Raw genomic sequence first — 60,948 nt, 5'->3', positions numbered from 1 at the left:
TCTCATCTGTTGGCAAGTAGTTCTGCCCCTGAGACCCGGGAGACTCTTGGGGCAGGTGGCTGTGGGCTTTGTCTCTGAACGGTACCAGTGCCAGGGCCAAGTCTGGCGCTCAGTCAGGGCACTTCACGGAAGGCTATGGAATGCCCGCCTGCCCCCACCCCCCCATGGGAGGGCACCGCCCCCTCTCACCTCCTCCGGGCAGGTGCGCGGCCGGCCCTCTGCCATGCCCACCGAGGCCGGCAGAGGGCAGCAGTGCCCTGCCCTGCGCCGTCGGGCAAAGGGGTGGGCGCGGAGGGGCTGGGCTTCCCGGGCCACCCAGGACAACTCGGGCTGGGAGCGATTGCATTGTGGGGAGGGAGACTGGGGCTCCTCCGGGACGCACTCCTGGCACCGCCAGCTGCTCCTCGGCCCGGCCGGCGGCCCGCTCAGGTAGGCAGGAGCCGGGGCTGGCTAGGGCGCGGGGTGCAGGGGCCGCCGGGTCGGGGTGGGGGGCGCCGCCTGGGAGCCGGGAGAAGCCAGGGGTCCACAGGCCGACTAGCCCGAATCAGGCAAAAGCGCTTAGGCGCCAGCCCAAGTCCTGCGACGACACCTCCTGATGCCTGAGGGCACAGATCCCCCCAATCCTGGCCAACGGGTGGCCCTGGCGCTGGGAGGTAGGGCTGCGGCTGCTGCCCCCAAATGCGAGGGCTGGCGCCTCTGGCCACGGGGCAGGGCACGGGGTAGGGAAGCGGCCCGCCTGGCTCCCCGCTCCTACAGCCACCCAACTGGCCCAGCCAGGTGGCAGCGAGCCCTGTGGCTGTCACCTCACCCTGGAGCCTGCCTGCTGCTACCGCACCCTGTGGAGGAAACGGGGAGCCTGACTCAAGCACACCTGTTCCCGCACCTCGGGTCACGGCCTGAGCCCTGCCGCCTTGGTGTGTGGACGGTGCCCTCTGAGGGAGGCAGAGGAGCCGGCTGCCGGCTGCCACTCCCTTCCCCACCCCACACGTGAAGGGGGAGATCCAGACCCATCCTGGGATGGTATTTCCCCGAGCGAGCGGGAGGGGGACAGCCCGCGACCAGTTGCCAAGTCTGAAGCTAAGGGCTGGGTTCCCACCCCCTCCCGTGCATCCTCTATGCTGGCACCAGACTGTACCTGGCACGACTTTGCCAGTCCCTGGGGGTGGGGGGGCGTGAGGCGAGAAGGTCTCCCAGGCGGGCTGCCTTGGCCAGTCTCTCCCCTGCCCCCCGCCTGGACAAACGCAGGCATTGAGGGTCAGGACTCGCCTCCAGCCAGGCGCCAAGGCTACCGAGGGTGAGGCCTGCTATGCAGGGGCGCAGGGCCCTGACCCTCGCAGGGGGGCTCCGTGGCCCACTCTGCGCCCTTCACAGGGACCCCGGGGGGACACGGGGAGGAGCACGCTGGCTGGCACAGGGCGGGAGTGGGGGACTGGCTGTGTGGGTCTCATTTTTCTGGCTGAAGGAAACCCTGTCCCTTTGTCCCCAGATCCCAGGGGGTGTCTCTCTGGGGGTGGGGAGTGGCAGGGAGCCCCCTGGTCAGAACAGCCTGGATGGGGATAGGAACACCAGATAGCGGGTCCCCGGCCTGGGCCTCTGGACAGAGGGGACATTGTTGGCGTGGAGGCAGGGCTGCCTTGGCCCGGCCACTATTGACAAAGCTGCCAGCTGTGGTGGAGCCCGGCTGCCAGGCCTCGGCCCTCCTGGCCTCCCTCCTCCCCCAGGGTTGAGTGTGAATGGAACCAAGCCTTGCCTGTCTCCCTCCTACTCAGGACAATGCCCCCCACGGCCCTCCTGTGTCCGTCACCACTGCCCCGGGAGACGCCTCTGCTGCTGCCCTTCGCTGCGGTAAGTGCCTGAGTCCTGCGTCCCCAGAGAGCCCCCTCTGGGGCAGGGAAGGTGGGTGAGGAGCGCGGAGGAGCCCGGAGCCTGGGCTCCCACGCGCTGCGCCTCCAGCTGTGGGCCGTCTGCCCCTCACCCGCCACAGACACTGCCGCCGATACCAGGGTCCAGAGGAAACGGCCCTGTCCCCAGGCCAGGCCTGACCTTCCTGTCTGTATTCCCAAGATAAGGGCCCAGGGGCGTCCTCGGAGCTCTCCCCGCAGCTGGCACGCCCACGGGGGCCGGAGCTGGCAGGCTGCCGGATGACAGTGGGCCCACTCCTGGCTGGCACGCGCCCCCACGCCCAGCTGTGCGGGACCTTGGCTCAACTCAGGACCTGGCTTCTACCCCGTCTTTGTGGCTCTGTGCCGGGGTCAGGAGGAGAGAGGCGTGAGGGGCCATCACGGCCCAGGGGTTCGTGGCGCGTGTCACCTGGGCACTGCTAAGGCCCCTGGCCGGGAGGTGAGCTGGAAGGTGCAGCAGAATCCGGGATCAGAGCCTCCTCTGGAGGCTAGGGCCCCGCCCTTCCCCTCAGGGCTCAGCCTTGGGCCCCAAATGGGTGGGGCAGGGAGCCCATGCCCGGCTTCTGGCTAGGACTTTCTTTCAAGCTCTCTTCTCCCCTCCCGCCCTCTCTGGCTGTCCTCTTCTCACTCCACCCCCCCCACATTAACCCTCCCCGTGCCAGTCCCAGTGGACCCTGGCTGCCGGGGCTGATGGGGCAAGGGACAGGCCTCCCCCAACCCCCTGCACCCTGGGTTGTCTCTTGGTGCCCCCCAACTCCCCCATCCCCGCTCTGAGCACCCCCAGCTCAGCCTGGGGCCCTCCCAGCCCTCTGTCCTCCTCTACCTCGGCCCTGGCCACCGGCCCCTTGCTTTCTCTGCGGCAGGCAGCGGGGTGTCTGGCTCTCTCCTCTCTTCCGCTGGCTTCCCAGGGCAGCTTTTCTCTCCCACCCTCGCTGGCCCTCAGGCCCTGGTCTCTGGGCTCCTGTCCCCTTTCCCCTCGCCCTCCGCCGCCCTCCGCCGCTGCCCGGGGAAAGGCGCCCCCCCACTCTCCGCCCTGCTCTCCTTTCTGTGGTCTCTCCTCTCTCTGCCACTCAGTCCTTCTGTTGGTGTTCCTGTGGCTTTTCAGGATCTGCCCCCTTCCACAATCTAGATGCATCTAAAGTAGATGAAGGAAATTCCTCGCGCATGCGTGCACCCCGCCCCCACCTCCTGGGGACTCTCCGTCCCTCCGTCCCACCCCCCACCCGTCTCCCTCTGACTCTTTCCCTCTCCGCTTCCCCTGCTGCTCCCTGCCCCCGCTTTCTGCTGCTGTCTCTCTGCCTCTCCGTCCTTCTTTCCCTCCCCTTCTGTCTCTGTCTCTCCTGGATTCTCCTTTTCCTCCTGCTCCCTCGTCCTCCATTCCCACGGCCGCCCTGACTCGTGCCTTCCTGCCCGGCCTCCCCCAGGGCCCCGCGATGGCGCCCCGGCCTCCACTGGGCGCCTGCCTGCTGCTCGTGCTGCCGCTGCTGTGCCCACCACTCGCCCCGACGTGGGCACACCGCTTCCCAGCGCCCAATACCACCCTCAACCGCTTGGCGCTGGCCCCAGGCCGGGGCGCGCTCTACGTGGGCGCGGTGAACCGCCTTTTCCAGCTCAGCCCCGCGCTGCGGCTCGAGTCGGTGGCTGTCACAGGCCCGGTCCTCGACAGCCCCGACTGTGTGCCCTTCCGGGAGCCGGCCGAGTGCCCGCAGGCCCGGCTCACCGACAATGCCAACCAACTGCTGCTGGTGAGCGGCCGGGCCCGGGAGCTGGTGGCCTGCGGGCAGGTGCGGCAGGGAGTGTGTGAGAAGCGGCGCCTCGAGGACGTGGCGCAGCTGCTGTACCGGGCCGAGGACCCCGGCGACGGGCAGTTCGTGGCTGCCAACGCCGTGGGTGTGGCTACGGTGGGCCTGGTGGTGCCCGGGCCAGGCCGGGACCTCCTGCTGGTGGCCAGGGGCCTGGCGGGCAAGCTGTCGGGCGGGGTGCCACCCCTGACCGTGCGCCAGCTGGCTGGGCCACAGCCCTTCTCCAGCGAGGGCCTGGGCCGCTTGGTGGTGGGCGACCTCTCCGACTACAACAACAGCTACGTGGCGGCCCTCGCTGACGCTCGCTCGGCCTACTTCGTCTTCCGCCGCCGTGGGGCCCGGGCACAGGCCGAGTACCGCTCCTACGTGGCTCGGGTCTGCCTGGGGGACGCCAACCTCTACTCCTATGTGGAGGTGCCCCTCACCTGCCGGGGCCACGGCCTCATCCAGGCCGCCTCCCTCGCCCCAGGCGCCTTACTGGGAGCGTTTGCTGCCGGCCCGAGGGGGGTGCAGGCAGCCCTGTGCGCCTTTCCCCTGGCCGACCTGGACGCGACCATGGAGCGGGCCCGGCGCCTTTGCTACACCACGGGCGGCCGGGGCCCCGGCGGCACGGAGGAAGCCACCGTGGAGTACGGCGTCACATCGCGCTGCGTCACCCTGCCGCCCGTGAGTGGCTGGGCCCGGGCCTCACCCCTGCCCTCTCACCTGAGGCTTTCCGCACCGCCACCTGGCAGCGGCTCCCGCCTCTCCCGCGGCCTCGTGTTGCCCGGCCTGCCACCCCGGCCCTGTCCCTCTGTGGACCTGCAGCATCTCTCTGACCAGGGCCGGGGCTGCCACACGTAGTCCTGGCCGAGGGCAGCTGGACGCTCTCATGTGACAATCGCCTGTGACCTCTGCTTTAGAGGATGTCAAGGAGGGGCCCGCTTGTCTGAGTCTCCTCGGCCAGTCTCTCCCTCTCTGCGGTGCAACCCTGAGCCCTTCTCGCCTGCTGCCTTGCCATCCTGGGCTGACTGCAGATCTGGGCCCAGGGAAGGTACCTCGTGCCTCTTCCAGGAATTGAATCCCCCCTCTCCGCCCCCGCAGGACTCCCCCGAGTCATACCCCTGTGGCGACGAACACACCCCGAGCCCCATTGCGGGCCGCAGGCCCCTGGAGGCGGGGCCTCTGCTGCAGCTCAGAAACTCCATCAGCGCAGTCGCAGCCCTCCAGGCAGACGGACACACGATAGCGTTCCTGGGGGACGTCCAGGGCCAGCTGCATAAAGTAAGGGCCTGATGAAGGCGGGGCGGGCCTCGGCCAGACCCCCGGTCCCAGCCTCAATGCTGCCAGGCCGGGCCCGGCCTCAGTGGCCTGACTGGAGGCGCTCCTGCCCTGTGGTGGCTCCCAGAAGCCCCGTGAGTCGCGGGTTCCTTCCACACCTCTCGGCCTGTGCCCTGCTGGCAGGTCGGAAAGCCAGGCCACACACTGACGGCTGGTTCCCAGATGTGTGGCTTATGATGCCTCCCAGGCGGCCCCCACTTCTGCAGCCGATAAGAGGAGACTCTTGCCTTTTCATGACCTGCTTGTCTCCCCACAACTGCCCTTCCTCCCCTGGCACCCAAGGGCCCCACCCAGGGTGGCTCTGCCTCCCTAGCTGGGTGAGGCTGAAGCGGGGAGGCGACATGGGCAGGCTGGATGCCCGTGGGCCTGCCCCACCCTCCACGGCACAGCCTGGCCGCCCTGGGCCGGCAAGAAGGGGAGACAGCTCTGTGGGCCGGGATGCTCCCCGGGAACCCCAGCCGGGACAGCACCTGCTCCGAACGGTTAGCCTGCGGCCATCTTGAGAGCGGGCCTTGGCTCGGCGGGCTGGCCCAGCCCTGCCCTTGTCATCCCCCCAGGTCTTCCTCAATGGCACCCGAGGCCAGGTGTACCACTCACAACAAGTGGGGCCCCCGGGCTCGGCCATCAGCCCCGACCTGCTGGTGGACAGCAGTGGCAGCCACCTCTACGTGCTGACTTCCCAGCAGGTGAGGGCTGTCCCGGGGGTGGGGGTTGAGCACACGAGGCCCGAGGCCCTGCAGCCACCACCTCCGTACCCCGCCGCCTGTCCAGGTGGACCGCTTACCCGTGGCAGCCTGCCCCCAGTTCCCCGACTGCAGCAACTGCCTCCAGGCCCGGGACCCCCTGTGCGGCTGGTGCGTCCTGCAGGGCAGGTGAGTGGGGGCCGCTCCCGGAGCACTTCTAGGTGGGCCAGGAGGCCGGGTCGTGTCCCCGAGGTGGGACGCAGGGCCGTCGCTGAGTTCCCCCATCCTGCCCTGCGTGCCCAACCGAGAATCTGGTGGGCATCCCCTTCCCCCCACTGCCCAGCCTGTCCACTTCTCCTCCCCCCAGCCCCCTCTGGGCCAGGCCTCCGTCACCTCTCTCAGGTGTCCCCTGGCCCACTCCAGCTCCTCTCCAGCCCACGCTCCACACGGCAGCCTCAGGAATCCCTCACGGCAACCCTAAGTCAGGTTCACGTGCTCATGCGCTTGGCCCCTTCCTCTCTGAGCAGAGTCCCTTTCACCCCCACTGCTCGCTGCGCTCCAGCTGGGCCGTCCTCCCAAGCCCCTTGCCGCAAATCACCCAGGGAGCCTGAGTCCCACACAGGGACCCAACGGGCCCCTGCCCCACAGGTGTACCCGCAAGGGCCAATGCGGGCGGGCAGCCCAGCCCAACCAGTGGCTATGGAGCTACGAGGACGGCCGCTGCCTGCACATCCAGAGCCTGCTGCCGGCCCACCATCCCCGCCAGGAGCAGGGCCAGGTCAGACGCCTGCCGCCGCCTGCCGGGGCGGGGGCTGCCCCGTCTTCCTCCTCTCCTGCTGCCTCTGCTCCCAGCCCTCCCTTGCCCTGGATCCCTCTCCCTCGGCGAGCTGGGCCCCCCAGGAGGCCCCCGCCTGCTGTGCTTTCCTCGCATGCGTCGCAGGTCACCTTGTCTGTGCCCCGGCTGCCCACCCTCACCGTGGACGAATACTTCCACTGTGCCTTTGGGAACTATGACAGCTTGGCTCACGTGGAAGGGACCCACGTGGCCTGCGTCACCCCTCCCCAAGACCAGCTGCCGCATAACCCTCCAGGCACAGGTGAGGGGCCCCCGGGGCGAGGGGCAAGGGGGGGAGCCGGAGGGGCAGGAGCCACATGGCCGCCCCTGCCACCACCATGCCCTCCCCTGCCACCACCATACGCCCCCCCAGAGCACATCACCTTGCCCCTGGCCCTGATGTTCGAGGACGTGGTCGTGGCTACCACCAACTTCTCCTTCTACGACTGCAGTGCCGTGCAGGCCTTGGAGGCGGCTGCTCCGTGAGTGCCGGGCCCAGCTGCTGGGTAGGGGTGGTGACTCCCGATGGCGCCCCACCTGAGCAGTCCCCCGTCCCCCCAGGTGCAGTGCTTGTGTGGGCAGCCGCTGGAGGTGCCACTGGTGCCCCCAGAGCAGCCGCTGTGTGTACGGGGAACGCTGCCCGGAGGGCGAGAGGACCATCTACAGTGCCCAACAGGTGGGCGGGCCCAGCCTGCTGGCTTCTCTTCACCTCCGCCGTGCGCCCGCCCTACCCCAGGCCCGCCTAGGCCCCTCGACTCCTGAAGCGCTAAGGGGTCTCCTTCCCCCAGGTGGACATCCAGGTGCGGGGCCCAGGGGCTTGTCCCCGGGTCGAGGGCCTGGTAGGCCCCCTCCTGGTGCCTGTGGGCTGGGAGAGCCGTTTGGCCCTGCGCGTGCGGAACCTTCAGCATTTCCGGGTGAGCATTCCGGTGGGTGGGGGACAGCGACAGCGGGGGAGGGGCAGTGGTAGCGGCTGACAGCGTCCAGGATGCTGACAGAGCCCACCCCCAGGGCCTGCCTGCCTCCTACCACTGCTGGCTGGAGCTGCCCGGAGAACTGCAGAGGCTGCCAGCCTCCCTGGAGGAGGTGGCCGGGGACGCCGGCCTCATCCACTGCCAGGCCCAGCAGGTGGGCAGCTGCCCCATAGCCTCACCTGGCACTGGACGCCCGGGCCCTCAGGGGCTCACCCCCTTCAGCCTGTCGTCACTCAGGAGGCCTGCCGTGGGCAGGCCTGGGCGTGCACAGGAACGTGGTGCCCACAGCCCCTGCTGGGAGATGCGGGGGGCCCTGAACAATGGCACCCATTCTGGGAGGAGCGTCCTGGAGGAGGCGGGCGGGGGTCAGGGGGTGTCCCGAGTTGGGTCGGGCCTGACCCCGCCCTCCACCCACAGTTCCAGCCCTCCATGGCCCAGCGGGAGCTCCCGGTGCCCATCTACGTCACCCGGGGCGAGGGCCAGAGGCTGGACAATGCCCGCACTCTTCATGGTGAGCCTGGGGGCGGCACAGCAGGCAGGGCGGGGTGTGCAGCCGGGGGAGGCGCCTCAGCGCACCGCCTGGCCTTTCCTAGTGACCCTGTACGACTGCGCTGTGGGCCACCCCGACTGCAGCCACTGCCAGGCGGCCAGCGGGAGCCTGGGCTGCCTGTGGTGCAGCCACGACCGGCCCACCTGCCGCTACGGGCCGCTGTGCCCGCCTGGGGCCGTGGAGCTGCTGTGTCCCGCACCCAGCATCGACGCGGTGAGTCCCCAGCCCTCCCCCACGGCCCAGCCTCTCATTCATCCCCCATCCCCCATCCCCCATCGCGGTCCGCCTGGCCCCGCCCTGCCCCCGACTGTCTCAGCTTTACCAGGGTCAGCGCAGCCCTGCCCCAGGCCCCCAAACCCTAGCAGCTGTGTCCCACCTCGGTCTGGTCGGCTGGCCAGGCACCCCCCGACACCGCAAAGGAGGAGCAGGTTGGGGGCATCCCATCACCACCCTTCCCTGTTGCAGATTGAGCCCCTGACCGGCCCCCCTGAGGGCGGCTTGGCCCTCACCATCCTGGGCTCCAACCTGGGCCGGGACTTTGCCGACGTGCAGGACGCCGTGAGCGTGGCTGGCCGGCCCTGCAGCCCTGACCCCTCTCTCTACCGCACCTCTGCCCGGTGAGGCATCCTGGCAGCCGGGGACGGAGGGATGCCCTCCCAAGGAGGCCCTCAGAGACTGGCCGCCCAGAGAGAAGGGAGGCTCGCAGCCAAGAAACGTGGGCCCGGGTCAGATGCGCCGAAGGAAGATGAGGCCGGGGGAAGGGAGGGGGGGCTGGCAGCGAGAGGAGTGGAGGGGGTGGGCTCTGGGCAGCGGCTGGCAGGCGGCCTGCGGCTCCCGACAGGCGAGGGCCCGGCCCACGGGGGTCCTGAGCAGCTATCGGGCCTTCGCTCTGCAGAATTGTGTGTGTGACATCTCCTGCCCCCAACGGCACCGTGGGCCCAATCCAAGTGGCCGTTAAGAGTCGGCCACCGGGCATCTCAACCCAGCACTTCACCTACCAGGTCAGTGCCCACCCAGGGTGCTCCCCACAGAGGGGGTAGTAGAAAGAAGGGACAGGAGGACAGTGACACCTACGTGAGGATTTCCAACCTGACCTAAGGTTAGTGGGAAGCGTCACCTCATGTCCAGGAGGGAAGCCACGCGATCCGAGTGATCGCTCTGGCCACTGAGTGGACGGTGGGCTGTGGGCAGCGGCGGGATGGTGAGGGCGCTGCCCACCGGCCGCTGTCCAGGAGGGAGGCAAGCAGCAGAAGCAGTGAGTGCAGCGGCCGCCCGATGGCCAGGGGGACCACTCGGGGATGCAGAGCTGTCAGGACTTGCTGCCCACCCGGCTGCCTGCGGGCAAGGGGACGGGGGAGAGCAGGGATGCCTCCAGGTGCCAGCCCGAGCCCTCGAGACTTGCTGGAGCCAGAGAGCCCGGGGTGGGAGCAGTGGGTGCAGGGGCAGGGGCAGCACCCCAAGGAGGTGACTGGATCTTAGGGCTTAGAGCTGCGGGGAGGGGGGCCTGGGAGGTGCAAGCCGCGGCAGAGGACGAGGAGACGCAGCAAGGAGAGAAGAGCACCCCCTGGTGGGGCAGGGCGGCTGGCAGGAGAGCTGCGGGGCTGCAGAAGCTGGGCACAGGGCTTCCGGAGGGAGAGCAGGGTCAGCCGTGGCCCAGAAGGCAGAGCTGAGAAGTGGGCCTCCACGTGCCCCAGCTTGCCCTGTCTCCCAGGACCCCGTCCTGCTGAGCCTGAGTCCCCAGTGGGGCCCCCAGGCAGGGGGCACCCAGCTCACCATCCATGGGCAGCACCTGCAGACGGGAGGCAACATCAGTGCCTTCGTGGGCAGCCAGCCCTGTCGTATGTGAGTCCCTCCTCCTGGCCCCAGCTGGTCGCTGTCAGCTGGGGATACTCCCTACGGGCCCCAGCGTCCCCTTGCGTACAATGGGGGCGATGAGCTCAGGGCTCCCCAAGGCCCCCGTGAAAGTCCCAGGTCCACGGCTGCCGTGCCCACCCCAGGGGTCTCTGCCCTTGGTGAGGGAGGCAAAGCAGGCCTCTGGTGGGGAGGCCGGGCTGAGGCTAGAGCCCAAGATGCCAGACACCTCCCCACCCTGCAGAAGGGAGCCAGTGTGTCCTGAGGCCATCGTGTGCCACACCACGCCCCAGGCCAGCCCAGGAGAAGCTGTGGTTCGAGTGGTCTTCGGCCGTGCCCAGCGCACGCTGCTCGCCAGCCCCTTCCACTACACCGCTGACCCCCAGCTCGTGGCGGCGGAGCCCAGCGTCAGCTTCCGGGGGTGAGGACCTGATCCACCCGGGGCAACCTGTGCACCCTGCCGGGAGGGTGGGCAGCCAGGACTGGACTGGGCTGCCCGCCGCCCCTGGTCCTGCTGAGTGCTATCCTGGCGCAGGGGCGGGCGGCTGATCCGAGTCAGGGGCACGGGCCTGGACGTGGTAGAGCGGCCCCTGCTGTCCGTGTGGCTGGAGGCCGCGGAGGAGACGGCTGTGGCGGTGCAGCCCCGGGACCCGACCCCCAGGGGGAGCTGTCGGGCCCCCGCCGCAGCCCCCCAGGCTTGCACCCAGCTTGAGGGGGGCCTGCTGCAGGTGAGGCCCCACCAGCAGGTGACGCCGTGCCCCGCGAGGGGGTGGGGTGGCCCCCACGTCCCTGGGGGCGAGTGGGCAGCCCCGGCTCACCCTGCCTCGTCCTGGCCCCGCCGCCCCGCAGTGCTCCACCGTCTGCTCCGTCAACTCGTCCAGCCTCCTCCTGTGCCGGAGCCCTGCAGTGCCGGACGGGGCCAGCCCCCGGCGCGTCTTCTTCGCCCTGGACAACGTGCATGTGGACTTCGCCCGCGCCAGTGGGGGCCAGGACTTCCTGTACCAGCCCAACCCCCGCCTGGCCCCACTCAGCCGCGCCCGCCCCTACCGCCTCAAGCCAGGCCACATCCTGGACGTGGAGGTGAGGCCTTCTGCCGGCCGCCGCTGCGCGGGGGCTGCGGGCACCGGCTGGGTGGCTCGACTCAGGCCCCGGATCCGGCTTCCAGGGTGAGGGTCTCAACCTGGGCATCAGCAAGGAGGAGGTGCGCGTGCACATCGGCGACGGCGAGTGCCTGGTGAAGACTCTCACGCTCACCCACCTGTACTGCGAGCCGCCCGCGCGGGCCCCACAGCCCACCAACGGCTCCAGGCCCCTGCCGCAGTTCGTGGTGAGGCTGGGCCCCGGGTGCCGGGCTGGGCGGGCGGAGCGCTGCAGGCCGGCGCTCAAGAGCCCTGCATCCCCACTGCAGGTGCAGATGGGCAACGTGCGGCTGCCGCTGGGCCCCGTCCAGTACGAGGCTGAGCCCACGCTCTCTGCCTTCCCCGTGGAGGCCCAGGCGGGCCTGGGCCTGGGCGTGGCCGTGCCGATCGCCGCCGTGCTCCTCCTGACCCTCGTGTACAGGTGAGGGGGCCGCCCTGCCACGCGCGCACCCGCCCCAACTCTCCTCCTCACCTTTGGAAAGGGTGGCCCACGGCGGGCCTCTGCGCAGGCGGCCATCTTGGCTCAGTGGCCTCGGCCCAGGCAGTTCTGGTCCCGTGGCTGACACCTGGCCCCTGGGCCGCAGGCACAAGAGCAAGCAGGCCCTGCGGGACTACCAGAAGGTTCTGGTGCAGCTGGAGAACCTGGAGATCGGCGTAGGCGACCAGTGCCGAAAGGAGTTCACAGGTCGGGAGAGGGCGGTGGGGAGGGGGTAGAGGGCGGACCTGGGCCTGAGCTCACACCTCGGTGGCTCCTGGCCTACAGACCTGATGACGGAGATGACTGACCTCAGCAGCGACCTGGAGGCCAGCGGGATCCCCTTCCTGGACTACCGCACGTACACTGAGCGCGTCTTCTTCCCCGGGCGCGGCAGCTGCCCGCTGCAGCCTGCCCTCGAGGGGCCCGGGGAAGAGGGCCGCCGCGCGCCGGTGCACCAGGGCCTCATGCAGCTCTCCAACCTGCTCAACAGCAAGCCCTTCCTCCTTACGGTGAGGGCCGCGGGGGCGGGAGGCGGGCCTGGGCAAGGAGGCGGGCCAGGCAGCAGGTGTGGGCTCAGGCGTGGGAGGATGTGTGGGGCGCAGGGCTTCCCGGGGTGGGTGCCAGCACCCCCTCCTCCCGCCTAGCTCATCCACACCCTGGAGGAGCAGCCCAGCTTCTCCCAGCGGGACCGCTGCCTCGTGGCTTCGCTGCTGTCCCTGGCGCTGCACGGCAAGCTCGAGTACCTGACCGACATCGTGAGGACGCTGCTCGGAGACCTGGCTGCCCATTACGTGCAGAAGAACCCCAAGCTCATGCTACGCAGGTTGGCCTTGGCCTGGCCGGTCCCAGCAGCAGGGGAGCTGGCTCCGTCCAGCCTTGTCCTGGCGTGGGTGGGGCTGGGAAGCCCTGGGAGGCGGGCTGGGTCCGGAGCCGCTGGTGGGGAAGCAGATGGGCATCCTGAGCGGCGAGCCGGGCACAAAGGGTGGCCAGGCGGAGCAGCTCTGCCCTCCCGCTACCGCCTGCCTCAGCCTGGAGACAGGGTGGCCCTGCAGCAGCCCCTCTGACCCGGGGCCCGCTCCCTGCAGGACGGAGACTATGGTGGAGAAGCTGCTCACCAACTGGGTGTCCATCTGTCTCTACGCCTTCCTGAGGGTGAGGGCCCCTCTCCCCTCATGCCATTCTGGGGCTGCTGCCTCTGGCCTCACTGATCTGTGCCCCCATTCTGCCCTGGGGCCTCGGGCTCGAGGGCGGGGATCGGTGAGGGAAGGCTACGAACATTTGCCTGGCTGGATGTGAAGCAGAGGCCGCTGGTGTTGCCTGCCGTCCATCTTGGCTCCGTGCAGCGGGCCACCCCTCCCTGCCCGCACCGCCCACCGCCCCCCAGCTGACGCCAGCCCTTCCTGGTGGTTGCAGGAGGTAGCGGGTGAGCCGCTCTACATGCTCCTGCGGGCCATCCAGTACCAGGTGGACAAGGGCCCCGTGGACGCCGTGACAGGCAAGGCAAAGCGGACCCTGAACGACAGCCGCCTGCTGCGGGAGGACGTGGAATTCCGGGCCCTGACGCTGACGGTGCTGGCTGGCCCGGGGGTTGGTGGGGCTGCGGCGGGCAGCGTGGTGCAGCGCGTGCCCGCCCGGGTGCTCGACACGGACACAATCACCCAGGTCAAGGAGAAGGTGCTGGACCAAGTCTACAAGGGCACCCCCTTCTCCCAGAGGCCCTCAGTGCACGCCCTAGACCTCGGTGAGAACCTACCCCTCCTGCCCCGCCCGAGGCTCTTCTCACCTGTGGCCACTCGGCTCTGCCCTACGGGAACAGGCCGTGGGCTGACCGGCTTCCCTGGGTCCCCCCAAGAGTGGCGCTCAGGCCTGGCTGGTCACCTAACCCTGTCGGACGAGGACCTGACCTCAGTGACTCAGAACCGCTGGAAGAGACTCAACACCCTGCAGCATTACAAGGTGCCGGGCAGGTGGGCGCTGGGGGCAGGCTCCCGCCTCGGGGTCAGCCAGGGAGGGAGCCCAGCCTCTGCTCCCCTCCCCGCCAGGTCCCGGATGGAGCCACGGTGAGGCTCATCCCCCAGCTGCACAACGGAGGCCCCGTCTCCCAGAGCCCGGCCCCGAGCTGCCCCTCTGGGGAGAGTGAGTCCCGTGGCCCAGCCGCACCAACCTGCCCCCGAGTTCGAGGTGGGCAGGCCGGAGTCCTGGTCATGCCGTCTGCCGTGTCCGGGTCTCCCCAAACCTCGCCAGCGGGGAAGCCACAACTCCAGGCTGAGCCAGGGGCCCGGGGTGGACGAGGGCGGCAGTGCGTCCGGGTCGGGGAGCTCCAGGGCCGTGGGGTGCTGGGCCGAGCGAGCCCCTGGGCTGCCACCCTGTCCTCCACATCTCTCTTACCCTGCGGCCCTCGGCGCCCCCCACCCTGCCCCACCTCACCAGGGAAGCAGGCTGGGCCTCCCCGGCCGGCGGCATGAGGGTGCAAAGGACTGAGGCCCAGCTTCTGTGCCCTCAGACGTCCCCGCGCTGGAGGACGGTGAGGACGGCGGGGTCCGCCTCTGGCACCTGGTGAAAGTCACCGATGAGCCAGAAGCAGCGAAGGCACGGCGCAGCAGCCTGAGGGAGCCGGAGCGGGAGCGGACACGGGCCAAGGCCATTCCGGAGATCTACCTCACCCGCCTGCTGTCCATGAAGGTAGGTGGGCCGGGGGGCTGGGGTGACGGGGCGGCCCCACCCACTGAGGCAGGCCGCGGCTGGCCGCGGCTTCGAGGCGCACACACCCTGCCCCCCCCCATACCGCCCGCGCCCTGCCTTCTAGGGCACACTGCAGAAGTTTGTGGACGACGCCTTCCAGGCCATCCTCAGCGTGAACCGGCCTGTGCCCATCGCTGTCAAGTACCTGTTTGACTTCCTGGACGAGCTGGCCGAGAAGCACGGCATTGAGGACCTGGAGACCTTACACATCTGGAAGACTAACAGGTGCCTCGCCTGCTGCCCCCGTGCAGAGAGGACGCTGGCAGGGCGGGGGCGGCAGGGCCGGGACAGAAGCCCAGGCCCGGCGGCCTTCGCCCTGGGTTCCCGGCTGCCCCCGCATGGACTCGCAGGCCAGCTCCCCGCGCAGCTCAGGGCCGGGGACCAGGCTGAGGATGGGAGCTGGGGCAGCCTGCTCACGCCGCGGCTGGCCCGTGTCCCCAGCCTACTCTTGCGGTTCTGGGTGAACACCCTGAAGAACCCACAGCTCATCTTTGACGTGCGGGTGTCTGACAACGTGGACGCCGTCCTCACCGTCATTGCCCAGACCTTCATGGACTCCTGCACCATCTCGGAGCATAAAGTGGGCCGGGTGAGGGCAGAGGAAGAAAGCCTGGCGGGGGAGCCACGGGGGCTCGGAGCAGAGCCCTGGGTGGGGCTGGGGGGGCACGAGTGGCACAGTCAGAAAGCCAGGGCAGAGCTCCCCAGCTCCCACTCACGCCCACCCCTGCCCAGAACAGGATTCCCCCGTGAACAAACTGCTCTACGCCCGGGAGATCCCTCGCTACAAGCAGATGGTGGAGAGGTAGGTGTCGGGGCATCACGGATGAGGGAATGGGTGCTGCCTGCCCCTAACTCTGTCCCCTCCTCCAGATACTACTCCGACATTCGCCAGAGCTCTCCGGCGAGCTACCAGGAGATGAACTCGGCTCTGGCCGAGCTCTCGGGGGTGAGGCCCAGCCCAGAGGGTGCACCCTTCCACACCTGGGGCGGGGGAGGGGGGCAGAGGGGAAGGGGGAGGCTTGGCTCGAGGCCCGGGCTGGGGCCTCAACCCCCGCGTGCTGCCCCTAGAATTACACCTCCGCTCCCCACTGTCTGGAAGCTCTGCAAGAACTCTACACTCACATCCACAGGTACTACGACCAGGTGAGGCCCGGGGCACTCTGGGGGGGAGGGGCATGCCTCCAGAGCCCGGAGCCCAGAGCCCAGAGCGAGGTCCCAGGAGTCTCCCTGGGGGCGAGAGGCGGTGTCCAGGCCCAATCTGGGCAGAGGAGAGGAAAGGCCCAGGTTGGGGAAGGGGCTCGGCATCCGTCCAGATTCCTCAGGGAGCTCTGGCTCCCCAGGCTGCTACTGAGATGGAGCCAGGGCAGGGCGGCCGGTGGGCCGAGGGCCAGGGCCTCAGGCGGGCCGGCCTCCTCTGCTCTGGTAGATCATCAGTGCCCTGGAGGAGGACCCTGTGGGCCAGAAGATGCAACTGGCCTGCCGCCTGCAGCAGGTTGCCGCCCTGGTGGAGAACAAGGTGACTGACCTGTGAGCTGGGCAGCAGCAGGATCTGCCAGTTCAATGCCCTGGACGGAGCCTGGACGGAGCCGGCAACACAGGAGTGGCCGGCAGAGAGCAGGAGCGGCTCCCTGCTGCCTACCCGCCCCCCACCCCACCCCCTCCGCTTCCCTCCTTCCCCGCCTGGGCTTCTAACTTATAGCCATCCTTTCTCCCTCCCCCTTCCCCACTGTATTTATGTGTTTGCTGGAGCATCACATCTGGGAATAAAATAGAAATGTCTTTAGAAGAAGCCCAATGCCCAGCCCCACCTTCGCCTGTGAGTCTCTTCAGTGCCCCAGCACAGCCCTCCCCTCGGCCCAGGGCTACAACTTCTGCTACCTGAGAAAAAGAGGACTCCGAGGCCTTGCTCTCCTCCCTCCCCTGACCCCTGCGGGAAAGGTGCCCCTGCCCTCAGGCCCCCATCTATGCCACCCCATCCTCCCAGTCCTTTCCTTGGCACAGGGACGTAGAACCAAGTGTCGCCAGTCACTGCCAGGTCCCCTCCGCTTCCCTCTGACTCTGACAGTCCCCAGCTGGCCTCCTGGCTCCCCTCTTCGCCCCCCAGCCCTCCTGGGAGCAGCCAGTGTTCTTTCTGAAGAGCCAAAGTGCCCACCGGTCTCTGCCGGAAGCCCACAGTAGTGCCCACAGGCTCGGGGGGCTCCTTGGCCGCCCAAGGCCTCCCCTCGTCTTCCCCACCCACACCAGCCACGGAGGTCTCCAGCCCATCCTGCTGCCTCCCTGGAGGCTTCCCCACCCACCCCCTTTCTGGGGACCCAATTCTTCTTCCTGGTCCCTTGGATGGGGTCCCAAGGTCACAAGCTCCAAGGGCTCTCTGCCTGACCCGGACATCTCTGCCACTAGGCCACTAGAGCTGTGGGCTTACTTGCTTCCCACTTGAGGACCCCTGAGGGCGGGGCCAGGAAGAACAGCTCCCTACGCCTCCTACGTAGATACGTGCACGTCTTGGAGCCAGTAAGCAAGGGAGGGCTGGGCCGCAGGGAGCCGGGAGAGACCGTGCAGCAGTAGAGTCCCAGGCGGGCCATCCCCAGGCCATCACTCAGGCCCCGCACCTGTGGTGGGAAGAGCTGCCCGCAGCTCACGCCCCTGACCTTTGCCTGGCTACGGCCCCCAGCGACGCTACACTGAGGGACAGGAGGGCCCCAGCCTGTCTTGGGGATCAAGGAGCCATCGGAAAAGCGGGGACCCAGCAGAGAGGGAGCAGGGAATGAGGTACCCGTGGGAATGGCAGGGATCGCCTCTGGGAAGGCTCCCCCAAGGGCCAAACAGGAAGCCAGAGAATGTTCCCAGAGTGTCACCGGCACCCTAGGGCATGTGAGCAGGGGTGAAAGCCCGGCCTGCCATGCCCGCAGTGCCCTTGTGTGGCTGTCCCCATCAGCGGGCTCTGGAGTACAGGGATTCAGTCTGAGGACCAGGTCACCGCCACATGCCCACTCAACGGTCCCCTCTGCCAGCCCTGAGGCGCAGGGGCTCAGCCTGGGGCCCGGGTCATCACATCCCAGCGTGGGTGTCCCCCTTGGCCCTGGGGTGCGAGGGAGCTCACTGTGGAGGATGTGTCACACCGTGTAGGTGGAGTGGTGCCCTCTGCCAGCCCTGGGGGGGGGCGGGGGGCCTCGTCCTGGGGGCCGGGCCCTCCAAGGCCGCCGTCGCCGCCCCCTCCCCGCTGCATACCTTGCCCACAGCCGAGCAGCTGGGAGGCTATTTATAAAGGCGGGTGAGATCAGCGGCCGAGGCTATAAATGCGCAGGCCGCGGCCGGGCCCCACAGGAGCAGCCGCCCGGGGCGTCGGAGCCGCGGGCAGCGCTGCCGGGATGAGCACCAGCGCGCTGGGTGGCGGCGGGGACAGTGGCAGCAGCAGCAGCAGGTAGGGCTCGGCCTGGGCGCCCGGGGCCCCTGGCGCCTCGCGCGCGCGCTCACCGCCCACCCACCCCACCCACAGCTCGCAGGCCTCCTGTGGGCCCGAGTCCTCAGGCTCCGAACGGGCCCCCGCCGCGCCGGCGCCACGGATACTACGGGGGCTACTAGGCTCCGACGACGAGGAGCAGGAGGATGCCAAGGACTACTGCAAGGGTGAGGCCTGCCTCGGCGCCGCCCGCGGGGAGGGGCCAGGGCCAGCCCACATGGGCCGGGCGCCGGCGGGCCGCGCTGTCCTGGGCACGGGGAAGGCAACACCCGCACCGCGCCCGACGGGCTCCCTTCCCCAGGTGGCTACTACCCCGTGAAGATCGGGGACCTGTTCAATGGGCGGTACCACGTGGTGCGCAAGCTGGGCTGGGGCCACTTCTCCACCGTCTGGCTCTGCTGGGACATCCAGTGAGTGCCCCCTCCACCCCCCGAGGCCCCACGCCAGCTGGGGTCCTGCCCTTGGGCACCGCTGAGGCCGCGGTGACGGCCCCGTGGGTCTGGCCGGTGCCGGCAGCCGACGCGGGTCTCGGTGTTGCAGGCGCAAGCGCTTCGTGGCCCTCAAAGTGGTGAAGAGCGCAGGGCATTACACGGAGACAGCTGTGGATGAGATCAAGCTCCTGAAATGTGTGAGGCGCCTCCCCTACCCGCTCCCAGCGCCCCAGGAGCCGCCCAGGGCCTGGCAATGTGGGTGCAAGGCCTGCCGGGGCTCCGCGGGGGTGGGGGCAGGGCTCCCGGAGGGGCAGGCTCCAGCTGGCTCTGTGGAGTGGGAGGACCCGAGGAGCGGGCAAGGGCGGGCCGGCAGCCTTTCTTCCAGCGGGGCCCAGCTGGGGCGGGAGGGAGGCCCCCACCCCAGAGGGGCCGCCCTGGGAGCAGCTGGCGAGGGGCAGGTTGCAGCCGTCTGTGGCCCCTTGGCTTTTGCTCCAGGTCCGAGACAGTGACCCCAGTGACCCCAAAAGAGAAACCATTGTCCAGCTCATCGACGACTTCAGGATCTCAGGGGTTAATGGAGTCCGTATCCTTCGTAGGCTGAGCAAGCAGTGTGGCAGCGCAGGGGCCAGCTGGCTCATGCCTTCCCAGCTCCTAGGGCCTCAGTTTGCTGATCTGCACGATCGGGTTTATCCCTTCCAGTGACACTGCGAAATATCTCCATCACCACTTTGGGGATTTGTGTTTCTGTGGGGGGGGCAGGGAGCGGATAACCAGGTTGGCACTGGCTATCCACGGGCGTTGCCGGGTTACCCCCCGGTGGGAGGGCCCACCTCTGTGGCAGTGCCTTCCCTTTCAGGGGGCTGTCCGTAGGCTCTTTGGCAGACTTGGGTGTAGGACTGGAGATGAGCTGAGAAACCCATCTATTCCTCCAGTGCCCTCTCCCTAGGGTGACTGCGGAAGGTACTGTCCCAACTGGCACACCTAAGAGTGACAGGGACACTATGACACCGGGATGGTAGCAATACCGGGACCTCCCAGACCCAGCTCTGCACTGCCTGAGGCTCGTTGCTCCCCCGCCCCAGCTGAGGGTGGGCAGGGCCTCTGCCCCAGCTGCTTGCCCACTGACTGCCCTTCACTCCCGGCCCAAGACGTGTGCATGGTATTGGAGGTCCTAGGCCACCAGCTCCTCAAGTGGATCATCAAGTCCAACTACCAGGGCCTGCCCGTGCCCTGCGTGAAGAGCATCGTGAGGCAGGTGAGCAGCAGGCGTCTGGCCGAAGAGCGCTGCGAGGCGGCCTGGGCAGCGCCGGGGGAGCTCAGGAGTGGCTCTCCCCAGGTGCTGCGCGGCCTGGATTACCTCCACACCAAGTGCAAGATCATCCACACGGACATCAAGCCTGAAAACATCCTGCTGTGTGTGGGTGATGCCTACATCAGGCGCCTGGCTGCAGAGGCCACAGAGTGGCAGCGGTCAGGGGCCCCGCCCCCATCCCGGTCCACAGGTACCAAGAGCCTGCGCGGGGCGGGGCGGGGCCCGTGGGCCTCAGCCCCTGCCTGAGTCTCGGTTCCTTTCTGTCACTCCATGCTCTGCCTGCCCCACCCCCCAGTCAGCAGTGCCCCCCAGGAGGTGTTGGTAAGTGGGGGCGCCCCTCTTGCTGGGCCTCACCTTCCTCAGCCTCTCGGGTTCCACCCTCCCCAGCACTCCTGCAGTGGCACTTCCAAGCGGCTGGGTGGCCCAGGTGTGGATGATACGCAGAGTGCGCCACGTGCCCCAAACTGCCCTGGGTGGCTGCTGGGCTCGCCCCCGCCTCAGTGGAAGGACACTGCATCCGAGGCTGGGAGGGGCCGGAGCTGCCCCTAGGGGAGGCTGGCACCCACAGGCAGGCCTGCTGGTTCCTCCCCAGCCTCAAGCTCTGGGGAGTGGCGGGCAGGAGGGGAGACAGGAGGCGGGTGAGGGGGCGCTGCCACGTCTGGTGTCCCTGCAGGCCGTGGGCAGAGGCTCGGGCTGCTCAGGGGATGGGTGACGGGCACCCCGGAGTGACCCTGGCTCTAACGGCAGACCGGTAAGCTGTCCAAAAACAAGAGGAAGAAGATGAGGCGCAAACGGAACCAGCAGAAGCGGCTGCTGGAGGAGCGGCTTCGGGACCTGCAGAGGCTGGAGGCCATGGAGGCAGCGGCCCAGGCCGAGGGTGAGGGGCCAGGGGGGCGCAGGGCCGCCTGGCACGTGCCGCAGCGGCGTCTGCTCACACACCACCTCCGCCCGTCTCCCCAGACTCTGGCTCAAGACTAGAGGGGGGCAGCGGCTCCACCTCCTCTTCTGGCTGCCACCCTGGGGGGGCCGCGGCCGGCCCCTCCCCGGCCTCCTCCTCCCCTGCCCCCGGGGGCAGCCGCAGCCTCAGCCCCAGCTCCCAGACCTCAGGCTTCTCGGGCTCCCTCTTCTCCCCCGCCTCGTGCTCCATCCTCTCAGGCTCTTCCAACCAACGCGAGACCGGGGGCCTCCTGTCACCCAGCAGTAAGTCAGGCAGCGGCAGGCACAGGTGGGCGGGGCCAGGCAGGGCAGGTCCAGGCCAGCTCAGTCTCTCTCCCTTCTCTTGCTTCCCCAGCACCATTTGGTGCCTCCAACCTCCTGGTGAACCCCCTAGAGCCCCAAAATGCAGACAAGATCAAGATCAAGATCGCAGACCTGGGCAACGCCTGCTGGGTGGTATGAGCGGGCGCCCTGCTGTGAAGGAGGCGGCACAGGCCTGAGCCGAAACCAGCACCGGCCCGCCTGGTCAGCAGAGCTGGGCCCACGGCAGGGGGTGGGGGGCCACAGGGAAGCGGCCAGCCTCAGCCTCAGGTCGTCTGGCCAGACCCTCGGGACACCTGGGGACGCTGAGGCTCAGAGGAGGTGGGAGACGAGAGGGGGGCAGTGAGGGGAGGCCAGCCATGGCCCCAGCTCCTCCCCAGGGCTCCCCTTGCCTGCAGCACAAGCACTTCACCGAGGACATCCAGACGCGGCAGTACCGGGCCGTGGAGGTGCTGATCGGCGCCGAGTACGGGCCCCCGGCCGACATCTGGAGCACGGCGTGCATGGTACATCCGTTTGGGCTACCCCTGCCCAGAGCTGGCCCACCGGCCGCAGCCTCACCCTCTCCCCCTTCCAGGCCTTCGAGCTGGCCACTGGCGACTACCTGTTTGAGCCACACTCCGGAGAAGACTACAGTCGTGACGAGGGTAGGGGGAGGCAGGTCCTGGGCTCGGCCTCGGGGTCTCCCGGCCGCCCGGCTTCCTCCCAGCCCCCTGTCTATCCACAGACCACATCGCCCACATCGTGGAGCTGCTGGGAGACATCCCCCCGGCCTTTGCCCTCTCGGGCCGCTATTCCCGGGAGTTCTTCAACCGGAGAGGTGGGGCCGAGCGGGCGCAGGCCACCTGGATGCAAGGGGCGGGGCAGGGACCTTGGGTTCTGAAATAGGGGGAGCAAGGGGTCCCAGATCAGAGTCCTCCCTGGTGGAGCCTGACCTAAGGCCAACCGGCCTGCCCCCAGGAGAGCTGCGGCACATCCACAGCCTCAAGCGCTGGGGCCTGTACGAGGTGCTCACGGAGAAGTACGAGTGGCCCCTGGAGCAGGCCACGCAGTTCAGCGCCTTCCTGCTGCCCATGATGGAGTACATCCCCGAAAAGCGGGCCAGCGCGGCCGACTGCCTCCAGCACCCTTGGCTCAATCCCTAGGCCCAGCTGGTGCTTTGGGCAGCGTGGGACGGTCCTGGCTGCCCCCGACCCCCAGCCCTCAGTGCCTTCATGGAAAGCAGGAAAGCTCCGCCCCACCCACCCTGCTGAGTGCCTCACACCGCCCTCCACACCACCCCCCCCCCCAGCAGGGCAGACAGATACCAGGGCCAGGCCTGCCTTTCAGAATTCGTTCTGCCCCCAACCCTCGCAGAGGGCCCTCTGAATGGGAGGCGTGCTGCCTGTTTTCTTAATAAAGTGTGACTGAAACACCAGCGTCCTGGGGTGACAGAAGCACGCGGCCAAGGGCTGGGGCAGAAGTGGGTTTATTCTGGGTCCACCACCGAGCCCCGCAGGGTGCTGGGGGCGCGAAGGGGATCTAAAGGGCGGGCCGAGACAGTCCCGGGAACGGCCTAGGCCTCCACGGCCCGGCCGTTGATGACGCGGATACGGCGGATGATGTCCTGGATGGCTTCTGACGTGGTGCCCCGGCCCCCGATGTCTGGGGTGTGCATCTGCAGGAGACGGGCAGGCTTGGGCACACAGCGGGGCCCGGCCAACGCCTGCGCCCTAGCCTGCAGGCAGCCCAGGGCTGCCCACAGTGCCCCGTGGCCTGCAGGGGCTGGGAGCGCCACCAGGAGGGCAGCAATACCAGCTAAGGCCCCCACTCTGCCTGGTACAACCCCCCGCCTTGGGGGAAGCACAAGGTGCCAGGTCGCCATTTCCAGCCCCTCAACCCGGGCTGGGCTGGGAGCTGGACAGGAGGCAGGTGGGGGGAGCCTCACATTTTCATTGTCCATGGATGCCAAGACGGCCTTGCGGATGGAGGTGGCGTAGGAGTGGAGCCTGAGAAAGAAGGGCGGACTTTGGTCCTCGCGGCCTTGGGCACGGGCCGGGGGTCAACGGCCCGGCATCGAGAAGCCACTTACTTGAGGTGGTCGAGCATCATGCAGCTTGCCAGCAGCGTAGCCGTGGGGTTGGCGATGTTCCTGTTGGCGATGCTCTTGCCTGTGTTCCTTGTAGCCTGGAAGAGGCGAGACGAAAAGGAGGGGGCTGGGAAACACAAGGACGTCGAGTGTAGACTGCATTTGTGTAAAGTGTCCAGAATAGGCAAATCCAGAGACAGAAAGCAAGTGACTTTGGTGCCAGGGGCCGGGAAGGGGGAACAGAGAGTGACAGCCACAAGTACAAGATTTCTTCTGGGGGTGACGGAAACGTTCTGGAATTAGAGAGTGGGGATGGTTGCACAACTCTGGATATCTTAGAAACCAATAAATCGTACACTTTCAATGGGTGGCCTAGGAAGTTTGTGAGCTACAGTTCACAAAAGCCAGCGGCCCTGGCACTGCTGACGGCACTCACCGTCTCAAACACGGCATACACGTGGCCGTAGTTGGCCCCAGCCACGAGGCCGGGGCCCCCAACCAACCCCGCGCAGACGTTGTTGACGATGTTGCCGTAGAGATTGGGCATCACCATGACATCGAACTGCTGGGGCCGGGACACCAGCTGTGGGGCAAGGAGGGGACGGCCAGCACCTGGAGCACAGGCAGCCCCGGGAGCCCAGGGCAGGGGCCGCGCAGCATGGCAGCCTAACTACCTGCATGGTGGTGTTGTCCACGATCATATTCTCGAAGGTGATCTGGGGGTAACGGGCTGCCACCGCCCTGCAGCACTGGAGGAAGAGCCCATCGCCCAGTTTCCTAAGGGGGATGCAGGACACCAGCTTGGCCACTGCAACCGTCAGCTGGAGGGACGGGGCACGCAGACGCCACAGAAGGCTGGGTTCTAAACTACAACCAGTGCCGTCTGCGGGACGGGCAGAATCCCGTTCCACCTCCCCTAGGTGTGCACTGCGGTGAGGCCACAGCTGGGAAACAGGCAACAGGGCGTAGTCCCGGGCCCCGAGTCCCAGAGAGCAGGCCCAGGCAGCAGCGCGGAGGCGCGAGGCGGGGGGCATACATGATGTTGGCCTTGTGTACGGCCGTCACTTTCTTGCGCCCGCTCTCCCGGGCCAGCTTGAAGGCATACTCAGCAATGCGCAGCGACCTGGCCTCGGTGATGATCTTCAGGCTCTCCACCACCCCTGCCACACTCTGAGAAGGGGACGAGGGAAAAGAGGCCCACGGCCTGTCTGAGCCTGCCCTCTAGCACGAGGTTCCCCTCGGGCACGGCGTCCCCGACCAGCGCCCTAGCCGAGCTCACGCCCGCCAACACGCCCCCACCTCATGCTCCAGGCTGCTATACTCGCCCTCCGTGTTTTCCCGGACGATGAGGATATCTATGTCCCTGTGCCGCGTCACCACTCCCGGCAGGCTCTTACAGTGGATGACGTTGGCGTAGAGGTCCAGGCTGGTGCTAGGGGCACAGAGGGAGAAGCAGCCGGCAAGTGCAACGTCTCTCTGCTGGCACGCCCACCCCCGCCAAGCCCCCAGCCCATGCACTTGGCTCTCACCGAAGGATGTTGTTTCGGGATTTGTGGGATGGCGGCAGGTTATGGTTTGTTTCAATATTGCCTGCAGGACAGAAACAAGACCAGCAGGCTGGAGAGGGCGCCCCAGGCTCAGCTGTACCACCATATCCCCCTTTCTGACCCAGGGGATGTGTGCCAAGGGTGACTCCAACAGAAGAACACAACAGCTTCCAGCGGCAGAAGTGTTCATGGAACACTCTAGCGTAACTTGCAGCGTAAGCCCCATGGGGGCAGAGGGGCGTGTGTGTCTATGCGTTTGGTTCACTGATGGGCTCCTGGCACGTAGCATGCACTCAATAAATACTGAACGAATGAATGAATGAACAAGGGTTGGCATCTGGCCAGAAGGTCTTGCTAGACCCTGGGTGGGAAATGGCAAGGCCAGGGTCTAGCTGGACAGAAAGTGACCACTCTTGCTTACTAACAGGCTGGTGGCTAGGCTGGCACCAGCAAGGGGACCTTGGCCACGGTTAGTGCCAGGACCTGCGTCGAGGAAGCACACGAGCTGCAGCTCAGAGGCAGGCAGGGGTTGCCCGGGAAAGACCACAGCTTCACCTTGGCTGGGACCAGGGCACCCAGAGGGCCGGCAGCTGCTAAGAGAAGGCAGTCGGAGGGTGCCAAGTAGAGGAGGGCTTTCTCAGGGCCCCCAGGGCCGCCGGCCCTCCAACTCACACGCTGCCTGGACTTCCTCCACCCAGAGTGCCTTGGGCACCCTGTAGTTGACATGGCTGCCCCTCCACGTGACTGCCAGGGCCTGGGGCTCTAGCTGGGTTCATCTTTGCTCGCTCACTCCTCACACAGAGCAGGTAATGGTCTAAAGTTTGCAGAATGAGTGACGGAAACAGTTAAGGACCTGAAGCAAACCAAGGCAAACTCAGAAAGGGTAAAGCTCCCGTCTGTAACATGCACAGCTGTGCCAACTGGAACCAAGGCGGCAGGCAGAGGGTTACAACTGCATCTCTGTGACATGTGGTTTGTGAAGAAAGACTCTGAGGGTCAAAGCTGACTCCAGCAGAGAGGGCTGCCTCAGGAGGGAAGAAGGGGGTGGAAGGGGGCCCATCCCTGGACAGGCTCCCGCAGAGCCTAGTGCCACTGAGATCTCAGAATCGCAGCATCAGTGGGGCCCCAGGGACAAGTGTCAGCTTGGAGGTGAAACGAATCACGTGCGGTGCCCCATCCTGGCCCCCGAGCTCACCCTTCAGGGCCACGCGGTTCCGCCGTATGGCCATGATGGCGTTTCGGATGTCCTCCTCGTCGGCGTTGGAGCTCACGTGCACCTCTTCGAAGTCCACAGGCACACACGCATGCCTGGGGCAGAGCAGGGTCAGGGCGGCGGCCCCAGGCCTCCGTCTGGGAAGCCTGCCTGGACCACTGGGTGCAGAGGCCTCTCCCCTGCTGCTGCCCACCCTGCCCTGGCTCTGGCTGAGGGGAGACTGAGCCCACCTGCGCCAGCTGACAGGCATGCACTTACACTCCACAACACTGTCAGTGGGCCTGGATCCACCCTCCCCGTGCCCGGGCCGGCCTGCTAGGATCGCAGACACTGGGACAAAAGGCCTCCCACCACTGGCTCGCTGCCCCTCTTGGCACAAAGTTCTCAGGGTCCCCCTGGCTGGGCCCAGGGGCTCTGTACCTGAACACAGACTTGACGTGCAACATGAGCTCTGGCCCGATGCCATCCCCTGGGATCATGGTGACCGTGTGCCGCCCACCATACTTAGCCGACGGGGGCTAAAAGGACGGGGAGGCCTTCAGTTCCCTTCCCCCCTCCAGCACTGACCCAGTGGGAAGGCCCACTGGGAGGCGCCAGCTTGGGGTACCACACCCCTACACCCTGCCCCACCCACCCCAGACAGGGCTGCTCACGGCGGGGGGCGCTCCTGGGTCGGGAGGACAACAGCAGAAACAGGCCCCGTCCCCGCCTGGACCCGGGTCAATCCCAAAGCAACTAAAAGCCCCAACCTAACAGGCAGATGAGAAAAACACTCACAATTGTTTGTTGCTAGAGGCGGGACAGGAAGGAAGAAGACACAGATCAGTCAAGGCTGGAGGAACAAGCTTTGCTGGGGAATGGGGCTGTTTCCCTGGGGCGCCGTCTAGCACGGTTCAGGGCAGAAGGGGTGGGCGAGCTCTGGAGACTGCACCTCAGGGGGAGAGACACAGAAGGGCAGGGAGCCCAGAGGCACGACACACGCGCGTGCACGCACGCACACACACACACACCTCTGCACCCACGCCTGCCTGTGAGTGCATCCGCATGCACCTCTGTACACACATGCCTCCGCACACACACAGGCGGGCACACGTGAACATCAACACACGCACGTGCATGCACACACTCGGGTGGGTACTTACTGAGAAGCTCCTCCGGGGGGCTTCGTGGGCACCTAGAACCTGGCAAAGAGAACCCAGACGCTAGTGGTTGCCGTCTAGCCCAGAAAGCCAATTTGGCAAAAGGGCCAGCCGAGCTCCTGGCAGGGAAGGCGAGCGTCCTCACCGCGCCCAGACAGGCCCTGCGCCTCACCCGTGCACCACTGTCTAGCACACAGCAGCACACAGACCAGCCCGTCAGAGCACTGCGGAGGGTCGCTACAACGCTTTACACCTCCTTCAGGTCCCTGGTCAGTTTTTAAAAAAATGTTTACATCCCACTCCCCACCTTTTCTTGTTTCTGGTCTTCTTCAGCCAATTATTCCTGCTCAGTGATGTCTGTAACTTGGAAAAGTTGGCACACCAAACGTAGTACAATAGGGAAATCGTGATAAACCACTGGGCCACCACGACCATCATTTACATCATTTTAAAAATCATGTTTTCTTGTTACAAAAGCAGCATATGGACAGAACACGAAGATCGGGAGGAAGAAGATAGCACCCAGCCCCGTCCACCCAGAGATAAGCACTGTTGGCACCATGGGGAATAGCCCTCTAGAATCAGAAATCTAAAAATGCAACCATTTGCAGAAGAATAGCAGATGCCAATCTTTCAGAAGGCTTTCATGAAGGATTGCAAAACTGCTTCGTGGCATACATGGATGACAGATGTCCCCACCCCCCCACCTGAAACAGCCGCGCTTGGTCACACCGGTGCCACGGCTGACAGCTTCAGAGCAAAAGCCACCCGAGCCAAATGGGACAGGTGCTCAGAGTGACCCATCTGGAGTCCCCACACTTTCCTGGAAGAAGAAGCCCATGTCCCAGCTCCCACCGCAGCGGGGCTACAGGTCCACACACTTTCCTCCCTGTTGTGCCCCGCCTGGGTGCCCCCTTCAATCCAGAGACAGGGGCAGGGCCAAGGTCCTCCTTATCACTTGGGAATGCCCTGCCACTTGCCTGCTGGGGCAGCAGCAGATCGTTCCAGCCAATGGCAGAGTCACTGTGGCCATTTTCCAAAGAGCCATGTCTTCCTGCTAGAAGTCTAGAAAGCAGAGGCTGACCGCCCCACCTGGGTCTCCCTGGGTGGTTTTCACAAGGCTCTCCCTTGCACAGAACTCTGGCAGCACAGGTGTTAGGAAGGGGGTGACTAACAGGACAACAGGCTGATCCATGGGGCCCCCGGGTCTGCAGCCTGACGCATACTTGGGGCTTTTCTGTTTTCCTTCTAGCAGTTGTCAGTATCTGGATTCATCTTATCTGTAGGCTCTCAATACAAACTTGTGGATGGTGTTTGTATTGAGACTGCCTTTCCTCCAGGAAGCCTTCCCTGATGCCCTAAGGTTGGTGAGCTGTTGGTCCCCCCGGGCTCCCAAAGCCCTACCCACCCCACTCCCTTCCCCTCAACCACCATCTCACTAGGTTATCGCTGCTGTGCTCCCTCTCCTACCCCTAAGCCCCTGAGAGTAGACACCATGTCTGTCTGATCCCCTACTGTCACCCCAAGACCGAGCAGAATGCCTGGTCCAGAGTTGGGACACAAAAAACATTTACTGAATGAATGAGCATATCAGAAAATGAAGGAAGATATGACGGGCTTTGAGGCTAGGTCGACCTCGGTCCAAATACTCCATCTACTACTCTTGCTGGCAAATAGCTTAACCTTGCTGAGCTTCCCACCCTTACCTGAAATCCACAGAATAGAGGTGCCTACTTTATCTGACTGCTGGAAACATTAAGCAAGAAGAGGTATGCAAGCTGTTCAGTCGCTAGAAGGGCACACGGGGCTATGCAAAAGCATACGCCCCCCTTTACCCCACCAGCCCCTCAGGCCAGTGTTCAAGGCTGCTGGCCAGTGAGGGGATGCTGGGCTGACCCCTACAGCTCCGAGCAGTAACTCCTCCTGGGTTTCAGCCCTCTGAGGTCTACTGGCACCTGGCAGGTAACCTGGCTGTGCCGGTGAGCCAGCGCTCACACCAGGCCTGGCTCTGCATCTGCGCAACCACACCCCACCAGACCCTGGACCCCATCACTACCACCAGGGCCGAACGTCTCTCTCACCTGGTCCCAATGCTAGATGTTCCATCCAGCTTTGGCCAAAGACCCGGAAAGCTCTCAGGATAGTGACTTCCCTGACCTTGCTCTGGACATATTCAGGCACCTTCCTTCAGGAGGTTACAAAGGTTCTGTGAAGCTACCTATCAAAGGAGCCCAGTATGAGGCAGGATGGGATATATGCATTGGTCTCCAGCTTGTTCATCAAGCAGGAAGGTGGACTGTTACCCTCGTCCTTTGATAGTGCCACAGAAAGAAAGGAGTCCAGAATGGTACGTGTCCCAGCCTAAGGGCTCCCATGATCCACATTTTAGTGAGGGTTCTCTCATCAGCATGTTTCTGTTGGATCAAGTACCAATGGTGGCTGCATATTTTCCCACGAGGTCCCAATTAGTGGGACCAAAGATCTGGGCTTCATCTCTAAAGGTTCCCATACCCAGGACAACCAGTCTCAGGGCAAGGCATTGCCCAGCTAGCAACCTTTCACTGCCCCCCATCCCTGCCCCAATATAGACACAAGCACACACAGGAGAAGTCAGGGAGGAGACAGATGTCCCCACCAAGATCCTGCAGGAGCCTAGCTGCCAGGGACCTCTGGAAAGCCTCTGGTGAGCAAGTGGGAGGAGTCAGCATTTTAAACATAATTTCATAAACCAGAAGCTGTTACAGGGCAGTCTTCCCCAGGGCTCAGAGGGGGGAAGCGTGGCCGAAGACATGTCCACAAGTAGTGTCAGCAAAGTCACAGAGTTCTGGAAGGTCAGAGTTGGGTGGATCCTTTGAGACAGAGGAGAAACTGGAGCCCAGAGAGGTCAGACCTCTCGTCCCTCAGGGCCAGTCCTGACTCGATGACGCTTCAGATGGCTTCCAACCCACCCAGGGACTAAATTATCCTCATTCAAGCGTGTCAAGAGAGAGGAATCAGACCTGAATAACCAAGATCCTAAACAGAGAACAACGGAAGCAAAGCCCTCGCGGCCTCCCAACCCGCCAGCTTCAAGAATCCTAGCTCCTTCCCATTCCAGGCGCCTGCGGTGGGGTGGGGGGGGGGGAGGAGGCTCTGGGGCACCGGCAAAGTCCGATTCGCCACCTCCACTGGGAGAGGTGGCAAAGCGGTCCACAAAAGGGAAACTTGAAGAGGCAGGGCGGCCAGGAACCGATTCCCAAGAGGGCAAGAGCAAGGCGGGCCGGCCACGTGACCGCCTTGGGGGAGGGGTTTCCCACAAGGACACTAGGGAGGTGACATTGCCCCCCGGGGTCCACTCTCCCCGCCCATCGGGAGCTCCCCCGCCACAAGATGCAGACCCCTGAGAAGCCAGACCAGAATCAACTTTGGCTAACCCCTTCACTGACAGCGAAGGTGGCCAATCAACCCTGGCCCGCAGCGCTCTCCCCTCCCCTCACGGGACCCGCAGCCAATCGGGCCCCAGGACGCTCCGAGAGCGGCGGCCGCCGGCCTAACCCCGGCGAGGTGCAAGCACCCCTCAGCGATCGCCGCGGCTGTTCCCGTGGCCCGCTCCTGCTTCTCACCTCCCAAGGACGGCAGAGAAGGGCCGGCCTGAGCACTGCCTTCACAGCGCCGGCCGCAGCCGTCGCCACCTTCAGCGCCATGATGGAAAGTGAGAACTGCCGCAGGTTCCGACTCGCAGATGCCGCTCTCGCGAGAGTTCGGCGGGCGCGAAGTCTCGGGAGGGGGCGTGGTCCCGCAGTGCGCACGCACACGGCCGCGCCGGTTTTTACGCCCTCTTCCGGCGCCGAGAGCGCCGCCGCCGCCGCCGCCGTCGTCGCCATCTTGCGGGGGAGGGCGGCCAGCTGGGCCCCTGGTCCGGGGAGGGGACACGTCAGTGCCGCTGGCGACGTCACAGGCCCGCCCGGCCCGCCGGTCCCTGATTGGCTGCTGCGGCCGCTTACGTGTTGCGCTTCCTCGTCTGCTCCTCGTGTTCAGGGGAGTCGTTCTCTTTTTCCCTCGGCAGAGAAGAGGCGATGGCGGCGCTGGCATCTCTCGGCGCCCTGGCGCTACTCCTGCTGTCCGGCCTCTCCTGCTGCTCAGGTAGCGGCCTGGCCGGAGCTCGTTTCTGGCGAGCCTCTCACCCACGACTGGTGGTGCGTGGGGGGAGGAGGGGTGCGGGCGAAGCGGGGGTCTGGGCTTTCTTCCTCAGAGAGGCAGGTGGTCTCTGGTCGCGGCAGCCGAGCCCACCACGCGCTCCTGCATCACACACGTTTACCAAGCAGCTGGGCTGCTGGGAGAAACAGCCTAGTCTGTCCCTCGTCTACTTCCGCGAGGAAGAGTCCCAGAGCCTCTCCCGTGCGCCTGGCCCCAGCTCCAGCAGGAAAAAATGACACACGTCCCTGCTGCCACTCCAGGAGCTCCCGGTCCCGGAGGGGGGTCGGACAGGAGCAAAGCTCTGCAGCGCCGGGCGATCGGAGCGAGAAACTGGGCCGGTGGAGAGGAGCCACCTGACCCGGTGCGGTGGGGCCAGGCCTCTCCAGGAAGAGAGCTGTGAGTGAAGAGGGAGCAGGGACGGTCCAGGCAGAGGGGCCCGGAGTGCGGGCGAGTTAGAAAGGAACTGAAGAGGGAAAGATGAGTGGGCCTAGAGTGCCTAGATCAGGCGGTTGATTTGTTTCCCCCGAGGCCTTGCCATATCCTTATAGGGTTTTTCGGCGGAGTCAGATGGCTTCACGTTCTTGAAAGGTTGTTAACACTTAGTGGCAGGGCTGAGCTCAGACTGGAGTCCAGAAGTTTGTTTAGGAGGAGGTCCTTGCAGGAGCCCCCACCCCGGGCCTGGCGGCCTGGACTGGGTCAGGGCCACTTTCGGTGCATTCACTTTACCTGCCCTACTTCAGGCCAGCGCCCTTGATGCCTGCAGTGTTTCACCAGCCTAACTGGCCTCCCCGCCTGCACCCTGCTCACCTGCTCCTCAGGAACCCCCCCACGCTATAGTCAGTGATGCCTGGAAAGGACAGACCTAACTATAAAGCCCCTCTGTGCTCCCCCGTGTCCATAGGAAAAAGGTCAAGTCTAGCAGAGCGTGGAAGGATCTGGGGGATGTGGCTCCTGAGAACCGCCTCCCACCCATGTTCCCAGGCATCTTCCTCCCGCCATTCCAGTCCCACGGCCTCCTCTGACTGCTTCAGCCTAAGTCACGGCCCTGCCCGGACACCACATTTGGAGAGCAGTTGGCGCCTTGTGATTTAGGTGGCACCTTTCCTTCCCTTTAGCCTCTAGCAGTGTGGAGATGACTACGGCAGCATCCTTTTTCTCAGTGCAGCCCTGTTCAAGGGGACAAGTTATGCTTATGGACCCAGACCCTCTGCCATTTCTTTCCCTCCGGAAACGCTGGGGCCAGTCGTGGCTTTCTGTCAACTGTCTGGGGCAGAGACCCTTTCCTTCATATCAAAAGCCCCCATAGTTTGCCAGAAGCACCACGCTTTGCGTCTGCAGAAGAAGCCTTCAGTAAACTGTCCAGAGCCATGCATGGCTCTGAATTGAGGTCAGCCTGGCCACCCCCTGGGCTTCTAGGGTGCTCCAGGGCAGACTGCATCCCTAAACCATTGCACGGCTTCCCTGTCTGCAGGTCCAGGCACAGACTCGAGTCGTGCAGTGAATTCATGCAGCACGCCCCCCCCCACACACACACTCACCTGTTCTCCCTGTACGTTGAGGTTCCACCTGTACAAAGTCTTCCTGTCTCCCTTCCCCTGCCTTCCTTCAAGACCACTGTACTTCTGACTGATCATTTGAATCTGTCTCCCAGACCCCACCTGGCAGGGTCCAAAGGGCCCTTTGTGTGCTCAGCTGATGAGCTCTGGGAAGTGGGGTTAGGGTGGTCCCTTCTGCCCCTAACCCAGCAAGCACAAGCCAGGCCTTAGCCGTTCATCTCTGCCTCTCTGCAGCAGAGGCCTGTGTGGAGCCCCAGATCACCCCTTCTTACTATACCACGTCGGATGCTGTCATTTCTACTGAGACTGTCTTCATCGTGGAGATCTCCCTGACTTGCAAGAACAGGGTGCAGGTGAGGCAGCGGGGGTTCAGCTAGGAGGGTGCGGGGGCGAGAGGTGAGCAGTGAGGCTGAGACCTGGGGCCCTCACCGGCAGTGGATGGGGCCAGACCTGGGGGTCCGTGTGGACAGGGAGAATCAGGGTTTTGATTCCCAGGCGCAGGAGAGATCAGGGCACAGCCAGGCCAGATGCTAGCAGATTTAAAGAACATTCCCCTCACCTGCCTGCTCTGCTGCATCTGTGTGCGGTGATATAGACAGGCATCTTGCTGTGTGTGGAAAGAGTATACGTGCGAAGGGAGAGACAGCCAGGGTCAGCCCCCAGGCTTCTGCGTCCCTCTACTGGTTGCTCTTTGCCGAAGTGTGTGTCCACATGTGTGTTTCGTCATTTCAAGACCAAGCAGCCCTGGCCTCGGCCTCTGCAACCTAAAGGCGCAGAGAAGGAAGGAAGTTGGGCCTTTGTAGGTACAATCTTCCTTAGGCAGCTCATTGGGTGTCCGCGACCGTGATACCCCCTTCCAGGCTCAGAGAAGAAACAAGAACACTTCACTCATCCCGCCCGTGTCCAGTTAACAGGCTTGCCGTGCGTTAGGGAGGCCAGGCATAGGGGAGATGTGGCCCCCAAGGAGGGAGACATACGTGGAGAGTACCCCCGCCAGACACACCGCAGTCCCCGGCTGTGCCCGGCGGCCTCCTTACCCACACACAGGCCGAGGGTGCTACTCCGGGTGGCAGAGCGGGGCTTCACCTGCAGCCAGAGAGGGGAGAAGGTGACTCTCCTTTTATCCCCTCCCCCAGAACATGGCTCTTTATGCTGACGTCAGTGGAAAACAGTTTCCTGTTACCCGGGGCCAGGACGTGGGCCGATACCAGGTAAGGGATGCTGTGGTGGTCACTTTCGCGGGAGGCCACCCGTTCACAGGTGTGGCTTGAAGGCCGGGCCAGCAGGGCTGGGGTTCTTGAATTCGATGCGCTGGCCGTGGCGCCATGTGCACTGCCCACCCCCTGCCGAACACACCCCACCCAGGTGTCCTGGAGCCTAGACCACAAGAGCGCCCACGCAGGCACCTACGAGGTCAGATTCTTTGACGAGGAGTCCTACAGCCTCCTGAGGAAGGTGAGTGTCCCCGAAGGCCACCCAGGCCTGCAGTAGGGGGGGCATAGCCCACTGCCCCAGCTGGCTCCACCCTGAGGTCCCCTCTCTGACTTGGAGCAGGATGGCCGGTGGGCGCCTTCCTGCTCACCCACCCCACCTGGCCCTGTGCCTTCCGTGTCGCTCCTTCGCCCACATTTCTCCTTCCACGACTCTGGCCGGTGTTCCTGCCTCTCCCACCCCACCCAGCATCGCCCCCTGACCCTAGCACCTCCCTCACAGGCTCAGAGAAATAACGAGGACATATCCATCATCCCACCTCTGTTCACAGTCAGCGTGGACCATCGGGTGAGTGGCCAGGAGGGGCTGGCCTGGCACAGGGGGAGGAGGGAGCCGGGGGCTGAGCCAAGTGGACCAGTGTGTCTTCGCGCCCCAGGAGGAGGGTGGCTGGAGCAGCCGGCCTTCTCACCCGTCCCTCCCCCGAGAATGACTTTGGTCTCCTTTCTTGCAGGGCACCTGGAATGGGCCCTGGGTCTCCACCGAGGTACTGGCCGCTGCCATCGGCCTAGTGATCTACTACCTGGCCTTCAGCGCCAAGAGCCACATCCAGGCCTGAGGGTGATGCCCCCCCACCCCCCCTGCTTCTTTCAATAAACAGTTACCAGCTATCCCAAGCACCAGGGCTGTGTCACACACACGGGCAGAGCTGGGTGACCGGCATCCCTCCGCCTGCCTAGACGGCACAGGCACCGAGTGGGGGCAGGTCTGGAGGTCCCCTTCCTCCTTGTGTACGTTTGCTTTACTCTTGGCCATTGTTAGCGCTCCCTTCTCAGCCCCCTAATACCCAGTGCCCACCGTCTCCCAGGGCTGCCTGCCTGGTTCCGGGCGGGGCACGGGGCTGTCTCTCCCCTCCGCCCCCCAGTCTCTGGCAAAGAGTGGCCTTGTTCTCCTGCCTGGGCCCGCTTAGGGAAGGACCCTCTGACCACCTGCCGTTTTGAGGGCAACTGCCCAGGGCAGGTGGCGTGGGGAGCTTCCCCGAAACCCAGCAGTCAGCAGTGCACGTAGCCACGGCCCCTCCTGGCCTTCGGAAGGGCCCTGGGCAGGAACCACACACTGAAGTACTTCCTGTGCTTTTCCTGGGGGGCGCTGCAGGCGTCCCTGTGGCGCTTATGCGGTCAAAGTTAGTACTCCAGGTAGCTGTCCAGGGGGGTGGTCCTTCCAAGCTCTCTGCTCCAGCGTGGTGCCTCCCAGGATGCTCTCACCTCTGGTGTCAGGTGGGGCACGGAGAAAGGCACAAGAGAGGACCCGGACCCCCAAGCCTCCAAGGAGCCCATCGTTAGCCCTTTCCAGTTCGGCTGTGTACCTTCCCTCCAGCGAACCCGCTCTCTGAGGACCTGATGTTCTCGAGAAACCGGGCGGGCGTCCCTGTGCAGGCTCCACGCTCCACGTCAACCCGCAGCCCTCCCACCAGCCCAGTGTCCCTGCTACCACCTAGTGACTGGAGAGGTGGGGGGCCCTAGGGTTCAAAGGACCTGTGACCTGGCTTCCTCCAGGCTGTCGGTGAGGGGTCATTGGGATCAGCGTCCAGGGAGGCTGCACCCCAAAGGAGGCCCAGAGCCTACGGGAGTGGGCGGGGCTCTCCTCTGGGCCTTGTCCTCCGCGGGAGTGTGGAGGGACCTGCCTGGGAACCTTCTCCAGGCTAGGGGACGCCAGCTGTTCCCTGCCCCACACCCTCAGTCCAAGCGAAGCGGGTCAGCATGGGTGGCTGGCAGGAATAGGGAGGCTCTGGGGAAGAGCCCCGTCCTCGCTCCCAAAACGGGCACAACAGAGACCATGGGGCCCCTGAAGACCAGGCCAGGCGAGAGCTGCTGGCTGGTGGGAGCTCGGGTGGCGCCTGCTGGCTGAGCACCGCTCCTCCTCCTTCTAAGGGGGAAAGTGGCAGCTGTTGGCCACCCAGCGGCTCTTTTTGATCCCAGCTCCACCACTCCGCCCAGTTAAGTCACTGGTCCAGTGCGCCGGTTGCCAAGGGCTTCCAGATCTCCTGGTGTCAACATTTCCCGGAGCCAGTGAGAGCCAAGCCCCAGCACCAGCCTTCACACAGCCGAGGGACCCTCGGATCCGGGCCTGTCCTGGCCCCCACCCCAGAGCAAAAGTGAGGTGCCTCTAGAGCCATCACAGTGAGCCCCCAGCAGCCAGAGAGGGATGCTCAGGGAACAGGTGGCCTTAGTCTCCAACTCCAGCCAGTTTTCTGCGATAGGCTGGGTCCTTGGAACCCCATCCTTCACAGGGGCCTATATGGAGTGTCCCCTCCCGAGGAGCGGGGCCGGTCAGGAGTTGATGTTCCTAGCCCCCAGCTCCAGAGGCCTCTGAGGGGTAAGAGGAAGGTGGTGTCTCGTGTTTGCCCCTTTTCATCAACAAGCCCTTTCCTCCCTTGAAGCCACTGGTGCTCTGTGTGGCATGCTGGGTCTTCCCTCCCAGCTGTTCAGACAGCAGGGCACTCCGCTTCTGGGAACACAGGCTCAGGTTTCTTGCTCACGCCTATCTCAGCAAGTTAGCAAAATTAACAAGAGGTCTACATTGCTCGTTCAAGAGAATTTTTAAATGTATCCTCACCCACTTAATGTGCCAGCAGCATCCTGTGTCTTTTCAGGAGCCAGCGCCTACTCAAGGGCTCACCGCACAGACGGTACCCCTGGAGTTGCCGTCTCTGGGGCCTTGGCCCCAGCCAGGACTTAGCAGGGTTCCTGACACTGAGCAGATGCCCAGTGGCTTGCTGTGCTGAATGGAACCTCTGGGAGTTCCCGCAGCCACCTGGTACTCATCTGGTCAAAAGACACTTCTTTGCATCTTCTGAGGGCTAGGCACTGTGGGGTCCCCAAACAGGGAAGGAAGCCTGTGCCTTCCAGAAACGCTAGGGCACTCCCTGAGCTGCAGGGCAGGGAGAGGGTGGAACCACTTCTCTACGACTCTGACCAGAGCAGGGGTGTTGGCCTCATGCACATGCCGGCTCCAGGCTCAGTCGCCAGTCCTGAGACAGGTCTCTGCCATCCTTCCTGCACCTGGGCACCACCCTTGTGACCGTGGCAGACCTCTGAAATGACTCTGGTGGCTCTGTCCCTCCTCCCAGAGTGCTGGAGGCTGACTTCAGAACACCTCGCTGTTGCTCAGCTTCCCCCTGACCCGCCCGGCCCCACGCCAGCCCCCGGTGCTGGAGAATGAAGGAGAATGAACACGAGGAGGCCAGGAGTCACCCTCGAAGGCAGCTTGCTTTATTCTCACGATGCCGGCAGGGGGCGGGGGTGAGCAGCCTGTCAGCCTTCCATCTGAGGCTCTCTTGAGCCGGGAAGGGCCCGCAGGCCAGCTCTCACTAATGCACAGGTTCCCGGGGGCTGCCTGGCCCACACTGGCAAAGTGGGGCGCAGGGCATCTTCTCCCCAGTCAGCCCACCTGGCAGGGCCCGCCTGTCACTAGCTCCGCGTGGGTCGTGTCACCGAGGTCTGCTGCTGCTCACACCTCTCAGGAGAGAAGCCGAGCTCCAGTAGGCGTCTGGCACAGCCCTGGGCTCTCTTCCTTCTTGGACGGACACTGACCCTTCAGTCCCCGCAGTCGCCGGGGAAGGAGGTGACCTCCAAGGTGAGCCTGGCAAGCCACATCGGAAGCTCCCAGTCGCCACACCTCAGAGCGGAGGCCATCTGCAAAGCTGCTTCCCATTCTTGCCTTCATTCCCCCACCTCCCCTCCCCCCATCCCCCTCCCTTGCTTCCCCCCACCCCCCTCCTTCCCAGCTATCGCTCGGGGATTCCACCTCTGTCAGGCTGCCTGAAGGAGCTGCCAGCCCTCAGAGCAGGTCCACAAAACAAACAAACCCAAAAAACAACAACTGGCAAGCACAGAAAAGGAAAAGAACCACAGAGATCAGGGTTGCCTTTGTCTACAAGTAACGGACATTCTCTTGTGCTTAGGACAGTCTTCTTTGCCTCTGCTTTTCAGCTGACTTCCCTGTCCCCAAGTGCCCGCACTGAGAGCGCTCTGGAGGGAAATGCGTGTGTCTGCATGCGTACATGTGTCTGGGCTCGTGTCTCACACACACACACGCCTACGGCTGAAGGGGGGGCCGATACGGGTCTGCCCCCAGGCCAGCTGTTGATGTGGTCTCTGTACTTGGGGAGAAGGAAGTCACCAATGGAGAGAAGCGTCCCTCGTCCTCCAGGGGCTTCTGTCTGGTAACAAAGTCGCACGCGCACACACAGACACACGCTAGATTCTAAGGGAGAGCAGAAGACGGGGTCCTGGCAGGCTCAGTGGACCTGGGCCAGGGCGGAGGACCCGTGCCCTGGAGCACAGCTGGGCTCAGACAGTGGTGACAGAGAGCAGAGGGTTGTAGACCCGCTTCCCGTCGGCTGAGCGCGTGCCGTGGGCCAGCATCTCCTGGATGGTGATCCAGTTGTCCAGGATCTTCTTGCTCCGCTTCTTCATGGTTTTGCGGTGGCTCAGGGCGATGATGTTGAGCTCAGCCTTGCTGTCGCCGCTCTGCTGCTCCCGCAGGCACTCTAGTCGGCTCTGCATCATGAACTCGCGCCGCTTCCGCTGCTCCCGGGCCCGGATCAGGTGCTGCTTCCGCTGCTCCTTGCTCCAGTAGCGGCCCATCTTCATCTCACTCACCGCGTCGTCGTCGGTGGTCATGCCGCTGCGCTCCTCCCGGATCTTCAGGGCCCGGGCTTTTAGGAGGCGGTCCCGCACCGGTCGCTTGGCCACATAGCGGGTCCCGTCGCTGCGCACCTTGACCTTCCACTCCATGCGGGGCGCATCGGTGGCCGCCGCCGCCACCCCACCCACCCGAGGGCCACTGGCCAAACTCAAGGGGCCGCGGCCCAGCTCTTCCAGACCGCGCGGCGGGGCCAGCTGCATGCAGCTGTGGTAGTGATCGCCCTCCTGGCCCTGGACGCGGTGGCGCCGCGACAGGTAAGGGCTGCCCTCGGGGCCCACGCGCTCCAGGGTCACCCCCGTCTTGGGGCCGCGGCGGACCCGCTCCCCCGAGTGCTGTCTCCGACCCACCTCGGGATCCCGGGAGAGGGATCGGAAGTTGGCGGGACCCCCCTGCGGAGGGGCAGCCTTGGGGTGGGCGGCAACAGGGGGTGCGGAGGGGGTCCGGTTCAGGTTGGAGTTGCCCCCGGCGGTTGCCCGCCTCAGGGGGCTCTCGGGCAGGGGTTCCGCCAGCAGCGGAGTGCTGCGGCAGCTCTCACCCGTGTTGTAGGCGCTGGTGCTGTCCTTGTCCGACTTCTCAGGCAGCTCGGAGATGTCAGACAGCTCGTGCTTCTTGGGCTCGCCGGCCCCCAGGTCGTAGAGGCTCTCCTCCTCCAGCAGCCAGGCCTTCATGCAGCGCTCCCGCAGCTGTTGCATCTTCTGCGCCCGCAGGATGTTGCGGCACTTGAACTCCAGGTGCCGCAGCTCCTCCTCCAGCACGGCCATCTCGTGGCCCACGCTCTCGTTGCGGTTGACATCCAGGGCACCGCTGCCGCCGGCGGCCCGGGGAAAGAGGAGGCCCAGGGGGTTGCCATTCTCCAGGTGGCACTTGATCTCCAGCAGCTCGCGGTAGCGCTCGTACTCCTCATCCGTGAGGCCCGGCACGTCGCCGCCACCCAGCCCTGCGCCCTCGGCCAGCAGGGAGTCCATGCTAAAGTGGAAGTCGCGGCTCTGCAGGGCGTCCCCTTGCAGGCCAAACTTGCGCAGGGGCCCGGGCGTGTTGGCGGTACTCAGGGGCTCGTCCCCCAGCAGGTCGTGCTCAGAGCTCTCCTCGTTGCGCGTGCTCTCATCCGTCCTGCCCACCCCGCTGTCCAGCTCCTGGCTGTTGCTCAAGCCTGGGCCCGCATCAGGGGCCCCTTTCTCCTCTTCGTTTCCAAGCTGGAGCTGGAAGATGAGCCCCGCTCAGTCTGGGACACACCAGTGGGGGCGCCGTGGGGGGAGGATGGAGATCGGAAGGGCTTTCGGGTCTGGTCCATCTCCCGCAGCCCCCCCAAGCCTCTATCTACTCCGTCTGCCGTCCTGCCCGCCCTCCCTGCCCTCCCCCCCACCGCCTTTCCTCCTTCCTCACCTGCTGGGCAGGGGGGGATTTCAGCTTCCGCGCCCGCAGGTCTCCCTCATTCTCAGAGCCAAAATCATCCAGGAAGTCATCCCGGTCACTGTCCTTCCACCGCTTCGCCAGCTGCAGAGACAGGCCCGTGCTGTCCCCACTGCCTTAAGGACCTCCGCAGACAATGTCCTTACTTGCGTCTAGGTCCCAGCCCACTCAGCCATCAGAGGCCACAAAGGGAAATGGGCCCCGAACACCCCCCCCACCCTCCATCAGTGCCAGGTTGTTGGCATGTTTGTGCCCTAGTCGGCAGCTTTCAAGACAGAAAGCCCCACGTCAGGGGACCCAGGACGCCCTGTTGGGCACACACACCTGGCTCTCAGGCCGGGCCACCAGCAGGGAGATGTTGGTATTCTCCTCCTGGCTCAGGATGGCCACTGCTTCTTCCCGGTTCTGGACGTCTACACCATTTATCTGTGGCAGGCCAAGGGACAATCAACGAGGACACCAGGGCTGGCTCTGGGGCAGGCTCCAGTTGAGCTACAGGGGTCCCCTCGCAGGGAGCTCCAAAGCGAGCACCCTGGGCCAGGACAGGCTCTCGAGCTCTGGCAGGATGGAGACAAGTGGAAGGTGCCGGGGGCGAAGACAGCCTGGCCCACACAAGAGCACACGTGCTTGAAGCGGCGAGGAGCAGGACGCACGCTCACGTCTGGGGCACGGAGGGACAGGCTGGTAAGGGGCCCGAGCAGAGACGCCAGCAGAGCCCACGGGCACATGGGAGCCACCGCGTGGTTGTGCAGGAGGGAGATGAGTTCTAGCCCTGGTTTCAGGCCCGGCGGGATGCCCGGCATCAGGCTGGGCTCTGAGCAGGAGAGAGCTAGAATTGGCTGAGGAGAGCTGGCGGGGCCTGCCTGCCCTGCTCACCTGGATGATGCGGTCTCCCTCGCGGATGCGGCCGTCTTTGGCTGCGATGCTGTTGGGATTCACCTGCAAGGCACGCGCATCATGGGGACTCGGCCCCCTCCCTAAGGTGCCCGTCTGGTAGGAAGGGGCAGCCTTGCCTCAGAGGCCCCAATGTGAACGGAGGGCTGATTTTTTGAGCATGGCAAAGTATGGGAAAGTACCCAGCACCTGCCAGATGGGTGGCGGAGAAGAACCCCTGTGATTACCAGCAGGGCTCCTGAAGGACGTGGTGGGAGAACACAGCCTGGCTGGACCACATCCTGCCTTACCCCGCAAGGCCCCACTGTTCCACTACGGGCACAGGTCTCCTGGGGAGGACTGCCCGGCTGGACACACGCCGAAGCCACTGGCTGCCTTCCTGCGACGCTAAGCTGCCTCCTTACGGGCAGCCTCAGAGCCCTGGGCAGCGTGGCAAGGCTGTGGAGATAGGGTGGCATGGGCGTCTTCATGTGCCACACCCTGCCTCAGCGCCTGCCTCCGTGCTGCCCTGGCCCCCTCATAGGTGCCGTACAGATGGGCACCCGAGTCCAGCTGTCATGTCCCAGCACACAGGAAGGCACGTGGAGCTCCACTGCCTTCTAGAAGATCCCAGCCGCCCGTCCCGCCTTCATACCTCTCCAACGTAGATGCCCAGGTCCTCCTCGTCATCCGTGCGGTAACAGACCATCAGGCCCAGCTTGTCCCGGTGGCTAGTTTTATACAGCTCCACCTCCTGCCGCAAGGGGGATGGACAAGCAGAGGGAGAAGCTGCAGGGACGGCAGCCTCGGCCCAGCCTAACCCCCCAGACCGCATCACCTGAGCTGAGTTTCCAAAGGTCTCTCTTACCATCCCAAATGGCACGTGTGTCCTGTGGTGTCCCTTACCAGGAAATGCCCAAGACACACACAAGACACACAGGACGCACAGCATACAGACATGCGTGGGACACAGACTCGCCAGCACACACTGACAGAGGGACCTCACCCGTGCCCTCCCCAACTCAGCCCAATTTGGCCCTTGAGCCCTTCAGCCATGCGTGGGAAAGGGCCGAGAAGCCCAGCCGCCTGGGGGTTCGGGAGCCAGGCCTGAGCTGGGCCACAGACAGATGCCCTGGGGCTGGCGCCCAAGGCTGGCCACCAGCTCACCTCATACTCCAGCTCTTCCATATGGTCTGCCTCCTGCGGGCTGCCCTCCATGAACTCCGCCGGGTCATAATACTCATGGCTGATGGGGGGGCTGCCCAGGAGAAGCGGGGCGTCAGGCCAGCCATCTGCTCCCCTCTCTCCCTAGCCCCGGCTCCCAGCTGGCGGGTCCCAGTGCGCTCGGCATGGAGCCCCGCTCGGGGTGCAACCTTGGGAGGCGGCGGCCCAGCTACCTCTTCTGTACCCCCTCCTTTTGAGCTACATGCATCTATGCAAAGACCAGGAATATTTCTTGAACAGGAGTGTGAGGGCATCTGCAGCGAGGACCCAGGCATGCCTAGCTCTCCCCGCCCCGCCCTGTCCCATCCCATCCCACCCCATCCTGTCCTGTCCGCTAGTTCAGACTCCTCTAACCACGCCAGCCAGCAGGGACCGACTTCTCCAAACTGCGGGTGCCCCTCCCACCTGGCACTGGCCCCACTCATGCAGTGCCCCCAGGAGTTATCCAGGCCCTGGAGGACTGCTGGGGAGCGGAGGAGGGCCGGGCGGCCCTCCTTGCCCCGAGGCTAAGCTTGGCTACTGCCAGCCCCAGGCCTACCTCTCTGTGGAGGAGGGGATCCCGGGATGACCTCCCTGCCGCCCGGGGTGAGGCTAGCGAAATGAGTCAGCGCTCACACAGTCATGAGCCACCAGGCCCGGATGAGAGGCCCTTCTTCCGAGTGAGCCAAAGAAAGAAGCCGAAGAGATGGAGGAAGTTCAGAGCAGGCAGAGAAATGGGACAGACAAGGATGCAAGAAGATTCAAGGGATGATGCTTGTGAGGCAGAAGACGATGGGGCGGCAGAGGAGGAGAAAGGACAGAGGAGGAGCTGAGGACCTCAACCTTCTGGCAGCAAAGTCCCGGGACGGTTCTCCCTTGGCCCTGGGGGTAGATACAGTGGGGAGCCTGCGTGTCAGGACCCCCAGGCCCATTCAGTAGCTGCTGTCCAGCCAGAGGCTAGAGGCCCGGAGATGCCTGAGCCCTGGGGTGAGACGGTCAGCTCTGGAGGCCAAGGAGCCTGCTTCCTGCCCGGGGGCAGCCAGTCAGGGTCTCCCTGCCACGCCCAGAGCTGCGACAGTGTGGCCTCTGGGTGGCACGGGGCAGCCACCCCAGGTGGCTTGCCCTCTCTGGAGGCAGGGCCCGGGGCCCTCCTGAGGGCGACTCACAGCTCAGACGGGACGTACGGCTCCAGGATGACCATGGGTGGGGTGGGTGGGCGCAGCTTGCCCAGCGCCATGATATGCTCGAAGGTGATGTCGGTCTGAGTGCCACTGTCCACCAGCTGCAGGTCGTGGGAGGAGCCATCGCCCCGGAGGCGGGGACTGCGTCTCAGCACCTGGATCACCAGGGGCTCCTTGGAGGCACGCAGGGCCTCCAGGGTCTGCTCCTGAGACAGCTTGGAGAGCTCCTTCCCGTTCACCTGCAGCAGAGACATGACATGTCCCCGTGAGGACCCGCTGAGGCCCTGCTTACCCCTGGGCGCCCTCATTCCCAGGTGAACCCCACTTCTCAGCCCTGCCCCCGCATGGTGCCACGCCCCGAGGGCCCTAGATCCCCTTCGGCCGTCCTCCTCCTTCAAGCAGCACTGAGGCCAGAGCTGGTGTGGGAAGATCACGGGGAGCCCCCTTAGCAATGACCGAGCATCTGCTGGGAACATCCAACATATCAAGGTGGGAGGGAGACCTTGACTCCCTTCTGCCGACAGGAGTCAGTCAACAAATGGGTTCAGGTGAGAGAGTCCGGAAGAGCAAGAAGCCTCAGAGGACAGGGTCTCTGTCCTCAAGGGAGCAACGACTCACCACAGAGAAAAGGCCAACACACACCGAGCCTAAGAGAGGTGCTGAGGAAATGGCCCTTACAAGACCACTGTTGTCCCAGTCTTCAATTCTCACAGTGCCACCCCCTCCCCGGGAGTCTCCGGAGAAGGGTTTCTTCACAGAGATGCCCAATGCAATTGCAAAATCATGTCTTCCAGGCTGCAAAGAACAGGCCAGCCCTGGATGTCGTTCCAGGAAGACAGGCTGTCAAAGGAAAGCACAAGGAGTCCTAGGGACCCCTGGCCAGCCAGTGGCTCCTCTGATTCATGGAACCCAAATAATCACCTTGCTGCTACTTGGTTATGTCCTTGTAGATAGTAGTTTCAGTTTTTATGTTCCCCTCTCTGTAATCTTCGCATGGTCAGAAAAGATTTTTTTAATCAGGTCTGTCTAATTATAAAAAAAAAGCAGTTTCGTTGTAGAACATTTGAAAAATACAGAAAACCATAAGGAAGAAAACAAAAATCGCCCACCATCTCAAGGGTGTAAAAGCTGTGAATGTGTTGGCATATTTCATTCCTGCTCTTTTTCCAATTTGTAACTGCAGGCGCCCCGAGGCCTGGAGCATGCCAGCCTGCGCGTGGACCGTCCGTTGTGTATTGGCTTGGTCCCTACTGTCCATCACTAGTGGTTTTCAATTTTATTATAAAGAAGGTTGCAGAGACACATTTTTTGTATGTTCTGTACATATTTTCTATGTATATCTTTGTGTAATCTATGGTTGTTATGTTAGAGAAATTTTCCAAAAGTGGAATTATGGGATCAAAGGGTATCAAGGAAACAGCTTGTCAACCAAGAAAGTATTAGTTATAAGAATGTGGTCAGCACAGCCCAAGAGGATCTGGACAGCTGGAGAGGCCGCAGTTATAAAGCGAAGAGGGAACGGAGCCCGCGGGGCCAAGTGCATGGGAGAAAAGGGCTGGCTGCTGACATGTATTTGGAGACGCGTGTGAAGGGTGGACTGGCAAAGCCTGGGCACCAAGGGAATATGAGGACTGGCCTTGAAGCCCTTAGCAGAGCCAAAACTGTCAGGAAATGCTTGAGGCAGCATTAAACACAGCCAGTATCGACCTTTCAATGGAACAAACTTACAACTAAATGAATTTTATTAAAAACAAAGGCAAAAAAATAAATAAATAAAATTAAAAAATAAAAACAAAGGCAAAAGCAAACATGCATGTTCCTTATATAAACACCAATATTTAACATTTAACTCAACCCTCACGATTCATTAAGAAAAGGAAATTCAATAAAGTCAGGCAGATGTGACTACAGGAAAAACTACCTCCAATGAATCTGGCTGCTTTCAGAACTTTGAATAAAAGAGAAGTCAGTTTTACTGAAACCATTTCCTCTAAGATCAAGAACAAGACAAAGTTGTCCACTCTCACCACTATTATTCAATATAGTTTCGGAAGTTTTAGCCACAGCAATCAGAGAAGAAAAAGAAATAAAAGGAATCCAAGTCGGAAAAGAAAAAGTAAAGCTGTCACTGTTTGCAGATGACATGATACTATACATAGAGAATCCTAAAGATGCTACCAGAAAACTACTAGAGCTAATCAATGAATTTGGTAAAGTAGCAGGATACAAAATTAATGCACAGAAATCTCTTGCATTCCTATACACTAGTGATGAAAAATCTGAAAGAGAAATTAAGGAAACACTTCAATTTCCCATTGCAACAAAAAGAATAAAATACCTAGGAATAAACCTACCTACAGAGACAAAATACCTGTACGCAGAAAAGTATAAGACACTGACGAAAGAAATTAAAGGTGATACAAACAGATGGAGAGATATACCATGTTCTTGGATTGGAAGAATCAACATTGTGAAAATGACTATACTACCCAAAGCAATCTACAGATTCAATGCAATCCCTATCAAACTACCAATGGCATTTATCACAGAACTAGAACAAAAAATTTCAACATTTGTATGGAAACACAAAAGACCCCGAATAGCCAAAGCAATCTTGAGAAAGAAAAATGGAGCTGGAGGAATCAGGCTACTGGACTTCAGACTATAATACAAAGCTACAGTCATCAAGACAGTATGGTAGGGCTTCCCTGGTGGCGCAGTGGTTAAGAATCCGCCTGCCAACGCAGGGGACACGGCTTCGATCCCTGGCCCGGGAAGATCCCACATGTCATGGAACAACTAAGCCCATGCACCACAACTACTGAGCCTGTGCTCTAGAACCCGTGAGCCACATCTATTGAGCCCACGTGCCACAACTACTGAAGCCTGCATGCCTAGAGCCCATGCTCTGCAACAAGAGAAGCCACGACAATGAGAGGCCGCACACTGCAACAAAGAGTAGCCCCCACTCGCTGCAACTAGAGAAAGCCTGCACACAGCAACGAAGACCCAACACAACCAAAAATAAAAACAAATAAATAAATTTATTTTAAAAAGACAGTATGGTACTGGCACAAACACAGAAATATAGATCAATGGAACAGGATAGAAAGCCCAGAGATAAACCCATGCACATATGGTCACCTTATCTTTGATAAAGGAGGCAAGAATATACAATGGAGAAAAGACAGCCTCTTCAGTAAGTGGTGCTGGGAAAACTGGACAGCTACATGTAAAAGAATGAAATTAGAGCACTCCCTAACACCATACACAAAAATAAACTCAAAGTGGATTAAAGACCTAAATGTAAGGCCAGACACTATATACTCTTGGAGGAAAACATAGGCAGAACACTCTATGACATAAATCACAGCAAGGTCCTTTTTCACCCACCTCCTAGAGAAATGGAAATAAAAACAAAAATAAACAAATGGGACCTAATGAAACTTAAAAGCTTTTGCACAGCAAAGGAAACCATAAACAAGATGAAAAGACAACCTTCAGAATGGGAGAAAATATTTGCAAATGAAGCCATTGACAAAGGATTAATCTCCAAAATATATAAACAGCTCATGCAGCTCAATATCAAAAAAACAAGCAACCCGAACCAAAAATGGACAGAAGAACTAAATAGACATTTCTCCAAAGAAGATATAGATTGCCAACAAGCACATGAAAAGATGCTCAACATCACTAGTCATTAGAGAAATGCAAATCAAAACTACAATGAGGTATCACCTCACACCTGTCAGAATGGCCATCATCAAAAATCTACAAACAATAAATGCTGGAGAGGGTGTGGAGAAAAGGGAACACTCTTGCACTGTTGGTGGGAATGTGAATTGATACAACCACTATGGAGAACAGTATGGAGGTTCCTTAAAAAACTACAAATAGAACTACCATATGACCCAGCAATCCCACTACAGGCCATATACCCTGAGAAAACCATAATTCAAAAAGTCATGTACGGGCTTCCCTGGTGGCGCAGTGGTTGAGAGTCCACCTGCCGATGCAGGGGACATGGGTTCGTGCCCCGGTCTGGGAAGATCCCACATGCTGCGGAGCTACTGGGCCTGTGAGCCATGGCCGCTGAGCCTGCGCGTCCGCAGTCTGTGCTCCTCAACGGGAGAGGCCACAGCAGTGAGAGGCCCGCGTACCGCAAAAAAAAAAAAAAAAAAAAAAAAAAAAAGTCATGTACCACAATGTTCACTGCAGCTCTATTTACAATAGGCAGGACATGGAAGCAACCTAAGTGTCCATCGACAGATGAATGGATCAAGAAGATGTGGCACATCTATGCAATGGAATGTTACTCAGCCATAAAAAGAAACGAAACTGAGTTATTTGTAGTGAGGCGGATGGACCTAGAGTGTGTCATACAGAGTGAAGTAAGTCAGAAAGAGGAAAACAAATACCATATGCTAACACATATATATGGAATCTAAAAAAAAAAAAAAGAAATGGTTCTGAAGAACCTAGGGGCAGGACAGGAATATAGACGCAGACATAGAGAATGGACTTGAGGACACGGGGAGGGGGAAGGGTAAGCTGGGACGAAGCGAGAGAGTGGCATGGACATATATACACTACCGAATGTAAAATAGATAGCTAGTGGGAAGCAGCCGCATAGCACAGGGAGATCAGCTCGGTGCTTTGTGTCCACCTAGAGGGGTGGGATAGGGAGGATGGGAGGGAGACGCAAGAGGGAGGAGATATGGGGATATATGTATACGCATAGCTGATTCACTTTGTTATAAAGCAGAAACTAACACACCACTGTAAAGCAATTATACTCCAATAAAGATGTTAAAAAAAAAAGAGAAGTCAGTTTTTGAAATAAAATGCCAAATATAGATGGTGAGCATCATTATAAATATTTTCTTTTGTTTTTAATCCTAGAGTGACTATCTTTTGTATCTTAAACTACCATGTTTCTTCAGTCCCTTGGAATACTTTTAAAGAATCTCATCGTGTGAACTTTAAATAAATAAATAAAAATAAAAACAAAGGCAATGAGTCCTCCAAGCTCATGGCTTTCTAATTATTTTACTACACTTTTATCTGGTCTAGTGTGTCTGGAAGGAGACACCATAGGGCAGTGTGCGACTGTGCATGTCTTCCCATCCCCGCATTCAGTGACATCGGGCTGGTGGCCATGGTAGGAGTATTTACACCGTGGAAATCGACAAAGGCTCCAGACGAGGGCTTTGGGTTTCAGAACATTTACCGGCTCCCCACTGCCCTTAAGTCAAGGGCTCCTGTAAGAAGCAGAAGGGCCAAGGGCCGAGAGCTATGCTCAGCATCTTTGACCGGGGTTGGTGGGGGGTGGGGGACGTTTCACCTTTTCACCATGTGCAGTGGGACGCTCAGGTGACACTGGGAAACACAGGGATGTATGTCTCCCTGGAAACGTTACCCAGCAGCAGCGTTGCTATGGAAACTGGGCCCAGGCAGTGGGAGGGGAGTGCAGGGTGGTCTGGGATGTCAAGAGGGGGATGGGCACACACACCAAGGAGCAGATCGAGGCCACCGGAGTGATGCCCCTGACAGCCCAGCAACCTTCCCCTTGACCCACGTGGCGCAGAGCAGAGGCAGACCTCTGGGTGTGGAGGCCTGGAGCTCCTGGGCCACTCCTGCAGAGAGCGCCTGGGGCTCCTTCAGCCTCCTCTCTTCTCCTCAGCAGTCACGATGGGCCCCAAGAGCTAGTGAAGGTGTGTGGGACCAGGACAGGTAAGACAGGAGCCCTCCCAGAAAGGGTGAAGGCTACAAACAAGATGGGGAAATGCGGGGCAACGGGCAAAGCAGTGCGGGCCCAGGCACACGGTAAGGATCCAGCGTTCTGCCGCTTCCAGTCCTCACTCACCCTACGGCAGTGAAGACTCGCGTGCACCAGCGAAGCCACCATTCAAATGGCCCCGCTCCAGTCCCAAAATGTCTGAACCCAAGCCAGCTTCCCTTCAGAGTCCCCCTCAAGCTAAGGCCACCGGGGGGCACTCCCCACCTCCCCGGCTGCCACTGCTCTAAACCCACACCAAGCAATTCAAAATGGATCAAAGTCCTAAACGGACTGAGCTTTAAAACTACCTTGGAGGCGAGAGAACAGAGTCTTTATGATGCTGAGATAGAGAAGCAATTCTTTCTTTTTTTTTTTTTTTTTTTTTTTTGGCCATGCCTCGCGGTATGCAGGATCTTAGTTCCCCGACCAGGGATCGAACCTGGGCCCTGGCAGTGAAAGCGATGAATCCTAACCACTGGACGGCCAGGGAATTCCCTTAAGACAAAACATGGGCAAACAAGAATGGAAAAGATAAATTTGACTATGTTAAAATGTAAAACTTCTGGACAACAAAAGACACCATAACTACAGTGAAAAGATAGGACAGGCTAAGAGAAGATCCTTACAAATGCACAGAACTGATACAGGATTCTCCAGAATAAAGAATTCCTACAAAACACTGGGAAAATACAGAACTCAGTAGGGAAACGGGCATTCCAGGAAAAGGGAGCCTGAACCCACCCATAAGCTTGAATTGATGCCCCTTCGGGACGCTGGGAAGCAAGCAGCGTCATCTTAATAGCTAGAAAGAGCCGAGGGCCGGCCGTCGGTGGAATGGCTCCAAAAAGTGTGGTATAGTCATACATGTGGCTTGTGACAACACACCTGTTTATGAATAGCACACATAGTAGAAAATGTGCCTCAGAATGACAAACCTGAATCCCTTCGGACAGAGGAGAGGAATGGGGTCAGGGATGGGAAAAACACTGAGGCCAACAAGGCCCACATCGAGGCTGGGTGGCAGTACATGCGCGTGCTGACATCATTTTTGATGCTCATACTTTCCCAAGCTCAGGAAATATTCCAGAACATCTCCACGTGGAGGAGCAGCTAGGGGGAGGGAGGCCAGCTGGGGGGCTCTTGCTGCCGTCACCCATTAGGATGTGGAATGGGTGAGACCTGGGGATGTGGGAGCACAGAGGTTTCTGGCCTGGGTGGCTCTAATACTGGCAGGGATGCCATTACTATTATTACTAATAATAGCTACAAACCAATAATAATAGCTCCCACTTACTAAGGGGCGACCGTGCCCCATTCTGCTGTGAGTGCTTTACGGCCAGTACTATGAAACAGGCACTGAGGGTACGTCCACCTCACAGATGAGGAAACTGGGGAGGCTAAGGGATTCACCGGATAGGCCCACCACGGTCAGCATCTCAGGCTGCTGAGGGGCAGGGAGCATGCTCAGTCGGGACAGCTTCGAGAAGCCCCCTCCTTGCGGGCTGGGGGCGTGTGGGTGGTGGGAACCCATGGGGGGAAGGGTGCGGAGGAGTGGGGTGAGAAGGCGGGGCTTCGGCTCAGGTGGGGGGCTCTGGGCTGGTGGTCTGGGTAGGGGCGTGGGCTGTGGCGGGATGGCTTGGTGGCAGTGGGGGTAGGTCTAGGACCCTGCGTTGGACTCTCTTCTCCTTGCAGAGGGTCTTCTCTGGCCCCCTCCCTTCGCCACCCTCCCCCTAAGCGCTCCAGCCAAGCTTATTCATTTCTTGGGCTCCCTATTCCCGCCCTCGGCACTCTCCTGCCCGCTCACACACCCTTCTTCTTGCTGCTTGCACACCTGCTCGTCACCTGCTGCCCCCCTCCTGTCACCCACACTCACTTAAGGCCAGGTGCCCAGGCGTGTCCATTCCGAGCCCAAGCGCCACTCAAGGCCTAGCGACCACCCAGGGAGAATGCCGAGCAGGGGGTCTGAGGGTGACTCGCCTTCCATCAGGCTCTGGAGGCCGCCCGAAGGCCTGGCCGGATACACTCACACCACACCTCACGTGGACCTGCGCTCAGCTTCACCAGGAACCCTTCTAGCTCAGGGAGAGCAAATACTTGCTTGCTGAGCCCATGGTCAGGGAAATCGATTTGAAGATGCTGCCCAAGGGGACCACCCTGTGGACCACAGCTCCAACCCAGACCCAGCTGGGCTGGAAGACGCTTTGCTTCCACTGAGGACTCTGCAGAAAGGTGCCCTTGCCTTGCCGGGGGGCGGGGACCTGCGCCTCAGAGGCGCCTCTTTGCCCAAATGTGGCCCAGGTGGCCCTCCCCCTCCCCTCGCTGAGGGCCTGATTCCCGTTTACCTGGGGATCCCTGCCCTGGAAGCAGCTGCGAGCCTGGTCTGGGGCGCGGGCCAGGCTCTGGGGCGCGGGCGCGGGCTGGAGAGGTCCCTGGAGTAGCAGCCGCCTCCGCCCCCCCCCCACACCCGCACTGCGACCCTTGCGCGGGCTGACCCCATCACAGACCACACACTCTCAGTCTGAACGTTACCCCAGAGCGTAAAATGGTAATCTTGCTGGAGGAATCTGTCAATAACTATAAAGAACCTTGAAAATGTTCATCATACCCTTTGATCCAGTAAATTGACTCTAAGTAATAGATCCTAAAATAATCAGAATCGATATTACATGAATCACAAGGATGTTCAGAGCAGCATTCATGATTTTTTTTATTGTGGTAAAATACACCAAACGTAAAATTGACCATTTTCAAGTGTACAATTCAGTAGCATTTGGTGCATTCACATAGCTGTGCAACCATCACATCTATTTAATTCCAGGACATTTTCATCCCCTCAAAAGGAGACCCCCCTGCCCATTCTCTCCAAGTTCACCCCAGGCCCTGGCACTCACCAATCTCCTTTCTTTGTCTCTAGACATTTCATAAGTGGAATTCTACAACAGGTGGTCCGATGTGTCCGGCATCTTTCCTCAAGCATGTTTTCTAGGTCCATCCATATTACAGCCGGCATCAGTACTTCATTCCTCTTATGGCTGAGTGATATTCCATCATATTCCAAACTACTGCATTGGGCGGACAGACCGTTGATCCCTCAACAGACATTGGTTTGCTTCTACCTTTTGGCAATTGTGAATCACGCTGCGGTGAACATTTGTGTACAAGTTTTTGAGTCCCCGTTTTCAAATCTTTGGGGCCATATGGTCATTCTACATTTAACTTATTGAGGTACCAGCATTATTTTTAATGCCCAAAACTTTACAACAGTCTTAAGCACAAGTGTCTGCCTCGAGACTTCCCTGGTGGTCCAGCAGTTAAGACTCTGCGCTCCCAATGTGAGGGGCCTGGGTTCAATCCCTGGTCAGGGAACTAGATCCCGCATGCTGCAACTAAAGATCCCGCACGCCGCAGCTGAGACCCAGCGCAGCCAAATAAATAAATAATTTTTTTAAAGGTGTCTGCCTCATCGAAGTGTACAGCTGCCCTACCAGAGTCTTCCAATAACAAGCCTGTTTCTCAAAAGAGATATAAAATGGCATGTGAACTATGACGATTGCCATGTAAAGTATGTTTATGGAAAGACTGGGAAAGAATATATAAAAACATTGTTCGAGGGAAACGGAAATCTGAGAACTTGCTTTTTTCCAAACTTTATATACCACGGCTAAATTGTTTTTTGAAAAAATGTTTACAAACTTCAAAAAAAATAGCATTGCTGACCCCAGTTCTGAGAGTGTGGATCTCAGCACGTGGGAGGCAGCTGACAGGTGAAGGTGCGGAGGGAGGTGTGAGTCCACGGAGGCTTCATGATGCTACAAATGTGCCAGCTCACAGGGTGCACGGGGGCTCACGGGGCTTTGAAAACTATTTGGAATGGATGTGCCCGTTATGTATATTCATTGGTACGTGCGTAAGTATCAATTATCACACAATATCTTCTTTAAAGACTGGAAGGAGGGACTTCCCTGGTGGGGCAGTGGTTAAGAATGCGCCTGCCAATGCGGGGACACGGGTTCGAGTCCTGGGCCGGGAAGATCCCACATGCGACGGAGCAACGAAGCCCGTGTGCCACAATGACTGAGCCTGCGCTCTAGAGCCCGCGAGCCACAACTACTGAAGCCCGCGTGCCTAGAGCCCGTGCTCCACAACAAGAGAAGCGACCGCAGTGAGAAGCCCGCACACCGCAACAAAGAGTAGCCCGCCAAAGCCCACGTGCAGCAACGAAGACCCAATGCAGCCATAAATAAATAAATTTTTAAAAAACTACAACAATCTAGCCTGTGCTCTGTTTCCCTGAGGCCCCAGGCTCGGGGGCAGTGGGCTGCTTTGTGCTTCTACTCCTGGGCAGCCCCTGCAGGTGGTACAGCCTCTGGGCTCAGGCCCCTTGGGAACAGGCCATGAAGTCACGTCAGACTTCACATCCAGATCCGATCTGAGGAAGCTCGGGACGTGCTTTCTGGCCCAGGTGTCCCCAGAATGCAAGGGGCAGCTCCCAGGAGCCTGGAGCCCAGATGGGGGCAGAGCCTTCACTCCAGGACCTCCGGCCTGGAAGGTGGGGGAGATGACTCACAGCCTCCACCCCCAGGAGGGCCCCACGCCCACCCCACAGAGCATCAGGAAGCTGGTTCTGCAAGGCTGGAGAAGGGCCTTGTCATGGGGCTGCCAGCTGGTCTCAGGCCTGGGACAGGACAGAGCAGACACCATCCCACCCCCCATTTCCCCCATGCCCCTCCCCGTCACACCCACCCCCCACTGGTTCTAGGACTGCCTTTGCAGAGAGGTTCTGCGGGTGGCCAAGGAGTGGGCCCTGAGCTCCCCCAGCCCAGTGTGTGAGCAGAGGGCGGCAGGAGGCCCCTGGGTGTGGAGGCACTGACCTGCGAGGTGCCAGCCTACGAGCGGGGGAGCACAGCCAGCAGGCCCCCAGGTCTGCCTTCAGAGGGAGGCCGTGCCCAGCCCAGCCCCTCAAGGTAGGCCAGGCCCCGGGGCAAGGCCCCTCACACCAGCGGAAGACAGGTGCCTGTGGCGGCGGGGAGTGAGGTGAGGGTGGGAGGGGTGCGGGAGAGGAGCCAAGACACAGCTGGCTCACAGCTGACACACAGCTGGCACACAGCTGGCACACAGCTGGCTCACAGCTGGCTCAGGGACTGCCTCAACCCAAGCTCCAAAGGAGGACTGTGAGGCAGTGCGGGGGGGCATGCGAAGGCCTTTCCGACGATCCAGGGTGTTGGGGGTGAGCAAGGAAGCAGAGGGCCCCCAGCGTCAGAGGCTGAACCCGGGCAGGGAGTCTGGGTGCCTGGGCCACTTGCCACTGCTCAGGCGCTGAGGGGGGCCCTGGGGAACACCCAGTCCCTTATCCCCAGGGGGCCGAGGACAAGGGATTCCTGGCACAAGCCCATGCTGTGCTGTCTCCCCGGGGCTTCTCCAGGGATCAGAGAGACATGGGAGAATGAGCCCAGGAAGGGAGGGGGAGTGGGATTTCCTCGCCGCCACCCACCCCGCCATGCCGGGTTGCTCTTTCGGGAGCTGAGAGGCAGCCTGCTTCAAGCTGTGGGCAGAAGCTTGAGCCTGGTGGGATCCAGCACACAGCCCCTCCCACAAGGGTCCTGGTTGGAAGGTAGGAGGGAAAGGGGGGGCAAGGCTGCAGCTCAGAGGGTCCACGGCAGAGCGCAGGAGGTGAGGTCGGCACATGGGGTGTGGGTGCACCAGTGACCCAGTCCCTGGTCAGCCAGGAACCACTGGAGGGAAGAGGGCACGTGTCCCGGAACAGGGCATTCGGGGACAGGCCCACTGCTGGCTCAGAGCCCAGGCTCACCCAGCACCGGCAGAACAGGAGCAACAACCTTGGGCAAGACAGACATGATCCCCACGTTGTTTGGGGAGACCAGTGCCGGGGCAGAAATGAGCATACAGAGCCTTGAGCTTGGACGGGGGCTGCTTTAGATAGAACGCACAGGGACAGCCTCTCTGGTGACATTTGAACTGAGACCTGAAAGATGACAAGGAGCCAGCCATGCTAGGGACTTCGAAGAACATTGCAGGCAGTGCTAAGCCCTAGGATGGAACGACTTAGCCCTTGCTGGAGAATAAGGCACGTAGGGGACAGGGCGGAGGCAGGGGACAGACCGGCAGACAACTGCAATGGCTCAGCTCAGGGGGTGGTAGTGGAGACGGGGCTACCATGAGCTGCTGCTGAGCTGGGGAAAATGACCAAGGAACCGTGAGGGAGGAGGGACACCGAACAAGCACAAGAGAAGATGCTCAACGTCACTCATCACAAGGGAAATGCAAATCAAAACCGCAATGAGATAGCCCCTCGCACCCACTAGGATGGCTGAAATAAAAACACAGAAAATAACAGTTGATGAGAACGTGGAGAAATTCAGCTCTCACACACTGCTTGTAGGAATGTCAACAGCAGTGGACGTGGAAAACTGTCTAGAGTTCCCAGATGACCCAGCAGTAACACGAGAACTGAAAACAGGCACCCAAACAAAAACTTGTACACAGATGTTCATAGCAGCACTATTTTTTTTTTTTTTTTTGGCCACCCTGCGCAGCTTGCAGGATCTTATTTCCCTGACCAGGGATTGAACCAGGGCCCCAGCAGTGAAAGTGCTGAGTCCTAACCAGCGGACTGCCAGGGAATTCCCAGCAGCACTATTCTTTTTTTGTTGTTTGGCTGCGTTGGGTCTTCGTTGCTGCACGCGGGCTTTCTCTACTTGCGGCGAGCGAGGGCTACTCTTCGTTGCAGTGTGTGGGCTTCTCATTGTGGCGGCTTCTCTTTGTCGCGGAGAAGGGGCTCTAGGCGCGCGGGCTTCAGTACTTGTGGCACATGGGCTCAGTAGCTGTGGCTTGCGGGCTCTAGAGCGCAGGCTCAGTAGTTGTGGCGCACAGGCTTGGTTGCTCCGCGGCATGTGGGATCTTCCTGGACCAGGGCTCGACCCCATGTCCCTTGCATTGGCAGGTGGATTCTTAACCACTGCGCCACCAGGGCAGTCCAGCAGCACTATTCTTAATTGCCAAAATTTGGAAGCAACCTACATTGTCCACCAACAGATGGATAAACATAATGTGGTAACATGCACCCAGTGGATTATTCCACCATATAAAGGAACGAAGTCCTGCTACATGCTACGATGTGGATGAAAACAGCCCAGCTGAGTGAGAGAAGGCAGGCACAAAAGGCCATGTACTGTATGATTCCAGAACGGGCAAATCCATAGGGACAGAAAGTAGATGGGCGGTTGCCAGGGACTGGGGAAAGGGAGAATGGGGATTGCCTGCTCAATGGTGTGAAGTTCCGTTCTGGGATGATGAACATGATCAGGCACTAGCTGGTGGTGACAACTGCACCGCACCGTGAACGTACTCAATGTCACTAATGGTAAACTTGATGTCATATATCTTTTCCCACAATAAAAAATTAAAACTGCTGTCCGGATCCAGAGACCACCAGTGCCCTTACAGAGGTGAAGACCACTGGAAAAGACACAGGGGTGGGGGGGAGGGGCGGGACCTGGGGAACTTGTTTAATCAATGCACATCTTTATCTCTGATTTGAAGTTCCCGAGACCTGCAGACATCCCCAGCGTCCCCCCACTCCACTTACACGTATCCCAAACCAAGCCACCAAACCAGGTGTCATATGACCACTGCTACTGAATTCAAGCAGGGATTGATTGTTCTTGACTTAAAATCATGAGATGGAGGCTATCACCGGGGGATTGAGTGTAGCAGAGGATAAGAGGCCCAAGGAGGACCCTAAGGCACCCTGACATTGAGCAGTTGAGGAGACACAGAGCTTAAGTCAGCCAGAGAGAAGGAAAACTAAGGAGGGAATCTGGGCAAGACAGTGCACCAAGGACCGGGAGGATGGACTGGATCAGGACGCAGAAGGGTCCTCAGGATTTGCTAAAAGGGGGCAATCGGGGAGGGCGACCTGTACAGATAGACTCAGCCTTGGGGAGCTTTTGCAGAGAATGGGGTGGAAGCGCCTTGGGGCTGTGGCTTGGGGATGTGGGAGAGCACTAACGTTTGGGTTTTACCAGGTCAGACGCCTGAGAGCGTCTGAAAGCTTGATGGGAAAGGTAGGTTCAGAAGAGGGAAAAATTTTAAATGCCAAAGAAAGCGAGGGAAAGACCTGCAGAAGGTACGGCAATAAGGGAGGGGAACACGGGGGCAGGAGGGAGGGACACGGCGCGGGGGGGGGGGCAGCAGAAGGGATATCGGTGTCAGGTGAGACATGGGGGCTGACTAGAGGGACATGGGGGCAAGAGGGGACTCGGGGACAAGGGGTCAGCCAAGAGCAACGCAGGAAGCTCAGCGGGCAGTCGCGCTCCCGCAGGGCCCTGGTGGGCGAAGCGGGAGGCACGGCCCCCCCCCCACCCCCGCCGCGAAGCGGCGGCGCCCAGGGAGGCGGGGGGCGGGGCCCAGGCTCGCTCGTCCCGCCTCCCCGGGCGCGGAGCCGCAGACAAAGAGCGCGCGGCGGCGGCGGCAGCGCGAGCTAGGCTGGCAGCCCCTTGGCTGCGTCTCCGGCGCCAGCAGCCGGCGCAGCCCGACCGGCCGGCGCGAGTCCTCCGCCCCCACCCCTCCGTCCCCGCTCCCGGCCGGGGCGGGTCTCCGGACCCCGCTCTAGGAGGCCTGGCGCGACTGGGCCGGAGGCTCCGGGTGGGAGGTCCTCGCCGTACTTCCCAAATGCCCTGATCGGGAATCTTTGAGCAGGCGAGAAGAGGGAGGGTAGGCTGAGAAAAGAGCCCTGGCCCGGGTGACTGGGGGTCCCGCGGGCCCCACGGCTCCCCGGGAGGTCTAGGGACCTCCCCTTTCACCCAGGGTAACGCGAGGGGGAGGGGGTTAACGACACAATTCTAGGGGCGCCCACGGTTGGGGTGAGTCTCCCAACCCCACCCTGCGGATTGGGAAACCTAGGCCAGGCGAGAACACAGACCGGAAGTTAGCCTCTGCGCTGGCGCCCCGTTGCACCCGCTATCTCAGCTCTGCTGTCGCGAGTGTCCAAGGAACACCTTGGACGCAGCCGTGTCTGGCTCAGCAGGACCGAGAAAGGAGAAGCCAGGCAGGCTCTGTGCGCTCCCATCTTTTCAGGGCCCAGCAGAAGTCCTCATTCATGTGTTCCCATCTCTGGAGCTTAAAAATTGTCAACCCACGGGAACGTTGGCGCATCTGACCGTGGACATCTGCATTCCCCTCACCCAGCTCTCCCCGGAGTGCACATTCCACCGCACCTGCTCCCTCCTCTCTACACACACACATTCCCAAGCAAAATGCTGGCACCAACGCTCTCCCCACACCCCCACCCCCCCGGGAAACCGCGACACCCTTAATGTGCTCAGGGATTTAACACTGACACAGTCAGCACCTCTGCATCTCTCCAATTGTACTGCTAATGCCCTTATAGCTGTTTTTTTTCTTCTCCTTTTTTTTTTCAGATCCAGGATCCAATCAAGGATCACACACTTGGTCATTAGGTCTCTAGTCTCTTGTAATCTAGAACAATCTATGCATTAAAAAAAAAAAACAACCTTTCATGACACTGACCTCTTGGAAGAGTCTAGGGCACGCGCCTTGTAGAAAGTCCCAGTCTGGATTTGCCCGCTCTGCTTCCTTCCTGGTTAGATTCAGCTTAGGTGTTTTGAGGACAGCACCGCCCAGGGCAGGCTATGCCCTTCTCCCTGCCCGCACAGGGCGAGGAGGGGCAGGGGGCCGGGCTGCCCACCGTTAGGGAGGCTCGGTTTGATCACCTGGTGTCTCCCTTGTAAAGTTGCATTTTCCCTCCCCAATGCACAAGTAATCTGGGTGACACCTTGAGACCCAGTGACGATCTTTCCTTCCCCAACAACCTTTATCTAATGGTTTTACCATCCAAGGATGATCCCCAACTGGATGAATTGCATTGGTGGCTGCAAAATGCCTTAATTGGTTAGAAGTCTAGCAGGGACACAGCACTACACGCCGACATGTGACTGGCCTAGTGAATGGCATGCCCCCAGTTGAGGCTGCCTGGACAAGCCACACCATCCACCCCCAGAACTCTGTGCCCACTCTTTCTGCCCAGGGGCAGGAGCGAGAGAAGGAAGAAGCACAGGAAGCCTTCATCTCAAAGGACTTTTTAGTAGTTTGGGGCTGGTGTGTGTGTCTGGGTACCCATGTGAGCTGCCTGTAGGTTGGTAAGGATGTGGGTGATGGGAAGAGGCTCAGTTAGTTGCGTAGCCTGGAAGAACAGATTATGTCCCTTGGGGCCCCACCTGGTCAATTATCCCTGGAAATTGATCTGATAGGTGTGAGGCCTCCCCCCTCTTATTTGTAATAAACTCACTTCCTAGGTGATATTGACATAATTTGGGGCTTCACTGATTTATCCCAAGTCCTGAGCGAGGTCCTAGCTACTCAAAGTGTAGTCTGAGGGCCAGCAGCATGGACATCCCCTGGGAGGTTGTGAGTAATGCAGAATCCCAGGCCCGCCCCTGGACCTGCTCAAGCAGATCCTGCATTCTAACAAGGGCCTCAGGGTAGAGTCATGCTGGCCCAGAGCACCCCCTTGAGGAACCAGGGAGGACTTGCACACACCTTGACAGGATTCAGACCACAGGCAAGTGCTTCAAAGGGTCTCTCCTCCCAGCTCTCACTCCACAAAGGGGAGTGGGTGGGTGGTGCCCATGGGGCAAGCGGAAATCTGATCCACCTGCCCTGGCCCCCCTGCCTTTCCAGGGAAGAGCAGGCCTCTCGGGCCCCTCTGAAGTCCTGCCTGGAGAGAGAGGCTGGGAATGAGGGGCGCCCCACGTGCGGCCAGTATGGAAAAGCAAAGAACTTCCGGAGGTCATCATTAAGATCAGTTTTGGGGGGCTCCCCTGGTGGCGCAGCGGTTGAGAGTCCGCCTGCCGATGCAGGGGACACGGGTTCGTGCCCCGGTCCGGGAAGATCCCACATGCCGCGGAGCGGCTGGGCCCGTGAGCCATGGCCGCTGAGCCTGCGCGTCCGGAGCCTGTGCTCCGCAACGGGAGAGGCCACAGCACTGAGACGCCCGCGTACCGCAAAAAAAAAAAAAAAAAAAAAAGATCAGTGTTTGGGTGTGTGCTCACAGCTTCCCAGGCACCTTGGATGATGATGGAAAACGTCCTCCCACCCACCTACCTCTGGGCTAACCTGGCTGGCCCAAAAGCAAGCTCCCTGTCTCGCAGTAATCAAAATGATATCCCTTATGGAGTGCTTTTCATTTCCACTGCTCAAAGCAAGCATGAGGAAGAGACAGATTGCACGACAAAGAGGGGAGACGCCTGTCACACCCAAAGCCAGCTCTGAGCCCCAGCTTCTCAATCTTTCTTCTTTTGACTTGGCTCACGTGCAAAAGGACCAAATGTGCCTCCACCTTGGCATGTGTCCATCGCCTAAGTAATCTTACACATTACACTTCACAACTCACGGCGCCTCTGTTTTTCTCCCCCTTCTTTCTTACTAGAAAAACCCTCAAAATAATATTGGACATTCTTCTGTCACTGGACATTACTTGTGACATGTTCATGAGGAATGCCTTCTCCATCCAATTTCCACGCCTTAACGCCTGACCAAATGGCCTGATGGCAGCAACTCCACCCCCACCCAAATGAGATCCCAGGGGACCCAGTGCCGCTGATTTCCCAATGGCAATGACGCCGGGAGGCAGGCGCTCTTTATTCCCATAGAGCAGGTGAAGAAACTGAGGCACTGAGCCAGTGAGCCGTTGAGTATCCCCACACCACACTGTCTTCCCTGGCAGGGATCCTGAAGTAGAAGGAAAGAAAGACCCACTCAGCCCTACCAGGGGCTCCTGGTGGGCTAAGTGCTCTCACGTGCTTTTCTTCCTTTGGTAGGTGTACACGTGTTTCTTGTTTTCAAAGCTTTACTGGGGTATCGTTGCCATATGATCAACTGTGCATATTTAGAGC

At 61.5% G+C, this 60,948-nt stretch overlaps 5 protein-coding genes across 11 annotated transcripts; 3 read left to right on the top strand and 2 right to left on the bottom strand.

The window, feature by feature from the left end:
* Positions 1-293: 293 nt before the first annotated feature.
* PLXNB3 (plexin B3) lies at positions 294-16,096 on the top strand. 3 transcript variants are annotated; one of them, XM_022565850.3, is made up of 36 exons: positions 294-429; positions 1,770-1,845; positions 3,326-4,369; positions 4,787-4,966; positions 5,581-5,709; positions 5,795-5,895; positions 6,355-6,484; positions 6,647-6,803; positions 6,915-7,023; positions 7,103-7,217; positions 7,330-7,455; positions 7,550-7,666; positions 7,930-8,023; positions 8,106-8,275; positions 8,528-8,679; positions 8,958-9,063; positions 9,774-9,904; positions 10,158-10,334; positions 10,449-10,641; positions 10,763-10,993; positions 11,079-11,240; positions 11,322-11,473; positions 11,637-11,737; positions 11,816-12,039; positions 12,175-12,353; positions 12,616-12,682; positions 12,944-13,271; positions 13,383-13,486; positions 13,573-13,711; positions 14,034-14,212; positions 14,337-14,497; positions 14,714-14,861; positions 15,010-15,074; positions 15,143-15,218; positions 15,341-15,415; positions 15,699-16,096. In XM_022565850.3, exons 2-36 carry the CDS (start codon positions 1,774-1,776, stop codon positions 15,801-15,803), a joined length of 5,799 nt encoding a protein of 1,932 aa, XP_022421558.2. In that variant the 5' UTR covers positions 294-429; positions 1,770-1,773; the 3' UTR covers positions 15,804-16,096. The 3 variants fall into 3 exon arrangements, with proteins under 3 accessions (XP_022421558.2, XP_022421560.2, XP_022421555.2); XM_022565852.3 differs by having other exon boundaries at positions 13,573-13,666; positions 15,699-16,095; XM_022565847.3 differs by having other exon boundaries at positions 6,355-6,803; positions 13,573-13,666; positions 15,699-16,095.
* A 1,380-nt stretch (positions 16,097-17,476) lies between these two features.
* Positions 17,477-21,974, top strand: SRPK3 (SRSF protein kinase 3). Of its 2 annotated transcripts, XM_022565860.3 has the most exons (15): positions 17,477-17,693; positions 17,769-17,899; positions 18,034-18,142; positions 18,273-18,360; positions 18,659-18,746; positions 19,312-19,418; positions 19,500-19,665; positions 19,771-19,796; positions 20,223-20,352; positions 20,436-20,675; positions 20,767-20,867; positions 21,131-21,238; positions 21,310-21,379; positions 21,460-21,552; positions 21,693-21,974. In XM_022565860.3, exons 1-15 carry the CDS (start codon positions 17,569-17,571, stop codon positions 21,875-21,877), a joined length of 1,767 nt encoding a protein of 588 aa, XP_022421568.1. In that variant the 5' UTR covers positions 17,477-17,568; the 3' UTR covers positions 21,878-21,974. The 2 variants fall into 2 exon arrangements, with proteins under 2 accessions (XP_022421568.1, XP_089760104.1); XM_089903978.1 differs by having other exon boundaries at positions 21,310-21,552; positions 21,693-21,910.
* A 210-nt stretch (positions 21,975-22,184) lies between these two features.
* Positions 22,185-30,422, bottom strand: IDH3G (isocitrate dehydrogenase (NAD(+)) 3 non-catalytic subunit gamma). Of its 3 annotated transcripts, XM_022565862.3 has the most exons (13): positions 30,302-30,422; positions 26,703-26,741; positions 26,338-26,349; positions 25,981-26,078; positions 25,543-25,655; positions 24,330-24,390; positions 24,100-24,232; positions 23,837-23,970; positions 23,475-23,577; positions 23,237-23,383; positions 22,804-22,898; positions 22,660-22,720; positions 22,185-22,389 (listed from the first exon to the last, which is right to left on the bottom strand). In XM_022565862.3, exons 1-13 carry the CDS (start codon positions 30,380-30,382, stop codon positions 22,288-22,290), a joined length of 1,179 nt encoding a protein of 392 aa, XP_022421570.3. In that variant the 5' UTR covers positions 30,383-30,422; the 3' UTR covers positions 22,185-22,287. The 3 variants fall into 3 exon arrangements, with proteins under 3 accessions (XP_022421570.3, XP_022421571.2, XP_089760103.1); XM_022565863.3 differs by lacking the exon at positions 23,237-23,383; XM_089903977.1 differs by lacking the exon at positions 26,338-26,349 and having other exon boundaries at positions 30,302-30,421.
* Positions 30,423-30,693: 271 nt separating this feature from the next.
* SSR4 (signal sequence receptor subunit 4) lies at positions 30,694-34,530 on the top strand. 2 transcript variants are annotated; one of them, XM_022565865.2, is made up of 6 exons: positions 30,694-30,821; positions 32,666-32,784; positions 33,568-33,642; positions 33,797-33,886; positions 34,145-34,210; positions 34,374-34,530. In XM_022565865.2, exons 1-6 carry the CDS (start codon positions 30,755-30,757, stop codon positions 34,476-34,478), a joined length of 522 nt encoding a protein of 173 aa, XP_022421573.1. In that variant the 5' UTR covers positions 30,694-30,754; the 3' UTR covers positions 34,479-34,530. The 2 variants fall into 2 exon arrangements, with proteins under 2 accessions (XP_022421573.1, XP_030616868.1); XM_030761008.2 differs by having other exon boundaries at positions 30,710-30,821; positions 32,669-32,784.
* A 3,116-nt stretch (positions 34,531-37,646) lies between these two features.
* Positions 37,647-43,607, bottom strand: PDZD4 (PDZ domain containing 4). The gene is made up of 7 exons (XM_089903975.1): positions 43,222-43,607; positions 42,020-42,110; positions 41,508-41,606; positions 40,856-40,918; positions 40,304-40,405; positions 39,953-40,063; positions 37,647-39,762 (listed from the first exon to the last, which is right to left on the bottom strand). Exons 1-7 carry the CDS (start codon positions 43,542-43,544, stop codon positions 38,212-38,214), a joined length of 2,340 nt encoding a protein of 779 aa, XP_089760101.1. The 5' UTR covers positions 43,545-43,607; the 3' UTR covers positions 37,647-38,211.
* Between the last annotated feature and the right edge of the window lie 17,341 nt (positions 43,608-60,948).

The sequence above is a fragment of the Delphinapterus leucas genome, chromosome X (genome assembly GCF_059928025.1).
Source record: "Delphinapterus leucas isolate spDelLeu-1000000601 "Yukka" chromosome X, BTC_Dleu_Yukka2, whole genome shotgun sequence".
NCBI classification, from domain to species: Eukaryota; Metazoa; Chordata; class Mammalia; order Artiodactyla; family Monodontidae; genus Delphinapterus; species Delphinapterus leucas.
Note: the sequence above shows the minus strand (reverse complement) of the source record. Positions and strands in the feature narration are given on the sequence as shown.

What these genes read in the sequence shown, in the direction of transcription:
- SRPK3 (XM_089903978.1), top strand. Translation starts at nt 17,569, where the DNA reads ATGCGCAGGCCGCGGCCGGGCCCCACAGGAGCAGCCGCCCGGGGCGTC. An exon ending in CTCAGGGGTTAATGGAGTCC is followed by an intron (nt 18,747 to 19,311) that starts GTATCCTTCGTA and finishes TCCCGGCCCAAG; the next exon opens with ACGTGTGCATGGTATTGGAG. An exon ending in TCTGGAGCACGGCGTGCATG is followed by an intron (nt 21,239 to 21,309) that starts GTACATCCGTTT and finishes TCCCCCTTCCAG; the next exon opens with GCCTTCGAGCTGGCCACTGG.
- IDH3G (XM_022565862.3), bottom strand. Translation starts at nt 30,382, where the DNA reads ATGGCGCTGAAGGTGGCGACGGCTGCGGCCGGCGCTGTGAAGGCAGTG. An exon ending in CACGTCAAGTCTGTGTTCAG is followed by an intron (nt 25,656 to 25,980) that starts GTACAGAGCCCC and finishes GCTCTGCCCCAG; the next exon opens with GCATGCGTGTGTGCCTGTGG. An exon ending in TGTATGCCGTGTTTGAGACG is followed by an intron (nt 22,899 to 23,236) that starts GTGAGTGCCGTC and finishes CGCCTCTTCCAG; the next exon opens with GCTACAAGGAACACAGGCAA.
- PDZD4 (XM_089903975.1), bottom strand. Translation starts at nt 43,544, where the DNA reads ATGAGGGCGCCCAGGGGTAAGCAGGGCCTCAGCGGGTCCTCACGGGGA. An exon ending in TGGGCATCTACGTTGGAGAG is followed by an intron (nt 40,919 to 41,507) that starts GTATGAAGGCGG and finishes CGTGCCTTGCAG; the next exon opens with GTGAATCCCAACAGCATCGC. An exon ending in AGGGAGACCGCATCATCCAG is followed by an intron (nt 40,406 to 40,855) that starts GTGAGCAGGGCA and finishes GGCCTGCCACAG; the next exon opens with ATAAATGGTGTAGACGTCCA.
- PLXNB3 (XM_022565847.3), top strand. Translation starts at nt 1,774, where the DNA reads ATGCCCCCCACGGCCCTCCTGTGTCCGTCACCACTGCCCCGGGAGACG. An exon ending in CTCTACCGCACCTCTGCCCG is followed by an intron (nt 8,680 to 8,957) that starts GTGAGGCATCCT and finishes TTCGCTCTGCAG; the next exon opens with AATTGTGTGTGTGACATCTC. An exon ending in CCCAAGCTCATGCTACGCAG is followed by an intron (nt 12,354 to 12,615) that starts GTTGGCCTTGGC and finishes CGCTCCCTGCAG; the next exon opens with GACGGAGACTATGGTGGAGA.
- SSR4 (XM_022565865.2), top strand. Translation starts at nt 30,755, where the DNA reads ATGGCGGCGCTGGCATCTCTCGGCGCCCTGGCGCTACTCCTGCTGTCC. An exon ending in CCTACAGCCTCCTGAGGAAG is followed by an intron (nt 33,887 to 34,144) that starts GTGAGTGTCCCC and finishes CCTCCCTCACAG; the next exon opens with GCTCAGAGAAATAACGAGGA. An exon ending in CAGTCAGCGTGGACCATCGG is followed by an intron (nt 34,211 to 34,373) that starts GTGAGTGGCCAG and finishes CCTTTCTTGCAG; the next exon opens with GGCACCTGGAATGGGCCCTG.